We start from the raw sequence: 72,089 nt of genomic DNA, 5'->3' as shown, positions 1-72,089 counted from the left end.
AATTCTACCTGCTAGATCAGGAACAGTTTAAAATAAAAACTGGTATTTGAAGGGTGAGTTAGAATGAAGGATGAGTAGGTACACTATGAATAGATATCCTATGCTGTGTAATAAATAGGAAGGCAATGGAAGACTTTTAGTTGGAAAATAAAGTGGTCAGATTTAGAAAGATCATTCTGGTGATGACTGGATAATGGATTAGAGTTGGACAAACCTGGAAGTAGTCCCATCACCAAAATGCACCAGTAAAGTCACCTATATTCCACTCAGTTGCAAACTCAGTGTCCTCTTTCCTGGACTCATCCTTTTGTACATTTGATAGTGTTTACTCTTCTCTCTCTTTTAAAAATGCCCTCTTCTGACTTACATGATACCATTTGCTAGAAGAAAATATTTTCTGCATTTTTTGAAGAGATGGAGGCATAAATAATGATCAGTCACCCCTGGGCACCAAATTGACTTTGATCCATGATGATATGGTCTTCTTGATGGTGAATTTGGTTGAAGATCCAAAAGAGCCTGATGATGAAAATATTTCTTTAAACAGAATTGCAATGAACAGAAACTAAATATAGTTTCTTCCCAGAAGGGAGTGTTAAAACAAGTAACAGACAAAAACATGTCTGCTTTCTCAATTTTGGTAGCAGTGCATTTGAAGAAGGTAAAGGAAATAGCAAAGAGGTGTGTTTACTGCATCTCCAATAGATATCAGTATTTTAGGTTAAATAAATCTGGAAAGTGCATGGGTAGGTTTTGGAGGTGAATGTCTTGGTGGTGGCAGGTGAATGAGTGGTAGCAGGCGTGCCGTCTTGCTCCAAGCCAATCTGTAATTTTCCTGAAGTGCTGTACTATCTCTCCTAAGTCTCTTTTTATTTGTCCACAGGGTGTCATTTCCTTTGTGGCCATGCCTACCATTATAGATTCTATATTCAAGTGATGTTAGAAGACATGTTCTTTTGCATGTTCAAAAGAAGGCGTGAACTCTCAACACAACTCTTTTGTCACACTTCACCATCCCTTTCTTTCTATATAAAACACTCCAATGATCTACCTCATTTATTTTTAATAGGAACAGCCTTTTAACTTTCATTTTGGATATAATGAAGCCACACTGTGAAGAGCTGATGAAGACAGAGCCAGAATTCTAGTTTCCCATTCTGATCCTCTGCTCAATTAATCCCTAAAACCTCTCATTGATGCTAGTCAACAGCTTGCTTCTCATGTGGATGCCAAGCAGTTTACCCTTTGGGGTCCTTTTCTTAATGTTAGGGGCAATGGTTAAGAAGGTCTCAAAGGGCTTCTCTGCTGGGATCCAAGCATTTTGTTTAGCAAGGATAACCAGAGAACCAGTGAAATAAACAAAAGAGGTAATTGAGAAAAGCATTTATAATATGTTGGTAAGCTTGAAACTAACATTACCAGTTCTTTCATAAAGGGAAGTGAGAACAACCTGCTGGGTAAAACCAAGAGTTGACTTTCTCATGAGGTCCTTGGTGTTGTTAAACTACACTCACTCTGCAGGGAAGCATTTAACATCCATCATCTGTTTAAGGCTGTAAAAACTATGCACATGTAAAAAGAAGAGTCCTCAGTTTTTCTTTTTAGAATAGATGGTGATGATGATAGTTTCTCAAACAACACATGCCATTACATGCATTGCCACAGGAAGACAGGGTGCCAGAAATAATGGTAGTGTGTATTCAGAAATTAACAACATATTCCAAAATATTTTAAAGACAGCTCTACAGAAAACAAAACTCTGTGTCCCAGAGACCAAAATCTAGCCAAACTGAAAAGGTCCCACTGCTTGAAAAGATTAGGATTTGGAGCTAATTTGGGAGGTTCCTAGAGGAATATTATAGCAATTTTATTACAATAAAATAAATGTTTACAGATTATGGAAGGAGACTTTGTGAGCAGGATTTATGGAAACAATCAGAACAAAGAATTAGAAAGTACTAGGCCCTGTACTGCTGAGAATTTTTTGCTCAAACAAGACCACAATAGATTGTGGAAGACAGATAATAATATTATAAGAAACAACAATAACACATGTCAATAAAATATAAGGTGAAAATATGCTTAATAATCTAACAGCCCATATTATTTTGGAAATAGCATTAACTTTTCGAGCCAGGAATCCAAGTTTCTGCTCTATCACTTAGCAGTAATGAGGCCTTGGAAAATTTGTACACCTCAATTATTACAATTCCAAAATGAGTTATAAGAATTACATTACTAAGTTTCTATAAGGATTGCTTGAGGCTAAATGTATATCAGATCACTTTTGTAAACTGTAAAGCACAATGTCAATGCTACTTTTTAATGCTGTTTTTAAGTTTGCCATTATCAATGTCACCTTTTTTACTTACTGTATCAGGACTTATTCAGTTTCAGGGAGTCTGTGTGGCTCAGTTGGTTGAGCGGCCGACTCTAGATTTCAACTCAGGTCATGATCTCACAGTTATGGGATTGAGCCTTGTTTCACAGTGCCCCTCTCCCCAGTTCATGCTCTCTCTCTCTCTCCTTTACGTATTCTGTTTCAAATGAGAAAATCTACCTGAAATTTATTTTTATTTATTTTTTAAATTTTTTAAAGTAGGCTTCATAACAATGTAGGGCTTGAACTTGTAACCCTAAGATTGAGTCATATGCTCTAGGGGTGCCTGGATGGCTCAGTCAGTTAAGTGTCCAACTTCAGCTCAAGTTATGATCTCACAGTTCATGAGTTTGAGCCTTCCGTTGGGTTCTGTGATAACATATCAGAGCCTGGAGCCCACTTTGGATTCTGTGCCTCCCTTTCTCTCTGCTCCTCCCCTGCTCATGCTCTGTCTCTCTCTTCTTCAAAAATAAATCAACATTCAACAAATAAAAATTTCTGTTAAAGAGTCCCATGCTCTACTGAATGAACCAGCCAGACACCCAATTTACAAGTTTTCAAAAAAGATGTAATGATTAATTCTAGACATAGGCCATCCAGGTTCTCAAATAGTGGAAGGGAAAATATATTAAATATAAGACAGAGGTTATAGAGAGAATGAACAATACCAGAGGTCTTTTTTTTTTTTTTAAGACCAACAAAACTGAAAAACCTCTGGTAAGAATAAACAGAAGAAAAAGACAAGAAACAAATGGTCAACATCAGCTGTGAGAAAAGGTATTGCAATTAAGCAGATAATGACTGCTTAATTTAATAATATATCAATAAATTTTAAAATGTGTATGAAATTTTAAAATTCTTAGAAAAACATAATTTATCAAAAATTATTCTGGAAAAAAAGAGAGACCTGAGCAATTCTAAGACATTAAATATAATCAGTAATAAAAACTTCACAAAAACCTAGTCTTACTAGTGAGTCCTAAGCCTAATTGGCTCAACTAGTGAGTTCCAGGATTCAAGAGGACAGAAAAATTGGGAGTACTCTCTCTGTATATCTAAAGTAGTACAATTTTATACTAAAAACTTATAAGAACATTACAAGAAAGGTAAATTATAGGTCAATCTTGTTCATAAACTGAGATGAAATTTTCTAAACAAAATATTAGCAAACAGGATCTCAATCTGCAAACAAGGATTGTTATGGCAAAGCTAAATTTCTTCCAGGATTTCAATCTTTGTTTAAGAATCAATTAATGAAATTCCCAACATTACTGGATTTCTAGTCCCGTCAATCGATACAGAAAATGCATTGATAAAACTTTATATCCTTTTTAAAAGAACCAGTAAGCAAACCAGAGCAGATACTTGATGTTTACAATGAACTTACAATAAATAATACACTTAATGTTGAAATGTTCAACTCTTTCCTTTAAGATCAGTTCATCTTTTACCATACCCAGAAAATAGTATTCTGGAAAGGTAGCTAGGTGGGTAAAAGTGGAAAAAAAGAGTGGAAAAGAAGAGACAAAAATGACATTATTTGTAATTGATAAAATTATTTAAATAGAAAATCAGCGGCTCCATAAATTATCATAATTAATAAGTTTAGAAAATGTTTGGATTCAAAATGAACTATTAAAAAACCCAATCTCTGTACACCAACAAAAAATAGAAAATAAAATTTAGGGGCGTCTGGTTGGCTCAATCAGTTGGGTGTCCGACTTCACCTCAGGTAATGATCTCCCAGATCACTAGTTCGAGTCCCACATGGGGTTCTGTGCTGACAGCTCAGAGCCTGGAGCCTGCTTTAGATTCGGTCTGTCTCTCTCTGCACCTCCCCACCTCATGCTCTGTCTCCCTCTCTCTCAAAATATAAGTAAACATTAATTTTTTTAAAAAAAAGAAAATTTTAAAAGATATCATTCAAATAGTTGAAAACCATCCCATATCTAAGAACAAATTTATCAAGAGGTATGCAAAGCCACCGATGTAGAAACTATAAAAAAATTACCACAAGAAATCTATATAGAGATATGTCATGAATGTGATTTTAAAAACAATAATAATTTAGGGCTTGAATGTAACTCCAAGAAAATCTCAGTAGGGTTCTTTGTCTTGTTTTCAGCAGAACTTGGAAGACATATTCTAAAATGTACATGTAAGTACAATAGGTCAAGAATGGAGAAGACACATATAAAACAGTAAATGATAAAAACACTCCACCGAATGTCAATATTTGTAATAAATTGTAGTAATTAAGACAGTAGTAGATAAATAGAGCAATGGAGCACCATAGAAAGCCCAGAAATAGTGCACACATATGGAACCTTTAAAAAGTAGCTTGGTAGGTAAGTGAGGAAAGATATACTTTTTAATAAATAGTGCTGGGCACTTGTCTATGTATGTATGTATGTATGTATGTACCATCTATCCTATTATCATCCATTCTCAGCATCTACTCACCCACTCATCTATTCATACTCCATCATTTCTCAAAAGATTTGAGGTAAGTAACTAAAATTCATGAAAGAGGAAAAAAATGGAAAGGATCAGAAGTAGTGGTTTTTACATATAAATCATCATTGTTTCTGTTGGAAGAGTCCAAGGGTAACAGAAGTCTAATCAGAAAAGGGTTTCCCTGTGAGTGTGGAACTGCATAATTCAATACAAGCTCCTTCCTCTGCATGACCATCCATCATAAGGGTTTGCAGCCTCTTGGAAATAAAATTTGGACAATGCCTTTTAACCTGGTTAGAATTTAAGACTGAGAGATGATTCCATTTGATAGAAAAAAAGACAAATTGACATTAAAGCCACATCTCCTGATTCATTGAGCTTTGTGTTTTTCTGGCAGAATTAAATTGATACCATGAGGTTATTGTGAACTTTGCCATTTTTTATGGCTAGTAAACTGAATTATTTTAATTTGTGATTCATGTGCTGAAGATTTTATTTAGCCCCTTAATCATTAACTATATATGTTAGATACCTCATTATATAAGAGCATGTATATTATTCACAGCATGCTAGACACATGTTGACTATACTGGTGCATATTATGCTATTTATTATTAGCATGTTTATAATCCTCTAGTTTTGCTCTATTTGGGGCTCAAAATTTCTACAAACTATCAATGTTTCAAAATAAATCTTTTTTCCCCTCCTTTAAAGATGATTAGAAATCGGAGAGCCCTTCATTAGCAGTGAACCATAATTACCCATATCAGAGGGAACCACACACACACACACACACACTTAAATACATACTTATACAACCTGAGAAGAGAAGCTATTTCAAAGAAATACAGCCTTGGGTTAGCTGTACAGTGCTGTTTTCTAGACAAGAGGAGACCGTGGGGCTGTGAATATGTAAAGTTTGTTTGTGGAAATCTTTCAAGAATGAATGAAGCCTCAATGACAGGTTAATGTAACATTAACAAAACTTAAAATATTCAAAGACCTTAACATTGGAAACAAAATATTGGACTGTTGAGCCAGAAAAAAAGAAAAAGATTGTGTAGGTGATGACACCTTAAAACCTGTGAACTGAACAAACTATGGCCAATGATATCACAGTATCTCTCTAATTTAGAATTTATGAGAAACCTACTGTGTTGACGGTTAACAACAATTCCAAAATTCTTTCAGAAGAAAAATTATGGCAGATATTGGGAACTTGAGGGAGGATCTTGTACTTAGAAAATATGACAGTTTCAGAATGAATGCTATGCCTGGAGCCAGAATGGGAACGTACATACCGGTCAGGAAGGAACTTGAGATCTTCCCAGGAGTAGCCAGCAGACAGTACTAGTCAGGTCATCAGGACCAGTCAGGTGCAGTATTTGGGGATTCCACTGCAAACTCACCATGTGTCCCAGATCCACAAACTTAGTAGTTTTGCAGGAGCTATATGATGAATACATAAATGGGGGTTAGGTGATAATAATAAGGTGGTTCTTCAAAGAGATGATTAATATCAAGAATATCCTGCCACAGAATTTAGTTAGTGCCCAAATGAAAAGTTGGGACACAGAATAAGGGATGGTGGCAGCAGGAAAAATGTGATGCCAAGGGTGGCAACCCAGTCAGTGACAAAGGTCTCACAGCTGTGGGGATGGCCCAGAGGCTGTGTTGGGGTTAGGATCAGGATTTAAGTTCTTGGGGCATTTGGAGGAACAAAACAAGATCCTAGCCTGAGAGATCTGCTTGTGCAATGATCAAGGCAGACGTCTCATGAAACAAATAGGTTGTAGCAAAATTAGATCAATATGGAATCAGCTGAGGTCTCACATGGGGCAAAGATGGCCCTAGAGCTGGAGTTTGGTTGGAAGCTTTGGGAGAGAATCAGTGTTTCTGTTTGTGAGGAGAAATAGTTATAGCAGATGGATTAAATTCATGTTTATCATGGCAGTTTGGCTTTTTCCCCCCAATGAAATCACATGGAGAGAATAACAGAAAGAAACTTGCAATTAAGGTGTATATCCTGAATTATTAATCAAATATTGTAACTTGTAGGGGCACGTGGGTGGCTCAGTAGGTTAAGCGTCCGACTTTAGCTCAGGTCATAATCTCACCGTTCCTGGGTTTGAGTCCTCTGTCAGGTTCTATGCTGACAGCTCAGAGCCTGGAGCCTGCTTTGGATTCTGTGTCTTCCTCTCTCCCTCTGTGCCTCCTCCTCTCACACCTTGTCTCTCTCTCTCTCAAAAATTAATAAACATTAAAAAATAAAATAAAATATCCTAACTTATAAAACAAGTTTCAGAACAATCTAACATATACGGCTTGAAACAGACATGCACCAACCTGTTAAGAAGTGATTCTCATACGTCTTCTCAGTTTACCCACACATCTTACCAGTGAGACTCTGCTCCTTGTTCTGGACTATTGTTTCAAGGATGTCTGTATGGTACCTTGGAAGACAGAGATACTGTCTCTCTAGAGCAAAGAGCAGCCATGCTTACTATCTAGAACAATAAAAATGCCACTTTCTGAAGCAGCAGGCAAGCATGGTCACTACCTATCACAAAAGATCCCAGTTCTCTAAGCTTGGGGTTTCTTTCCTGTAATGCAGCCCATGGACTCATGTCATGTGGCCCTCTTCGTATCAACTTGGAGTAACTGGGGCTTGCAGAACCAGTCCAGAAATGCTGATACTGTGGCTACTGCTTTTGGTATGAGCAAACTGTCCTTTGTCTCTCACTAAGGAGTCTTGTTTATTCTACTGGCCCTCATGAGACTGTGATAGGCTAATTTGTTAGCTAACAAGAGTAAAATCTCAAGACATTTCAGAGTTTGGGGCAGAACCAGGGAAGATTTGGGGTCTGTCCATATAAAACATTGTTCTAAACAGGTCAAAAGGAAAGGATATCAGAGTATTTTAATATTCAGTATTATTCCTTATGGCCATGTCTTAAGAAATAGATGGGCCACAATGGAATAAAACAAAGGGGGAGAACACAGTCTGCATGACCGTTGGGCTGATGATGAATGAAAATTCTCACTGGCATTCAAAACACATGCTATGCAAACAATGATATTCAAAGTTTGTAATGAAATGTGTTCTTTTTTTTTTTTTCTGTTTGTTTGAGAGGGAGAAGAGGCAGAGAGAGAAGGAAAGAGAGAATGTCAAACAGGCTCCATACCGTCAGCTCAGAGCCCAACATGGGGCTCAAACCCATGTACCATGAGATCATGACCTCAGCCAAAATCAAGAGTCAGACACTTAACTGACGAAGCCCTCCAAGTGCCCCTGAAATGTGTTTATTTCTGAAATAAATTCCCAGAGATGTTTTCATGAAAGCCAGTCATTTTGCCCAATGATCAATCACTATGTTTTGCTGAGGGACAAACATGATGAATTTATCAAAGTTAACAATTTACCAAGACCTCTTTTCTTGTAAATATTTATAATGTTTATAGCAACTTATATGATGGATTGTTAGAACCTAGTTTGCTTTGGACAACTTGAACCCAGGTTTTTCATCCTTCCCTTAGTCTACATTCTCTTTGTCCTTTCGACCACCCACTCCCCACTACTCATCTCCTCTCCTCAACCCTGATATCTCTTCTCTCTGCCTGTCAAGTTCTCTCCCATGCTGGGTCTCTCCTCTCTTTGCTCCTAAAGTTTCTTTATTCTCCTTTCTTCTCTCTAATGCTATTCTCTCCTAGTCCCTCAAAATTCCCCATTTCCCATGTTGATCTTTCCTCTTTCTTCTCCCTTTCCCTACCTATTTTCTCAATCACTCTGTCTTCTTCTTCCACTGTCCCATCCTCCTATTTTCTGGCTACTAATTCCCTACTTCACTGCCTTTGTTTCTCAGCTCAGTAACCGAGACTGTTCTTAGCACTCACCATCTTTTCTTTCTCATTCAGCAAATTGCTTCCTATTTCTATCCAACTCCTCAAGCTACATGAGCAGCAAGAGCAGTAGAATATCAGGGCAAAGGTCAATTAAGCAATCCTTAAAATGTTATGATCTTCTCATAAATTAAAATCTAAAGACTGTGCATCTAATATGAATGTCATAAACATTTATATAGTGAAAAAAGCAAGTTTCTAGTATATTGGTAATATCAGCGAAAGATGTAAATTGATGATTTGATATATTGTTCCATTGGGAAATTAAATTACAAATAAATTGATTTCTGATAAACTGACCTAGAATCATTTTGAGTGGAAGGTAAGAAAACATTAAGTGTTTCTGCAAATTTCAAGAAGGTAGGCAGCTTACATTCCTCCTGCCTTTTGTCAAAACTGGTCGTTGAGTGTGGGGTCACTGACTATGGTTGGGGGCAAAAGTGAAAATACAGAAAATGGGAAGACAGTGTCTTAATTTTGTTTCACTTGAATACTTTCATCATGTTTCTTTATAGGTTCAGAAGAAGTAAAATTTATAACATGTTCCTATATTAATTTCTAATAAACTGGAAATGGAAGATATTCCAAATCTAAAGAGGCTTCTCATAGACTCCACTTTGAAATGAATAAAACAGAGCTCTCTTATTCCCAAATATGTGGCATTTACATTTCTAGCCATCCCAAGCAGCTGCTATAAATACGCTGGTATGTATTTTTTCCCAGGGAACCTAAAATAAATGATAATCAATTGGAATTTTGAGACGATGTCAAAGAATTGTTGATAAATAAGTGGGTGATGATAATGAGTAATAAAGTTTCTAAGTAACTAAAAATGATAAGAAGCACTGGTGAACTTAAATGTAGTGGTGGTGTCTAATTAGAACCCAGTTGGGAATGACTATTTCTATGTACTCTCATTTCTAGTATCTACCCAGCCCAAGTCCCTGGCATCCCGGATGAAAGTAACCCTTCTCCCCTTTCCCTCTTCTAAACACCAGTGATCTTTTACTAAAGGAAGGACAAATTCCACTTCACTGGCAAACCTCTTCTGGACTGAGTCTGCAAAGATCTTTTCTGCTTCTGAACTCTTGCATGAATTACCGTTTACACTATATACATCTGACAATCATACACTGCTGTGTGATGCCTCTTTTATTCTGCTATCTTAACATGTCACTTAATTTATTTTTTTAAAAACGCATAAATGTTCCTATCTTGTCTCTAAAGTTAGAATGTAAATTCTTTCAGGGAAAAAGAAGTTTTTTTAATTTTTGTTTTCTTCAGAGCACACATGCAATGCTTTGAAAATAGTGTCTTCCTTAAATACATGTGGATGTGAGTAAAGAGCTTAGAATGATAAGAAAAAATAATTATACTGGGAGTTTGCTTGCCATATTGTGTCAAATCTGACTTCTTATTCCCATGCTGAGCTCTCAAAGACATAGATTTAATGTGGTAATTCCAATCGATTTAAAGTAAAATGAAAGTACTGGGAATGGAAAATTGTTGGCACTTTATAATAGCATGTAATAAGTTTATAGACTTTGAAGTAGTATTTTTAACCTTGGCATTTATTTCGGAATTTGTTTTATTTCACACTACTTTTGCTAACTACTGGTGGAATATTGGATTATTGAACTGAAGAGTTCATAATATCCTCATCATTTGTCAGCACAGTGTTTGAAAACCACAATGTTAGATACCAGAAGTTGTAATTTATATTGCCACTTTTTAATCTTCTGTGTGGCAGACTTCTAGAGAGCGTGAGATATAAGCAGTAGCTGAAAATTAGGATAATGCATGACACTTTATCTAGACAAGAGATAAATGATAGGACATTAAATGCTGTGTCTTGCTATTTTTGCTGTCTGCTTGCATAACAATGTTTCTCGTTATTCTCAATAAAAATTAAGGTCATTATATTTTACAACCTGAGCTTTAAGCAGAATCATAGAAAATTGCCAATATTTGACCATGTTTGCCTTACTAAAATAGCAATTTCATATGGTTCAACCTAACTAAATTTAGCTATGTAAATTTCTGCTTTATATATACATTAGAAAAAATGTCTCGAGAATGATTTTTTTTAATCTGTGAACCCACATTTAGTTTATTTAAAATGTATATGTTCAGACTCTGGTTGACTCCAAGATGATTGTTGAGTTTTGTTTTGTTTTTTCACCTCCTTTTAGATGGAGTGAAACATGGCAAGATAATCATATCCTGAGTCTGATATACAGCACACTTTTCTTATAGCATCTAATGTCCAGCTTTGACTACCAGATTTTTATTTAGCATCTGGTGTTACCAAGAACTGCCAAGAACAGTCCAGAAAACTCCCTAGTTTGGAGCCAGTAACATTAGAAACACTTTTTTGGATGGTTTAATTAGTATAATCCAAAGAGCAACATTTATGAAGGGGAAATATGAGGGTGAAAAAGTTGTCTCATATCCATAAATAAACTGTTGTGTGAATGTAGGACATAATGGTAAACTAACTCTTGGCTGAAGAAGAAATTAAAAAATAAAGTTGAGGGCTGCTGTTAGGGTACATCATGAGAGTCAGGTTGCAGTAATTCAAGTGACAGAAAACTGGCAGAAATTATTAGCTGTAATATTATTAGTATATGAAATGTCATAAAGGAAAATGTGACAGATCTTAGTGATAGGTTGGGCAGTTTGCTAAAAAAATGAAAACTGCTCCAGAGAAGGTATAAATGAAGATTTATAACCTTGAACTTCATCATGTTCTCTGTGCACAAACTATGTGTGTACCAGCCTGTCAATATCTGCTGCAGCCTGTGTAACCTATGTATCTGTTATTATACTATTTTACCTGGAAGACTAAATTTACATGAGTGATTTTTTTGGTTACATAAAGATATCTGAGTTAGACAAAATAGATGGAAGGTGATCGAGCTAAAGCAGACAAACTGAATTCTTATCTCTAGTTTGTCTGTGTGAAAGAAAAGCTTAAAGTCCCCATTGAAGACTAGGAAACCATTTTAGGCTATACAGATAACAATCCTGAATATCACCAATGTATGATGGTTATAAATAAGAATGATGTGGGGCACCTGGGTGGCTCAGTTAGTTAAGCATCTATCTGACTTCGGCTCAGGTCATGATCTCACAGTTCGTGAGTTCAAGCCCCACATCAGACTCCGTGCTTAACAGCTCAGAACCTGCTTCAGATTCTGTCTCCCTCTCTCCCTGCCTCTTCCCCACTAGCACTCTGTCTCTCTCTGTCTCTCCATCTCTTTCTCTCTCTCTCTCTCAAAAATAAATAAACATTAAAAAAAATAAAATAAATAAATAAGTGATTTGTCATAAATTTCCCAGTTCTGTGATATTTAACCAGTTACATAATACAAGCAAACTTCTTCCAATTACTGTTATTTTTTTATTGAAGGGTAGTTTCATGTAATATATTATATTAGTTTCAGGTATACAACACAGTGATTCAACATTTATATACATTAAAAGTGAACACCATCATAAATCTAGCTACCATCTATCACCAATTATTTTTGATGAGTATAATTAATCATAACAATTTAAAATATCAATCTACAAATTATGAGGGCAAATACTTTCATCTACTTATAGCCTACCATTTGAAGTCTAAGGTGAGATATTTTTTCAGATTTCCATTAAGACATGTGTAATACACATTGATCCAAAAATTCAAACATTTCAGCCAATGTAACACACATAGTTATGAAACATTCCCTATCTTAGAAACATATCTAGGGGCACCTGGGTGGCCCAGTCAGTTAACTGTCTGTCTTGGGCTCAGGTCATTACCTCGTGGTTCATGAGTTTGAGCCCCTCATTGGACTCTGTGCTGACAGCTCAGAGACTGCAGCCTGCTTCAGATTCTGCGTCTCCCTCTCTCTATCTGTACCCCCTCCCCATGCTCTCTCTCTGTCTCTCTCTCTCTCAAAAGTAAATAAACATTTAAAAAATTTAAAACATGTCTTTTAGATCTGTAACCTTAAAACAAAATATTTATTATCAAATATCATAATAGCATAGTTATCTTATAGGTACATGAATAGCAGAGTGGGCTCTAGTACCAGGCTGCCTGGCTTTAAAACCTGGCTCCATCAATGCCCTGCTTCTGTGCCCTTGAGAAAACTATTTAGTTTCTTAAAAATCTGTTTTCTCTTTTGTAAAATGTAAATAATATTGCCTATTTCATGGGGTTGTCATAACGATTAAATGAGTTTAAAACATGGAAGCTCTTTAAATGTAGCCTGCACCTACAGCATTTGCAAATATCAATAGATGTTAGCTATTATTATTACTATCCACTATCCTCAGTAAAATGTATAGTAAAGCTGAAGAAGGAAGTATATATGCAAAAAGATGAGTCTAGTTACAGACTTTACACCTTTTATAAAAATTAACACACAAAAATGGATCACAGACCTAAATATAAAATGCAAAACTACAAAGCTCCTAGGAGAGAGTAAAAAAATAGGGGAATAATAAGATACAAAAAAAAAAAAAAATGTAGCTAGCCTTGAGCTTGGTGAAGTCTTTTCACATAGAACACCAAAGATATGATCCACGAAAGAAAGAATTAATTAAGTGGACTTTATTAAAATAAAGACAAAATTCTGCTTTGTGAAAGATGTATAATTGGTATCCAGGGACCTGGGACACATGTCTTATAACACTCACTTTATAACACATGACACGGTGATCTTCAAACTATTTTTCTTGTGGATTCTTTAATTTTGAAAAGACATAATCTACCATTTACCTATTTCCCTCCTTTGCACCATGCACTGTTGCCACACTGGGCACCTAACATGCTAGGAAGGCTCCTTCCTCCCTGAAGACCTCTCTACATTACCTTCTGGAAGATTCTTTTGCCTAGAAGATTCTTACCACAGATGTCTGCTAATGCCTCTGCTAACTAAAATTTCAACTTCTCAGTGAGGCTTTACCTGGCCATGTCAACTAAAATAACAGCCAATCTCCCTTAACTTTATCTACTTTTCCCAGCACCTATCATCATCCAATATTGTGAAGTAATAATCACCAATATTCACCGAAAGAAATGCATCAACACACTATTTGTTAAGAGTCAGAAATTTTATATTAATTATTTTGCTCCTTGATTTTGTATTTCCATTTCACTTACCCAGCAGAATTATAATTTAATGTAATTTATTTTATGCCTCAAAATTTATTATTATTAACTCTATTATATTTCTTTGCAGCAAAACAGAAATTTAAACCTATCATTTCTAAGTACAGTGACAATCCAAGTGTTTAAAAACGTCCTCTACCCTTTAGACTCTACTACAAAGCTGTCATCATCAATACAGTATGGTATTAGCACAAAAACAGGCGCATAGACCAATGGAATAGAAGAGATCTCAGAATTGCACCCACAAATATATGGCCAACTAGTCTTTGACAAAGCAGGAAAAGAGTATCCAATGGAAAAAAGACAGCCTCTTTAACACATGATGCTGGGAGAACTGGACAGCAACATGCAGAAGAATGAAACTAGATCATTTTCTCACACCATACACAAACATAGACTCAAAACAGATAAAGGACCTGAATGTGAGACAGGAAACCATCAAAACCCTAGAGGAGAAAGCAGGAAACAACCTCCTTGACCTCAACCACAGCAATTTCTTACCTGACACTTTGCCAAAGGCAGGGGAATCAAGAGCAAAAATGAACTACTGGGACCTCATCAAGATAAAAAGCTTCTGGGGGCGCCCGGGTGGCTTAGTCAGTTAAGCGTCCGACTTTCGCTCAGGTCATGATCTCGCGGTTCGTGGGTTCGAGCCCCGCGTCGGGCTCTGTGCTGACTGCCAGCTCAGAGCCTGGAGCCTGTTTCAGTCTGTTACTCCCTCTCTCTCTGACCCTCCCCTGCTCACGCTGTCTCTCTCTCTCTCTCTCTCCTAGAAATAAATAAAAAACATTAAAAAAAAATTTAAAAAAAGATAAAAAGCTTCTGACAGCAAAGGAAACAATCAACAAAACTAATAGGCAATCAATGGGATGGGAAAAGATAGTTGCAAATGACACATCAGATAAAGGGCTAGTATCCAATATCTATAAGGAATTCACCAAACTCCACACCTGAAAAACAAACAATCCAGTGAAGAAATGGGCAGAAGACATGAACAGACACTTCTCCAAACAGGACATCCAGATGGCCAACAGACACAGGAAACAATGCTCAGCATCCCTCCTCATCAGGGAAATACAAATCAAAACCACACTGAGATACCACCTCATGCCTGTCAGAGTGGCTAAAATGAACAAATCAGGAGACTATAGCTGCTGGCAAGGATGTGGAGAAACGAGCACCCTCCTACACTGTTGGTGGGAATGTAAACTGGTGCAGCCCCCCTGGAAAACAGTGTGGAGGTTCCTCAAAAAATTAACAATAGAACTACCCTGTGACCCAGCAATAGCACTGCTAGGAATTTACCCCGGGGATACAGGGGTGCTGATGCATAGGAGCACATGTACCCCAATGTTCATAGCAGCACTCTCCACAATAGCCAAAACATGGAAAAAGTGTTAAGTGTCCATCAACTGATGAATGGATCAAGAAGATGTGGTTTATCTATACAATGGAATACTACATGGCAATGAGAAAGAATGAAATCTGGCCATGTGTAGCAACGTGGATGGAACTTGAGGGTGCTTTGCTGAGTGAAATAATAACTCAGGCAGAGAAGGACAGATACCATATGTTTTCACTTATAAGTAGAACAGGAGAAACTTAACGGAGGACCATGGGAGAGGAGAAGGGGAAAAATAGTTGGGGAGAGGGAGGGAGGCAAACCATGAGAGACTCTTGAATCCTGAGAACAAACTGAGGGCTGATGGGAGTGGGGGTGAGGGGAAGGAGGGTAATGGGCATGGAGGAGGGCAATTGTTGGGATGAGCACTGGGTTTTATATGGAAACCAACTTGACAATAAACTATAAAAGAAAAAAAAATGTCCTCTAACTTGAATTGTTGTTATAATTTTAATAGTAAATGTCTAACTGAAAAGATACAATATCATTATAAATTTTCAATTTAATTATAATGACAAAGCTAATTTTTGAAAACATAGCTCTTAATTACATGAATGAGGCTGTTTATTTTTTAATTAATGTATATATTCACAGACAAATTCTACTTATTAATAAAATAACATAGGGTTTATATTCTTAGCTATAAACTCTGAGAAATCTTATTTGCATAAATATGTAGATGAGAATGAAAGAAGTTCTGTTACAACAAAGTCACTCAGAATATTAGATTAGTGATCTATCATCAAATTTTACTTTTAACACTCTGCTAACTTGCAAATCAACTAAGGCATCCTAAAATTTTATTGAAAGCAAAGAGTTAGAAATTACCTGAGGGGTGCCTGGGTGACTCAGTCAGTTAAGTGACCGACTCTTGATTTCAGGTCAGGTTATGATCTCAGAGTTTGAGATCCAGCCCTGTGTGGGGGCTCTGTCAGTGCAGATCCTGCTTGGGATTCTCTCTCTCCCTCTCTCTATGTCCCTCCTCTGCTCTCTCTCTCTTACAAAATAAATAGATAAAAGAAAGAAAGAGAGAAAAGAAGGAAGGAAGGAAGGAAGGAAGGAAGGAAGGAAGGAAGGAAGGAAGGAAGAGAAAGAGGGAAGGGAGGGGAGGAAAGGGGAGGGGAGGAAAAGGGAGGGGAGGGGAAGAGAGGAGAGGAGAGGAGAGGAGAGGAGAGGAGAGGAGAGGAGAGGAGAGGAAAGGAAAGGAAAGGAAAGGAAAGGAAAGGAAAGGAAAGGAAAGGAAAGGAAAGGAAAGGAAAGGAAAGGAAAGGAAAGGAAAAGGAAAAAGAAAAGGAAAGAAATAACCTGAATTACAAAGTGAAGTGATTTTCTCCCTGGTTATTAGCATGTTACACCTTCTTCAAATTCAAACTATTAAAAAAGGTTTTCCAAGATGAACCAAGTGCCTTGTCACATTTTCACTTAGAGACACCTTTATGTTTATGGAGCTAAAATTAGGCATAACCAGGATAAAAATAACTCCATACAGTTAGGGTTTCTCCACTGGCTTTGAACAGAGATTTACATATTCATGCCAAAATTTCAATTTTCTAGATGTGTCAAAGTGCCTTAAAATTTTGACAGATGGACCAGAAGATAGAAACTTGAGAATATATATTACTACTTATGTATAGTTAGATTGGTAATTTTCTTTGTGGCTTGAAAATAATTACATTTCTACTCACGCATTTGACATATTAGGAAAGATTATAAAGAAGCACTGGGGCAGGGATGGGACAGGGCAGGGTGCGTAGTGCTACCACCAGGCCCCAAGATGGCCAAACACCCCCCCCCACCCCAGATTCTCTCTCTTTTCTCTCTTCACTTTTCCACTGACATGCCGGAGGGCCACACCAAGGAGCTCCTGAAGGTGCTGGAGAATCTGGTAAAAGCACCATTGTGAACCAGATGAAGATCCTGCATGTCAATAGTTTTAATGGGGAGGGTTGAGAGGAGGACCTCCATGGCAAGGAGCACAGTGATGTAATATTATAACCCTCGAGGACAGCTACGGTTCCTGCCACGCTCTCCTGGCTGTGTCCCACCATGCTTTGTGAGCTGGAAATGCCCGGTGGAGGAACTCCAAGTAAGAACACTATGCTGCTGTTGGGGGACGGGGGATGGTGCTCCACTTCCTTACCTCTAAAAATAACTAAGAACCCAACAACAACACAACATAAGGAATTAAACCCTTAATTGGCAAAAAGGGAGTGTAACGACAACTTTTTAAAAACATCTATGTTTTTAAAGTGATTAATTGACAATATATTGCACCAAAAGTTGGCATTTCAGAAGTATGACAAGTCCTTATTGGAACAATCTTCTGGGTACTTAGATGCTCTGCTAGACCTTTAAACCATGCAAATACCTTGTCCACACCTCTCTGTAATTCTGCTTTACAAGTAAATATAAGTATCAACATCTGTGATAAATAAATATTCTCTGCATGTTTCAGAAAAAAAAATTATCAACACCTGAAAGAGAGTAATTAGTCTCAATTAAATGACTATGGTTTTCTACAGTACAAGGCATTGCCTCCTGATAACATATTTTTCTCCAACATTTTATTGAGAAACAGACAAAAATGTTTAAAGAATTATAACTGCCTTCTTAGTGAGTCAGCAATTTTCAACTCTGAGAAGACTTCGAATCAAAAATAGAAAGGTTTAGAATCAAAGCTACAGTATTTATATTTTTAAGAAGAAATTTGATATATTTAGGACTTTTTGCTTTATAATATTTAAGAAAAATTATTTAGAGGAGAAGCCATACATTTCAATTTAAATTTCTGAAATTGAGCAACTAATTTAGAATTACAAAACTAGAATTAAAAACCTACCAAAGTAATCTACAATATTATAACATTTACAACAACTCAAGTTTCACTAAATTAGTAAGTTTAACCTATTTGATTTACAGGAGGCATTTAAAACCTCATGAAGGTTTTGTTTCAGACAAAGAATCAGAAAAATCAAATATATTAAAATTATAAAATTTGTTTGAAGACGTCTAGTTTATGAGCAGAACCAAACTTTTTCAAATTACCTTAAACATGCTTATTTATATTTGACAGATTTACAAAAACAGTAAGATTGTAAATTGCATAAAAATATAAGATTTTTCTTGTTTTTAGTTTTTTATTTATTTTGAGAGAGAGAGAGGGAGAGAGAGAGAGAGCAGGAGACAGGTAGAGAGAAAGGGAGAGAGAGAGAAAACCGCAAGCAGGGTGTTCGCTGTCAGTGCAGAGCCCAATGTGGGGCTGGAACCCACGAACCAGGAGATCTGACCAAAGCCGAAACCTGAGTTGGACACTCAGCAAACTTAAGCCATCTAGGTGCCCCTAAGATCTTTAATTTTAACTTTAGGATTTGAACACTAATTTTAAAAATCAAAGCAAAAATCTTCAGCACCATGTCCCTCTAGAAAATGCATGCATGCGCGCGCACACGCACACACACACACACACACACACACACACACACACACGATTCATGAAAACATTTTAGAAGAGAGGAGACATGGGTTTGAATGCTATTTATTAGTCTTGAGTTCTTGCGCAACTTAATGTTCAAACTACTGTAAAATTTTATTTTCGTCATTTACAAAGTGGAGATAATGTCTACCTGTTACAATTGCATAAATACAATATGCAAGTAAAACACTTAGCACTGTACTCTGCCCATAGTAGGTATAAAATTACATGTATTAGACATAAAATGATATAGCTCAGTGACATTTTATCACTGACATATTATTATAATTTCCTTATGTTTGTCATTTTTAGTTTACAAATTTAGTTTACTAAGTTTCATTATGTCAATTAAAAACATTTGCTTTTGGGGCACCTGGGTGGATCAGTCCATTAAGCATCAGACTTTGGCTCAGGTCATGATCTCACACTTCCTGGGTTCGAGCCTGCATCAGGCTATGTGCTGACAGCTCAGAGCCTGGGACCTGCTTCACATTCTGTGTCTCCCTCTCTCTTCACCCTTCCCCAGCTCGTGTTCTCTCTCTCAAAAATAAATAAATATTAAAAATTTTTTAATTGGTCACATGGACCCATATTTGGCATAGTATTTTAAAGTTAACAGATGAATTTCTCCCTTGGGAAATTATAACTGAGCTACCTCTAACCTTTAATACTTTTCAACATCTCTTTTACAGACTGAGCATATCAGAGATATGAATGTATAAAATTATCCAAAAGAAAGCCAACTAGTGACCACCTCCTCAATTACAGTTCTTCAAAGGTAGATTAATAGAAATGATTTTAAAGATGAATTGTGCAAGATTTTTTAAAAAGTAAAAAAGGGGGCACCTGCGTGCCTTAGTCAGTTGAGCATCTGACTTCAGCCCGGGTCAGGATCTCCTGGTTCATGAGTTCAAGCCCCGCACTGAGCTCCAGTTAGATGCTGTCAGCACAGAGCCCACTTCGAATCCTCTGTCCCCCCCACTTGCCCCTCCCCTGCCTTGCACTCTCTATCTCTCAAAAATAAAATAAATATTTTAAAAAGGTAAAAAAGCAAGTAACTCTAGTTACAAAAATAACTAGTCTAAATAGAGATAAAATCTTAGAAAATATTTGCTACAAATGGTAGTTGTGGAGAGTAGGAAGGTAATTGTTACATTTCAATTAAAGAGTGAGGTGAGAGAGGAGATTATAAAAAGAATACAGTAATTATAAAAAAGTTAAAGTGGGAAGTAAGTGAAAATATACTAGTTTAACAAGAGTACTCTAACTGTAGTTAGAAAGGAATGCGGATGAGCTACAAAAAAATCACAGTACCATATTGGCTAGGAGAAGAAAAAAGAGCAGTATGTGATTAAAGAGATAAGATTTTTTTTTGAAAAATATATTTATTGAGGTATAATTTGCATACAGTGAAATGCACTGACTTTACATCATTCACTGAGTTTCTAAAAATAGCTTCAGGGCACCTGGGTGGCTCAGTCAGTAAAGCATCCGACTGCAGCTCACAGTCTGTGGGTTTGAGCTTTGCGTCTGGCTCTGTGAGAACAGCTCAAAGCCTGGAGTCTGCTTTGGATTCTGTGTCTCCCTCTCTCTCTGCCCCTTCCCTGCTAGCACTCTGTCTCTCTCTCTCAAAAATAAATAAAAATATTTTTAAAATGAAAAATAAATAAATAAAAATAAAAATAGCTTCAAGGTGGGGTGCCTGGGTGGCTCAGTCTGTTAAGCGTCCAACTTCAGCCCAGGTCATGATCTCATAGCTCATGGGTTGGAGCCCAACATCAGGCTCTGTGCTGACAGTTCAGAGCCTAGAGATTGCTTCAGATTCTGAGTCTCCCTCTCTCTCTCCCTGCCGTTCCCCCACTCACGCCCTGTCTTTCTATCTCTCTGTCAAAAACAAACAGTGGGGTGCCTGGGTGGCTCAGTCGGTTGGGCTTGGGCAGTTGGGCAGCTGACTTTGGCTCAGGTCATGATCTCACAGCTCATGAGATGGAGCCCCGTGGTGGGCTCTGTGCTGAGAGCTTGCAGCCTGGAGCCTGATTCGGATTCTGTGTCTCCCTTGCTCACACTCGATGTGTCAATCTCTCTCTCTCTCTCTCAAAACTAAATAAACATTAAGAAAAGTTTTATAAAGTAAATAAACATTAACTTATACTTAGAAAAAATAAAATAAAATAAAAAATAAAAATAGCTTCAAGGTATAATTAACATACAATAAGCTACACATCTTCAAAGTGTTCACGATCATAAGTTTTGGCTTGAATTATCACAATTAAGATCATAAACATATCAATTACTCTCAAAGTTTCCTAATGCTCCTTGTCATCCCTCCATCCCAACCCCCACCATTTCTTGTTACCAAATCCAAGTTCTATCTGCTCCACCATTCGATACGTTTAGAAGCAAGTTGTTGAAGCAAGGAATACAACTTTATTCAAACAATCCAGTTCAATGAGAAGAAGGAAGGGTAAATTCCTAAATAACCGTCTTACCACCTTGGTGCTAAGGTAAGCACCAGGTGGGTGATTTTAAAGGGGAAATAAGGCTCAAAGGTTAAGCACATAAAAATCGAAGTTAATTATAACCCTTCAGAGGAACTTGTAATCTCCAGTGGAGTTATCTGTCTTGAGCAAGTTCCCCAGTTTCAGTCAGTTGTTTGTCACATGTTTTGGGGTTGGCATTATTTGCATTCCTTAAGTTCCCTGTAGAGCCTTAAATGATATTGATTATTATCTTGGTTACAGTGAAAGTTTTAGATTGTGTTTGAAAGTTATGTGCAGGAATGTTAACACAGTTTGCTTTGTGTTGTAAGTCAGTTTCATACATATAGATTATCTTATTTTTAAACAACTCAAGGCAAAAGAGAACGAGGCCTTCAAAATGGCGTTAATACTCCTATATTTTCTCTCCCATACTCAGGCAACCACTGATTTATTTTCTGTCAGCATAGATTATTTTGCGCTTTTCTAGAGTGTTACAGAAATGGAATCATACAGTTGAGGGGGAGAAAATGTGTGCTACTTTGGCATGTGGGTTGTTTTGAGCTAAAGGCAATTAAGACCCAGCCGACTCAGGAAAAGCTATTTACTTCTTCCTTAACTGCCGAAAAGAATTTAGATAGGGGGCCTATACCAGGAAGAGAGCTATTACCAGAGATAACTTTTTATATCAGAAGGACTTATCTGTATGTCAGGGCAAACATCTGTTTACCAAACATTTGCTTTTCTCATCATCCTGTGAATTGTCTTCTTTCCCTTGGAAGTCTCAGATCCCTCCCTGCTTCTCTTTAGCTCAAATTGGTATATAAGCCTCAATTGCCTGAGCATCTTAGAGTCTCATATTTTTAAATGGGGTTTATGCATTGAATTAATTTTTTCTCTGGTACATCTTACATCAATTTATTAGCTGAACCAAAGAACTTAGAATGGAGGAAAGGAAAAATTTTCCTCCCCTTCATAGTATATACTCTTTTTGGCTGCCTGGCTTCTTTTACTAGAATAGCTATTATGAATCTTGGAATGAAGATGTTTTGAATGGGATACTATCTGGCTTAATTAATAAAACTTTGCTTGTACCTTGATTGATCAAATGCCCTAATGCAGACATAAACATTGATAAAAACTAGATAAATTATAAAACATTCCAGTTACATTAGATATTAATAGCATGAATCAATGATTTTTAAAAGCATAATCTTTCTAAACATTCATGAAAACAAATCATTGCACCTTTGCTTAGACATGGAATTATAGAATTATTGAGTTAGAAGGCCATTGAAATGAAATTTTCTTTCAGTTTGCATTGATGCACAAGCAGATTACATTTTTGTGATCTCAGACATGAGATTTTATCTCACATTGAGACTGAACCTCTCTCTGTAACCTGTTTGCATATTTAGAAATGTGTCTCTTGTCAAGAATTTCTTATTTATATCCCACCCTCCCCTGCTCACGCTCGCTCTCTCTCCTAGAAATAAATAAAACACATTAAAAAATTAAAAAAAAAAAAAAAGAATTTCTTATTTATATCCCAGCTAAATCTCTCTTGCAGCAACTTGGGCTCATTGCTTCTTATTCTTCCCTCAGTGGAGAGGAAGAACACTGGCAAAAATCCATACTTTATCCCACTATATACCCTTCTTTTACTCCCACCCAGGCCCAAGATAGTGTGAGATTTTTAACTTTTTTTCCATAGGTAATGTTTTCTCTACTTAAAAGCAAGCAAACAAACAAACAAAAACAGCCAGGGACATTGTGCCCTTTTATTTTCATATCATTTAAGTTCCTTAGTTTTCACTCTCCATATGACACACATAATAGCTTTGGAATATCAGGTAAATCTAGGTAAGGTTCAGGTAATTCAAAGGCTTTTATAAGAACTTTATCCTCTACAGAGCTAAGATATGCTACCAAACTAATATGGAGCACTGAGGAAAACATTTTTTAAAAGCAGTTTGAGAAATTCTTATCTCAAATCAATACATTCCCTTTCTGTGGTAGCAGTATTTAATTATACATGTCTAAGAGACCACTGTTCACAGGTGTATAGGCACCCAGAATAGGCCCAGGGACAATGGTGTGCAGGCACCCAGAATAAGAACAAACAATCCATTCTGAAGAGTATGAGTTTTGCAATTTAAACCACTGCACTCAAAGTAAACTTACAAAACTCTTACCTGATAATGTGTCATCCCAAATCAGATCCACATAAATTAGAAGATTTATTATTTAACCCTGGGTCACATTTAAGACGCAGTGAAAAAGATTCTTGGACTACCAAGAGAGGCTTAGTAAAATATATAGTGACCTATGGACCAGTAGTTTCCTTCCTATTGCTAGAAATTGGTCAACTTTTCGGGCTTTGATTTACTTTTACTTTGACATTATCATCATCTTGCTCACTTTTTTTTCTCAATTTTTTTTGTTTCCCTGGTTCCTTTACTCCCTCCTGGACTCACTGAAGTTTCTGTGGCTCTCACCTGTTCAAGGTCGTTCCTCGTGAGTGCTTAAGAAGACCATGCATGGGCTGAGGGCTCTGGGTTTCTAGTACAGAAATTAACTTGCTACTATGATTTTAATCATTTTCATATTTTTAAAGGTATCATGATTTGGAATTTATAATTAGATGTTTGAAGGAAAGATACTGTGTAATAAGGAATTTGGCTGGCTGTTGTTTCTGGTTCCTGGAATGAAAACTCTAGACTCTTGGAATCTTTCTAGTGATGAGTGTCTTTGGTATTCATAGTGCCCCCTCCCCACCAGACTCTACCTGTTGTTTATGCTAATGAGGCGCGGCATGATTGTCTCCTAGATTAAGCAGTCAAGGTGACTCAGGACCCAGAACAACAAGACGAGGAAGACCATCTATAAGATTAGAGCTTTGGTGTTTTGAGCCACATAATTTCAGCCTGACATCCAGGGAGGGAAAACTAGATATTGAGTCTCCTTACAGACAATGATTGAATCAATCATGCCTACACAATGGAACCCCAGGAAAAACTCTGGACTCCTCTCTTGTTTGCAATAATGCTTGAGTACTGTAATACACTGATACCAGGAGACTTACTGTGTCTCTGAAGACAACAGAAGCTTTGCATTTGGAATTCTACCTGACCTCGCCCTCTGTGTTTCTCCCTTTCTTTCTTCTGATTTGTACCCTTTTGCTATAAAACTATAATCATAAGTATTGTGCTTCCCTGACTTCTATAGGTAATTCCAGTGAATTGCTGAACCTGAGGTTAGTCATGGGAACATCCAAATTTGTAGCTAGCTTATCAGAAATAAGAATGCCCCAGGGGATACTCAAACCTATGGCTGGTATCTGTAGTGAGGGCAATCTGTGGAAGACGGTGCCCTTAACTTTGAGTTTGACAAACCCCCCAGAAGACCCTAAAGGACACCCAACTCTAGTCAGCACCTTAGTTTCCGGGTTGTCAAGAGTAATCTCTCAAACCTTGAGGAACAAACATTGTCTAGTTCTGAGCTGAAAAATGCTTAGGTGTAGTTTTCTGCAACAATATTTGGATGAGAACTATTTTTTATGTTAAAAATGTGTTTCTCTGGTACTGTGTTTAATGTTTCTTTTGGTATGATTATGAATAAAGTGCCAAAACCATGCAAAAAGGCTGTTGATCAATTTTTTTTATCTCAAAGCCCATTAGAAATATTGTGTTTTACAGAATTTTGTATCAAGTTTATGTAACAAGATCTAAACATTAAGTGAAAACTATAGTTCAAATTATATGTGTTAGTAGAGTTAAGATTTGTTTCTGGGGCACCTGGGTGGCTGGGTCAGCTGAACATTAGACTTTGGCTCAGGTCATCATCTCGTGGTTCATGAGTTTGAGCCCTGTGCATCCGGTTCTGTGCTGACAGCTCAGAGTCTAGAGCCTGATTCCGATTCTTTGTCTCCCTTTCTCTCTGCTCCTTCCCTGCGCTCATTCTCTCTCTCTCTCTCTCTCTCTCTCTCTCTGTCTAAAATAAACATTAAAAAACAAGATTTTTTTCAAGTACATTGTATTTCATTTTTCATAAGCGATCATGGGACTATCTAATTGTTGAAAACAGAAAAATTACATGTATTAACATTTATTTTCCAATTCTCTGTAAGAATTAGTTTCTTGAGATTTCATATGCTTCTTTTGTTGAAGTAAGCAAGTAGCCACTGTAGTGGGAATATGATGTAAAGAACCCCAATGAGTGAAAAAATTTACGTTGGCCAAAGATCCATCTCTAAAGTGAAAATCAAAATCAGTTTATCTTATGAAAAAAAAATTCTTCAATCACCTTTCAAAATGCCTTTTCCTCAATAATGTTTCTCTAATATAACTTATGGAAAAGTCATTTTAAAAATATAGTCAGGGCAGCATTCACATGTAATGATTTTAACTTATGCAAATAACACCTTAATGTTACTTTCGTAAAGGTGAAGGTTAAGTGCAGTAAATACCAGTAATAGCAATATAGTTTGCAAGTGAAATTAGCAAGAACATTTTAATAAGTCCCTAAAGTATGAACTAGTGATAAGAAGAAAAATATTCCAAATAAAATATTTTTAAAAGGTCAAGGTCTTAAAGTCATAGTATTCATAATCATTTCTGAATTCAAGAGGAGTATATTGGGGAAACTCCTTATATGTGTAAGCAAAAGATATTAAAAGCATAGAGCATAGGATTTGGTGAAGTAATCCTACTACTCTCATTTCTTACAAATGTACCATTGAGGTAATTTGGGAAGGACGAAAAGGATCTCACAGGTATCTTAAAGGAAAGGCTTTTTGATTTAACTTTTGTAATTTGCAAAACACTACATCTGCAATAAATATAATAAAACAAAATAAAACCCAGATTGTCTAAGAATATGAATGGAAATTTTGTCATTAACTCAGAAGAAGGAGAGAAAGGCATAGGATGGTATATTAGTTGTATTTGCTAACTTTTTTCTTTATTTAACAGTATTCATTTAAAAAGTAATGAGCTATTTATATCAGTTAATCTTGCATTGCCTTATTTTCTAGACAGGTCTGTGTATTTGCATACTTTAAAAATTTTTTAATTTAGGTGTCCCTGGGTGGCTCAGTCAGATCTCAGGGATTGTGAGAGCCTCTGTGTTGCATCGGGCTCTGTGCTGACAGCTCAGAGCCTAGAGCCTGCTTCAGATTCTGTGTCTCCCTCTCTCTCTCTGTTCCTCCCCTGCTTGCAGTCTGTCTGTCTGTCTGTCTCTCTCTCTCTCTCAAAAATAGATGAACATTTAAAATTTTTAATTAAAAATTTAAATATTTTAGTACTTTTTCAAACTATAATGTGTAAAATACAAGCAGTAGGGGCATTATATTTTAATCATTACTAAAATTCATGAGCACTAACTATGTAATAGCAATTTCCCTAAATATTCCTCTTGTATTATCTATTACATCCTCTCAAAAACTACATGCGTAGCCATGATTATAGTCTATCTTTTACTCATGTGGACTGTGAGAGTTAGAGTAGGGACTATTTTCTTCTTGTTAATTGCTCTAACTCTGGTACTCAGAAAAGCACCTATCTTTTAGTAAACTAATAAATATTTAAATTAAACTACAAATATTTTGCAAAACAAATATAGAAAAGCATACTTCTAGAGACACAGTAATGAATAAAACAAAATCTGCTTTCTTAGAGCTTCTCTTCTAGCGAGAGAGATGCACATTAAAAATGAAACACATTAAGAAGAAGACAGGATGAATACATAAATTAATAAGTGAATGGAAATAATTTGTATAACATAGTGTTATGGAAAATCAGTACTCTGGTACTCTTTGGATCTTCTGCACTCTTACAAATCTTGCTGGATGTGCCAGAGTCCAAGTCCCTGACCACTAGACTATTTTTTAGGTTTGTTTCTCAGGTTAAGAAACGAGGTATTGTCTCTTCTCTCCCTTGGACAATTAGCAGGTTTGCTTACTGATTGCAATAAAAACAATGGATTCCCCAAACTCAGTTATCCTCAGCTCTGATGCAAACCTGTTGTTACGTAGTATCTTTCTGGGTTGATCATGTTGCCTCCATGGACTTGAGGGCAAGCAGATCCAATTCAAAGCCTGCTGACCTTCTTGCCCCTTTTTGTGTTGTAAGTAATAAAGGCCATTGTGTCTGAACCACAAATCTATGTTATAATTCATAAAATAGCTATAGGCTAATTTAGCTTGTCAGTAGAGGAAAATCAAAGCCCAGTCCTGACAATCAAAGCCAGTAAGGTGGTAGTGTGGGAATCAAATCCAAGTCTTTCTGATTCCAGAGTCTACCTCTTTATCACTCTGGAATTATATTGGCTTCGTATAAAATTATGTTTTAGGGGCACCTGGGTGGCTCAGTCAGTTGGGCGGCCAACTTCGGCTCAGGTCATGGTCTCACGGTTTGTGGGTTTGAGCCCTGCATCAGGCTCTGTGCTGACAGCTACTTCAGAGCCTGGAGCCTGTTTCAGATTCTGTGTCTCCCTCTCTCTCTGACCCTCCCCTGCTCACACTGCCTCTCTCTCTCTCTCAGAAATAAATAAAATGTTAAAAAATGTTTAAATATGTGTTAATGTCTGTTTGCTTAAAAGGCTATTAACATTCATCTACTTATATTTTCAATGCTGATATTTAATTTCTTCGAACTAAAATGTTTTCTGTCATTATGGTCTCATTGCTTATCAGTGAAATTCTCAGGGATGTTATTTCATACTTCCTAAACATAGTGAAACTTTGTTAAATATTTTTTCATTATTAATATATAATTCAAATCATATTTAAGTGAAAATAAAAGTATAAACAAGCTATATTTCTCATTTCATTTATTTGATCATTTACTATGTTCTAGATACTACATGATGCTGAAAGACCACAAATATTAGACACAGACACAATCTTTATTCTGAAAAAGTGCAGTGTGGTTTCTCCTCCTCTGCTCCTGGATATACTGGCCTTTGCTTATGAAAAATAAATGTGGGATAGTTATATGTGGCCAAACTGTCACTTCATTAACAGTCATTGCCAGGCTTTGTTAGGGAGCTTTATTACCCAATGACATACAACAGAAGTAAGGACACTTCTATATTAAGATATTATGATCTAGGGGCACCGACACATGTACTCCAGTGTTCACAGCCGCACTCTCAACGATAGCTAAAACATGGAAAGAGCCTAAGTGTCCATCAACGGACAAATGGATCAAGAAGATGTGGTTTATCTATACTATGGAATACTTCATGGCAATGAGAAATAATGAATTCTGGCCATGTGTAGCTATATGGATGGACCTTGAGGGTGTTATGCTGAGCGAAATAAGTCAGGCAGAGAAGTACAAATATCATATGTTTGCACGTATAGGAGGATTAGGAGGAACTAAACGGAGGACCATGGGGGAGAAAAAGGGGGGAAATGGTGGGGGGAAAGGGAGAGAGGCAAACCATGAGAGACAAGGAAGGTGAAATGACCACTATATTTCTTTATAAATGTATTAATTATAAAATTGTATTAGTTTCCTTCTATTCACTTAAAAGCTACTCAAATCAATAGTCTTTAGAATTGTTCAAGATCTGTAGTAAAAATCTTGAAACAGACTCTGTATTTGTTTTTGGTTTTAAGACTACATGTTACAATACTATGGTTTAGTGCTTATACTGTTATCTTTGATCCAAGGTGCAAGTTTAAAGAATGGTGTTCACTGTTAATTAGAACAAGCAAGTTTTTTTTTTTCTGAAGTGATATGACCATTTGCTTTTCAATATATTCCCCACCTGTCTTTCTACCTTTGTATTTTTATGTTGTCTGTGTTCGAGTTGAGCAGATTCATCTTAATTATTATCTTCTAAGTCCATGCATATGGAATCAGGAGAAAAGGGCAACAAATGCTTTAATTACTCTCCTTATGTATTTCATATCAACAAACAAAATTAGTTTATCTGAAATATGTACACAATGTCAATCCCATTTGATTTTAATGGAGTAAGAGCTGGCATTAATAAAAAGCATTTGTGTCTATTGAGAATTACAGATTTATTTTGTTGAACTATGCCTGACATTTAGCTTAGCTGGGAAAGGTAAATAAAATAGTGTCTTATTACAGAGGAAATCATGTTTTGGGTAGGTTATAATTGTAAATGTTCCCTAAAAAAGCTGTGGTAATAATATATTCAAACTAGAGAAACTATAGTTAGCATTTTAAGGAGAACAGACATAAGTCAGTTAAAATCTAACTTTTATATATGAAAAAGCCACAGTAGAGGTTATTTTGTAAACACAGTAGAATTGAATCAAAGAGGGTTTACGTTGCATTTTCAGTCCTTCTTGTAAATGTAAATTGCATTCTGGCTTCTCTCCAGGTTCCTATCCTGACTACAATCTTTCTTCAAAACAGTATCATTATGACTTTGAATGCTTTTACATAGTCTTCCCCCCCCCCCCCCCCCCCCCCCCCNCACTCTCACTCAAACAAATGAATCCAATCATCAACTTCCTCCGCTGCTACCCTTGGACTTCACGCAACTTCACACAAATCAATGCACATTTTTATGACCATAACCTTAAAGTTTTTCAATCTCTACTGAGCCCTCAGAATGTTTGGGATCATACTTTTTTTTTTCCTTTCAACTTCCTTGTGAATTCCCATAATGTCTACAACAAAACTTTATTCTGTTCAATACATTCACACGCAACAGACTCTGATTTAACAGAAAACCCCAAGATTATCAGGCGAAATATCCCATGACTTTGCATTTCTTCTAATAAACATTCCTATTGTCCATTCTTCCCCTCTGGCCAGGCTGATGTGCCCTCTCTCATTTTCAAAAGTGATTCACCTACACCCTAGAAACAATTCCCTCCTAGCTCTTCGAAACCCAGTTAGTCTTTTCTCCAGGGATCACTTCTGCTGGTCTATAAGGAAGCTCAAATAACCTCATCCTTTACCTACCTTTCTTTCAAGCCCTAATTCTCTCCTTTAATTCCTCACCAAAATTTATGACAACGTAGCACAGATTTACTTTATCAACTTATTTAATTCTCATCTATCTATTAACTACTCTTAACAAGCAGGGAATTTTAGTGCCTGATGAAGCTGTTCTTCCTGTGGTCACTTCTTAATTGCCAATAGAGCTGCTCTTTCAAACATCTTACTCATCTTTCATGTATCCCTTGACATTACTGACCACTCTGCCCTTGAAGAATTTGCACCATTATTTTCCAGGGTATTTTTTTCTTAAAAACTTTATCCACATCTGAAAGTTGCTTTTAAGTGATTTATTACAATCTCCGTTGCTGTTTGTCCTTTAAATATTTTAATCCCCAGAATCGCATTCTTTGATTCTCTTCTTTTCTTACTTGAACTCTTCTTTCTCTAACTTTATCCCTGGGTATCCCCAGGCTCCTATGCCTTTAATTGCCATCAAAATGATGAGATGGGCAACTGGAAGTTTATTATACTTAGCTTTTTCTTGTATTTTCAATTCCCATGTTAACCTGTATGAACTGAAACTACTTCAAAATTAATATGTTAAAACCAAATTTATTATTCTCCTCTTACAGCATGTTCCTATTCCAGTATTTTCCATTTGAATGAAAGTATCACAATCCATCCCATCTCTTAATCTGGAAAACTGGGGGAAATGTGAGGCTTTTCTGCTTTCCCTGTTCCTCCCTTCTCCTAACCTACTTTAACCAGCTAACTCTGAAAAAGCATTCAATTCTAACTTTGAAAACATATTGAATTTAGTTCTTCTTTCCATCCTTTCTACATACTGCCTTGGAAGCCTTCATCATTTCAATTTTGGATAAACCACCTTATCTGGTTTCTCTCCATGTAATCTCACCCTCATTTAAACCACTCTCCACTCTATCTCCTGAGTTATTGTCATTTCTCTATCAAAAATTATCATTGGTGTCTTTAATGCCCACAGGGTTAGATTCACATTTTTTAACTTGCCTGAGAAAACTTTTTACAATTTAGTCCCAACCCAATTTTCAGTCTCATCATCCCCTGGCCTCTGGATGCAACTTTATTCCAGCTGAGTTCACTTCATCTTTGCTCCTGTGGTTCACTCAGCCATTACAACAACTTTGTTTCTTTTCTGTATTACAAATTCTTTTTCCCTCTTCAAAGCCCAGCTCAAATATTGGTTTCTCCATGTTGCATTTTGCAACTCCTCAGTGATGACTCAGCATCAGAGATTGATTCAGGAAATTCAATAAGTCTTTTTGGAGACAATGAGCATGGCTAGATTTAACTTTATCTTTCACAAGAATTTTTTTAATGTTTATATATTTTCTTTGAGAGAGCATGAGCAGGGGAGGGGCATATAGAGAGAGACAGAGAAAGAGAATACCAAACAGGCTCCAGGCTGTCAGGGGTCTCAATTTCACAAACCATGAGATCATGACCTGAGCCAAAATCAAGAGTCAGACACTTAACTGACTGAGCCACTCACATGCCCCTATCGTTCACAAGGATCTTTAAAAGTCATGCTTCCTCCTTGAGCTGACTCTTTGGTGTGTTTTAACCAAATGTGAGTAGTTGTTTTATTTTGCATTCTGTCTAGACACAAAATTCAATACGTAATTATTTATCATGAGTCCATGAGTTGGCTGAGCTGGGCTCAGATTATTTTAACTGGGCTTACTCATCTGTGGTCACCGAGGGTTGGAAATGAACACAATGATGTAGGTGATTCTATTGAATGATTTGGTTCTGCCTCAAGTTGTATTTTATCCTCCAGAAAGCTAGCCTTGACCTCATGGTAGAAGCAGGGGTCCCAAGAAAGAGTGGATGTATAAAAGAGCTCTTACAGCCTGAAGTTGGAACTGGCACACTGTCAGTCAGTTTCACTGCATTTCATTGATAAAGCAAGTTACAAGGCCAGCCCAGATTCAGGAGATAGTGAGGAAGATTCTGAGCCCTGACGAGAGGAGCTGCAAAGCAACGTCACAGAGACAGAGTGGAACATTGGGGCCATTTTTTTACAGTGAACCTACCATTAACTTGTGGGGATATTTTAAAATGTGATACACCAGTCACATAATATTCTATAATTATTGAACCTTTTAGAAATGAATGAGTAGGGGAGCCTGTGTGGCTCAGTCGGTTAAGTGTCCAACTTTGGCTCAGGTCATGATCTCATGGTTCATGGGTTTGAGCTCTATGTCAGGTTCTGTGCTGACTGCTTGCTCAGAGCCTGGAGCCTGCTTCAGATTCTGTATCTCCTTCTCTCTCTGACCCTCCCCCACTCACACTCTGTCTCACTCTGTCTCTCAAAAATAAATAAATGTTAAAAATATTTTTAAAAAAGAAGTGAACGAGTAAGGGGCGCCTGGGTAGCTCAGTTGGTTGAGCATCTGACTATTGATTTCAGCTGAGGTCATGATCCCAAGGTCATAGGATACAGCACCATATCAGGCTCTGTGCTGACATGGAGCCTGCTTGAGATTCTCTCTCTCTCCCCCCACCTTTCTCCCCTGTTCGCTCGCTCGCTCTCGCACTCTCTCTCTCTCGAATAAAAAAAGTGAGTGATAAAAAGGGAAAAATAAAAAAAAAGAACAGAAAAATATGTTGTTATGTTATACTGCGTTATGCTATCTATGTTGTAATTCTGAATTATCCCTCAGATTTAAGACATTATAAAATTAAAAGTTATAAAATTAGAAATTACAAAGAATGAATGGGCCAATCAGGCAATTAGAGAAGAAATTTAAAAATATATGGAAACAAATGAAAATGCAAACACAACGATTCAAAATCTATGGGATGCGGCCAAGGCAGTCCTAAGAGGAAAGTACATTGCTCTCCAGTCCTATTTCAAGAGATTAGGAAAAACCCAAGTCCAAAATCTAACAGCTCACCTAAAGGAACAAGAGGCAGAGCAACAAGAATGCCCTAAACCCAGTAGAAGAAGAGAAATAGTAAAGATTAGAGCAGAAATAAACAACATAGAGACCAAAGAAACAATTGAACAGATCAATGAAACCAAGAGTTGGTTTTTTGAAAAAGTAAACAAAATTGACAAACCTCTAGCCAGGCTTATCAAAAAGAAAAGAGAGAGCACCCAAATAGACAAAATTATGAATGAAAATGGACTTATTACAACCAACCCCTCAGAAATACAAGCAATTATCAGGGAATACTATGAAAAATTATATGCCAACAAATTGGACAACTTAGAAGAAATGGACAAATTCCTAAACACACACTCACTACCAAAATTCACACGGGAAGAAATAGAAAACCTGAACAGACCCATAACGAGTGAAGAAATCGAATCAGTGATCAAAAATCTCCCAACAAATAAGAGCCCTGGACCTGATGGTTTCCCTGGGGAATTCTACCAGACATTTAAAACAGAATTAATCCCAATTCTTCTCAAGCTATTCCAAAAAATAGAAGTCGAAGGAAAACTCCCGGACTCATTTTATGAAGCCAGCATCACTCTGATTCCCAAGCCAGACAGAGATCCAACAAAAAAAGAGAACTATAGGCCAATATCCTTGATGAATACGGATGCAAAAATTCTCAACAAGATCCTTGCAAATCGAATCCAGCAGCATATCAAAAGAATCATCCACCAAGATCAAGTGGGATTCATTCCTGGGTTACAGGGCTGGTTCAACATTCGCAAATCAATCAATGTGATCCATCATATCAATAAAAGAAAAGATAAAAACCATATGATCCTGTCAATAGATGCAGAAAAAGCATTTGACAAAATACAGCATCCCTTCTTAATAAAGACTCTCGAGAAAGTTGGGATAGAAGGAACCTACTTAAACATCATCAAAGCCATCTATGAGAAGCCTTCAGCTAACATCATCCTCAACGGGGAAAAACTGAGAGCTTTCCCCCTGAGATCAGGAACACGACAGGGATGTCCACTCTCACCACTGTTGTTTAACATAGTGCTGGAAGTCCTAGCATCAGCCATCAGACAACAAAAGGAAATCAAAGGCATCAGAATTGGCAAAGAGGAAGTCAAACTTTCACTCTTCGCAGATGACATGATACTCTACATAGAAAACCCGACAGACTCCACCAGAAGCCTACTAGAACTGATCCAAGAATTCAGCCAAGTTGCAGGGTACAAAATCAACGTACAGAAATCGGTTGCATTTTTATACACCAATAATGAAGCAACAGAAAGAGAAATCAAGAAACTGATCCCATTCACAATTGCACAAAAAACCATAAAATACCTCGGAATAAACCTAACCAAGGATACAAGAGATCTGTATGATGAAAACTATAGAAAACTTATGAAGGAAATTGAAGAAGACACAAAGAAATGGAAAAACATTCCATGCTCATGGATAGGAAGAATAAATATAGTTAAGATGTCATTACTACCTAAAGCACTCTACACATTCAATGCAATTCCAATCAAAATTGCACCAGCATACTTCTCAAAACTAGAACAAACTATCCAAAAATTTGTATGGAACCACAAAAGACCCCGAATAGCCAAAGTAATACTGAAAAATAAAACCAAAACGGGAGGTATCACCATCCCAGACTTCAGCCTCTACTACAAAGCTGTCATCCTCAAGACAGTATGGTATTGGCACAAAAACAGACACATAGACCAATGGAACAGAATTGAGAACTCAGAAGTGGACCCAAAAGTATACAGCCAACTGATCTTTGACAAAGCAGGAAAGAATATCCAATGGAAAAAAGACAGCCTTTTTAACAGATGGTGTTGGGAGAACTGGACAGCAACATGCAGAAGAATGAAACTAGATCATTTTCTCACACCATGCACAAAAATCAACTCAAAATGGATAAAGGACCTGAACGTGAGACAGGAAACTATCAACACCCTAGAGGAGAAAGCAGGAAACAACCTCCTTGACCTCCACCGCAGCAACTTCTTACTTGACACATCCCCAAAAGCAAGGGAATCAAGAGCAAAAATAAACTGTTGGGACCTCATCAAGATTAAAAGCTTCTGCACAGCCAAGGAAACAACCCAGAAAATTAATAGGCAACCAACGGAATGGGAAAAGATAGTTGCAAATGACATATCAGATAAAGGGTTAATATCCAGAATCTATAAGGAACTCACCAAACTACACGCCCGAAAAACAAACAACCCAGTGAAGAAATGGGCAGAAGACATGAACAGACACTTCTCCAAAGAGGACATCCAGATGGCCAACAGACACATGAAACGATGCTCAGCATCCCTCCTCATCAGGGAAATACAAATCAAAACCACACTGAGATACCACCTCACGCCAGTCAGAGTGGCTAAAATGAGCAAATCAGAGAACTCTAGATGCTGGCGAGGATGTGGAGAAACGGGCACCCTCCTACACTGTTGGTGGGAATGTAAACTGGTACAGCCCCTCTGGAAAACAGTGTGGAGGTTCCTCAGGAAACTAACAATAGAACTCCCTTATGACCCAGCAATAGCACTGCTAGGAATTTACCCAAGGGATACAGAAATGCTGAGGCATAGGAGCACATGTACCCCAATGTTCATAGCAGCACTCTCCACAATAGCTAAAACATGGAAAGAGCCTAAGTGTCCATCAACAGATGAATGGATCAAGAAGATGTGGTTTATCTATACCATGGAATACTACATGGCAATGAGAAACAATGAAATCTGGCCATGTGTAGCAACATGGATGGACCTTGAGGGTGTTATGCTGAGCGAAATAAGTCAGGCAGAGAAGGACAAATATCATATGTTTGCACGTATAGGATTAGGAGGAACTTAACTGAGGAACAAGGGGGAGAAGAAGGGGGGAAATGGTGGGGGAAAGGGAGAGAGGCAAACCATGAGAGACTCTTGAATGCTGACAAAAACTGAGGACTGATGGATGTGGGGGGGGGAGGGTGGGATGGGCATGGAGGAGGGCACTTGTGGGGATGAGCACCGGGTGTTATATGGAAACTAACTTGACAATAAACTATTTGTAAAAAAATAATAAAAATAAAATAAAATTAGAAATTACAGGGATTAAAGTTTGATCTTAATAGTAAATTAAAAGAATTTGAAAAGACTAAAATCAAATATTAAATTAAAACTATTTTCTTGGAAGTAAAATAAAAGTCACTCTTCAATATGATGAAAGGAAGTTGACAGTAAAATATCATAGTTTAAGAAAGTCAAGGAAAGGAATCCCAGATTACTTTAAAAAAGATTATACATAGTGCTGCTGAATAATTTTGAGAACCCTTCTCCAGCAAGTATGTGGAAATTACCTGCAAGACAACTGGCTACAATTGATATTGTCAATTTGTTCATAGCATGGATTCCAAGTACTGAACACCTGAAGCTTGCATTCAGCTGACAGAGAGGCACACTTCACTGAAGTGGCATTGGAATACAAATAAATTGGATACCACTTAGAGACCCGAAGTGCCACTGTGAGATGAAAGGCAAACCCCACTGAAAGTGACAGCAATATTTTCTTTTCTAGCTAGGGAAAATATATACGAAGAAGATGAGAGACCTTTTTAATGGAATAAAGAAAAATGATACTGCTTCTATAACCCAAGCACCACAGTTCTTAATACAATTCAGTAAATGCCTCAAAATAGAAGTACATTAAACTTCAAGGCAATCAGAGCACTAGATTGTCACAATGTGGTAAAACTAGTGATATCCAAAGCTGGCAAAGACACCTATTGGAACTATGAAGCATCAAACATCTTAGAGTCATTTGACAGTCTCTCTGACATTGCATATTGAATTGAACGTGTTGTCAGCCTCCCTGAATTCTTTTTGTGTTTCAAAATATGCTGAATGATAGATTTCTACTCTTCTTAATAAATTTTAAGTTAATTGATCTCAAGACACTGACTTCACCTCAAACTTAAGAAGCCTGACATTTTACACCCATAAGCCATAGCCTGCTAAATAGTCTCACAGAAATGCGCACTTCACTTTTAAACTAATCAAGGATGTCTTGCTCATTTCTCAAGACATAGTGGCATATTAAATCTCTAAAGGTTTAGCCATTAAGCTTTTCAGATATAGGAGTCTCAAGTAGTTGGCAGGAATGGCATATTAGCTACAATAAAATAAATCTCATTTGAGTTTTGTTAAATGGGAATGTGTGATTATAGCTTTAATCATCGAAATTTCATATAGCTATTTTTTATACATCCATTGTCTTATTTGACATAAAGCACATATATATTTATATACTTTTATTTATATAAAGACTTATATAATATATCCCTTATAAATATTCTACGTGTACATTTTTAAAGTGCTATTCCTATAGATATATACTTGTGTGTGTGTGTGTATATATGTGTGTGTGTGCATGTGTGTGCCATATATATATTTATATATATCAAGATAATCTTAACAGTTTGCCTGACTAGCTTTCCAATATGGAAACAAATCTTCTGAAGATATTGAGCATTTTTTTTATTATGTTTAAACAACATGGGCATGCACTAACATATTGTATTGTAGCAATAATTACTCAATTCTTACAACTACCAGTGATACTATTTGTTTTTCTACTCCTAAGTTTTATGTGTCTGAGCTCTATGTGTACATAAGAATGTGTTGACTGAGTCTCACTCAGACTGGGAAATTTAACTTTCATGAACTTTAAGACCATCTAAAGTTTACAAATACATCTCTACCTGCTAATACCCAAATGAAGACAGAATACTCATAAAAATTAGGCTTAGTTATAGAAATATAAAGATAAATAATTGACTATAATTGAATACTTCTTTGACAAGATGGATTTCTGGTAGTGTTTCAAGCCACTGGCTGAGGCTTCAGGGGCTGGTTGAGAGTGGTTGAGAGTGGGGGTGAGGAGGTGGCTTTCTAGACTTCTCAGATCACAAGTCCCAGGCAAGCAGCCACTTACTCCATCTACAGAAGAATAGAATACACATCCTGTTCTTTGGCTGTTTATCATGCCTCAGGACTGCTAAAATTAGGATCCCCTCATATAAATGCTTCATAGTAATTTTCTCACATTGCTTTTTTACTCCAGTTCATTTTTCATTATTGCATATTACGAAGAAAGAGATTTGTTACACACCAAAATCTCAGTCATAAGATCATCACTAAATAGTAACTTGACCTTGATAACTTTGTGTTTCTAATTTTTATTTTTTGCTAAATAAGATCCAACTAGCCATAGAAAAATTTTGCCTAGTGTAAAGATTCTTTGATTATAGCAGGGTTTTAAGTGAAGAATAAAACATTTAGAAATCCAATATAAAGTCTATGGAATAGAGACAAGTTATATGGACACCTATTCCTATTTATCTATCTATCTATCTACCTATCTATCTATCTATCATCATCATTATCATCATCATCAAGATCATCATCATTAGCATCATCATCATAATCATCCCTTTAGAGATATATCTATATATCCACACAGATATGGAAAATGCATGGAAAAAAGTGTTACCTCTATCCATATGTAATCCCATTTCCTTCTGTGTATGAGTTTGTACAGGAATTGGGAATTACATATGGATGAAGGTAACTCTTATGGGAAGCTGGATTTTTAATACATCTCATGTTGACTACTAAGTATGACTTAGCATAACATAAAAGATAATAAATTAGTTTTTGGTTCAATGCAATTCTATTTTGTTTAACCCATCCTGTCACATCTTATACCTATTAAAAGAACACATATAAGGAAAGTAAATTGCTTTTGACATTTTAACACATATGAAGCACAGGGAAGCCTAGAATATAGCATAGTACCTCCATTTTCTCCCCACCTTCTCCTAGGTCTTTTCTTTACCACTTAATTGTCTTTTTTTCATTACAGGATTTTTCTTCTAGCTCCTTGCTTCTCCTCACTTTACTCATTCAATTGCCTTCTATTGAGATTTTGAGGCAAGGTGAAAAGAAAACTCAGCGACAAGGAAATAGAAGGAAAGTCAACTTCAGAACAAGAGTAGAAATAGCCTTTGACTACTACCTTTTCTGAGAAAGGATAATACAAAAGAGAAAGTGAATGCTCCTAATTCAATGGACTGGGACATAAGCACTTGAATCTTTGGGAGTACACTGCAATAATGCTTGCTAGAAAAACCACCTGTTTTGGAAGCAGTGCTACTAAGTTCCTTCACAGTGGAAGACAAATATTGCCTGGTGAAGATTTGCATATATTACCAAGACCTGTTAGTCATGCAGATCATATTATTTCCTCCCTCTGTGCTTTTGACATAAAGATACATCAGCTAACCAGTTGATATGGTGTCATACGGGGCCCCTATTGGATCTCTTAGGGTGCTTAAAAATAATTAGGGCCCATTTCAGATGAAGAAAATCAGAATCTCCATAGTGACTTCACTATTAAAATAAACCTCTACAAATAATTCTATTCTGTGGCTATGAGCATAAGAAGGAAAAATAGTCTTGTGTTAAACTAAGTCTTCCAAATTCCTGTGGTGAAGTAAGTAATATAATTACTTAATAATTTTACTACTCCACAGCATACTCTTAAAATGAAAGGATGGGTATTTATTTAATAAACTGCTACCCAGAACCCCCTTTCCTCCAGCAGCTAATCTATCTACATAGGTTATAGTTCTAAGCACAATAGCCCGAGAACATTGTTTTCCAACCACACAGCAAAATACCTGACCCATTGTGTTTTCTGAATAGCAGAAAGAGACAGAAAAGGCAGAGTGACCTGATCACCAAATGAAATTTTTTATAGGAGACTGATTAATGGGGTATATTGGGTGATGTTTCTTACCAATTTTCTCAGTCAGGTTAGTTCACTTTTCCCAAGCAATAAAGAAAATGGTTTGAAGGAGAGAGAGGAAGCTGGTGTACTACTTGAATAGCATTTCACATGAAAGTCCTTTCTAGAAGTGTGAGGACAAGGAAGGGGGGTGATGAGCATGGAGGAGGGCACTTGTAGGGATGGGCACTGGGTATTCTATGGAAACCAACTTGACAATAAACTATTAAAAAAAAAAAAAGAAGCATGAAGACAAGGGAATAAAGGGTCTAAATTTCATTACTGTGTTGGATCTCAACCCAAAATTACTATACGAAGTGTCAGCAGGTAGAAATGGGCATCTGTATCGCACTCAAGTTCATACAGTTTAAAAAAACTAATTTTAATTAGAATAACATTTTCCCACTTTTGTTCTAAAGTAGTGATACTGTTAAATGTAAAGACTTAATAATATAAAAATGATTTAAAAGTTTCTCAAATGTATCCTAAGGAAATTATCAGATATTGATTCATATTATTTAGTGCATGTAATTTATAATTATGAAACAAAGAAAATAATCTTTCTCCAACATGAGAGAACAGTGAAAAATAAGTCATATCAATATAATGGAATATTATGCTACTATTCTAACTGTGTTTCAGAATATTTAATAACATGAAAAACTTTCATGATACTTTTAAAAGAAAATACAGGGGCGCCTGGATGACTCAGTCAGTTAAGCATCCAACTTCAGCTCAGGTCATTATCTCAGTTTGTGGGTTCGAGCCCTGCATGGGGCTCTGTGCTGACAGCTAGCTCAGAGCCTGAAGCCTGCTTCAGATTCTGTGTCTCCCTCTCTCTCTGACCCTCCCCTGCTCACACTGTCTCTCTCTCTCAGAAATAAATAAAAAAACATTTAAAAAATTTATTAAAAAAATACAAATTAAGTAGCACGTAGAAGATGTTCCTACATTAGCACATACTCTCTGTATATACACATATATGCATACACATATACATGCACACATGTATTATACATACCTACACACACATATACATATTATATTAGATTTCTATTTCTGCTATAACAAATTACCACAATCTTAGTGGCTTAAAATAACACAAGTTTATGTTATTGTTCCATTCACTGAAAGTTCAACACAATCTCATTAGATTAAAATTGAAGTGCCAGTTGGCTTGTGTTCCTTTCTGGAAGCCCTAGGGAGGAATCTGTTTTATTGCTTTTTCTAGCTTTTGAGTGGTCTGCTCTGCTTGGCTTGTGATCCCCTTTCCTCTGCCTTCAAAGCTAATAATTACACTTTGTGTCCTTCACATATCACATCATCCATCTCTTTCTGCCTTCATATCCTTTTCTTAAAAATTTTTTAATATTTATTTTTGAGAGAGAGCACATAAGAGGGAGAGGGTAGACACAGAATCTGAAGCAGGCTCACAACCAGGTTGTGAGCTGTCAACACAGACCCCAATGTGGGATTGGAACCCACAAACTGTGAAATCACGACCTGAGCCAAAGTTGGACACTTAACCCACTGAGCGTCTCAAGGCGTCTCTCTACCTCCATATTCTTTTATATCTATATATATATATTTTTTAATGTTTTATTTATTTTTTTCAGAGAGACAGACAGTGTGAGCAGAGAAGGGTCAGAGAGAGAGGGAGACACAGAATCTGAAGCAGGCTCCAGGCTCTGAGCTAGCTGTCAGCACAGGGCCCAACACGGGGCTTGGACCCACAAAGTATGAGATAATGACCTGAGCTGAAGTCAGAGGCTTAACTGACTGAGCCACCCAGGTGCCCCTCTGCCTCCATATTCTTAAGGACTCTTGCCATTATATCACGCCCACCTGGATACTCCCTATTTTAAGGTCACCTGACTAGCAAACTTAATGCTATGTGCAGTTGAATTCTCGCCTCGCAACCAACCTATCACATTCCAGGTTCCTGGCATTAAACTGTGGGAATTTTTGGACTGCCATTATTCTGCTTATCATACACATGCTTATACATGTACATGAATATATACACATGTATGTAAAGAGAAATATTCTAAATACGTATGTCATAACATTAATATTAGGTGGCTAAATTATAGTGTTTTACTTTTTTCATTATATGTCTGTTAACTAGATATTGTATAATAAAATATAATTGGAAAAAAAGTCAAATAAATACTATTTTTTCATACAAGCCTCTGAATTATATTTTGCTACTCATTTACTAGATATTTTCAAGACAAATATCATACACTGAAGTTTATAACTTGAGTATTTAAAAAGTAATTTATTTTAAAAGTTGATGGTGCACTGAGTGAACATCACATGCTCAGAGGCTTAGGAAAGTGGCCAACCAGGAGAGAAGATCTGGCCTTCTCAGCCATTGATTTCTGCACAATCAATTGACTCGGATCATGCAGTTAATCCAATTCAGTAGTTAAGAAAATTGAAAAGACCAGCTGTGTGATTTTTAGGTCCAGTATTTTTTTTCCTAAGAGACACAGAAAGCAATGTCATTTTGCTAGCCTTTCCAGAGATTCACAAAGGTGAAAAACTAACCAAAAAAACCACGACATTTTGCCCTCTGCTGTGAAATAATATTTTCTAGAGATGATAATAAATATATATCACCTAATTCTCATGACAACCCCATACAAGCAGAAAAGGCTAAATTAATATTATAATCAGTGGACCATACTAAAGTTCTATGAATGTTTAGCTGAAGAAAAATAAATTTAAGTCAAAGTAAAAGCAATCTAGAACAATCTTAGCTTGTTGAAGCATTTAAAAATACCTTTTCCCATCTGAAATCAAATAATCTCATTTGCTCTTAAAAAAGAATAAATAAAACAAGTCAAACTTTGAATGCCAGTAAGTATTAGGGTGATAAATTAGGTCTATATGTCACTCTTAATTATGATTTAATGAATAACTATATTCAAACATAATGCAAAAATAAATAAATAATCACATTCTTTTATTCTCTTAATACACAGAAAATGTCTCAATTAGGTACTGCGCTCAAGAACAAATACTAACTACTATTGGAATCCTAACTAGTTTGCTCTTTGTAAAATTAATCCCTTTTAAACCATAAAATAAGACCTTTACTGCTCTCTACATTCTTACTAATTGCACAGTACTTCATAGGCTCTTGTTGAACTGAAGAAGAAAAATTAGTCAAGAAAAGGTCACTTTCTCTTCTTACTGGTTATATGCTAATTAGGCATACAAGGAGCAACTTGTAAGGTGATAGAATATTTGAACTGTGGTAGATAAGAAATGATTAAAAAAAAAAAACCACAGATGGAATGCGGAACATGGGAAGAACATGAGGGTTTATCACAGCTGAGAAGGTTTAGTTTCCATTTGAAGCCTTGGTTCCTTCCCTAGGATGCATGGTAATTTGTGGTTCCCAATCACTTCTTCTTCACTTTTAGAACATACCTCCTGTTTTACTGCTTTTATTAAGATCATTTGACATAAGCTTTCTATACTATCCATTCACCTACCTGAAAATTTTCCATTTGTGGTCACCTAATTCCTACTGTAGCAAACAGGGAAGGTCACTTTGATTTTCTAAAACAAATCTACTAAAGGCACCTCAGTGCCTCAGTCAGTTAAGCATCCAACTCTTGATTTAGACCCAGGTCATAATTTCACGGTTCATGGGGCTCTGTGCTGACAGTGTAGAGTCTCTTGGGATTCTCTCTCTCTCTCCCCTGTCTCCCCCTGTCCCCTCCTGCTTATGCTCTCTCTCTCTCTCTCCCAAAATAAATAAGTAAACATTTTTTTAAATAAAATAAAAGATGAAACAAATCTTCTACCTGGATTAAACACACTTTGATGACCTTAAAGCCTTCAGTCCACCAAATACACCATATCATTAGGGTCACCATATAATCACTCAACCAGTAGAGCTGCACTATTCAATATAGTAGCCACTGGCCATTTAATTGATTTAAATTTAAATTCAGTAAAATCAATTCAGTTATACCAGTCACCTTCAAGTACTTGATAACTAAATTGATTGGAATCTATCATATTAGATAGTCTGCATATAGAACAGTTCCATTGTCAAAGAAAGTTCAAATGGGCAGTGCCATGGTGGGGAATAAAATTGGGAACTACAAATAATAGTTCTAGGTTAACAAGTATTAACTGTCACTAGCAAACCAGGACATATGAGCATCCTACTTATATTCAACTTTTCTCTTTATTGCCTCCTTTTCTTCTGTCTGCAGGTGCCAAAATTTTCCTTTATTAAAACAAAATGAACATTACAACACCAGCCGACACACCCCAACACTGATCCTAACACTAAATATGTAACCAATTAAGTAAGAAATGAAAATTAACCAAGTGGTTGCAAAGGGCAGACCAGACTGCACTCACCTGCTTGGCAGGCTGGCTCCAAGACAAAGCCAGATGGAATTCAGCTAGGTTTCTTCAAAATTCACCAACTGGAGAAGTCATTTCTCCCCTTTGGTATGAGTGGGTAATGCAAAGAGGAATCAGAAGTGATGCTCTACTCCAGCTGAAGTCCCTCTAGAAGAAAGCATGTTTTTCATGAAACAGGGCCCAGTATTGTGCATAACAGAGAAGGTGTCCAGTGATTATTCACTATGATTTTTACTATCAGTGTTCCAGGAAAGGCTAAGGACCCTGAGGTCAAGGCCATGTCTAATCACCTCTTAAGCTCACACTACCTTGGCACCTGGCACTAACAGATGCCCTGGAAGGGTTGGTTCATATGTGAAGGAAAGGAAAAACACTATTATTCCCATGCCTTTATTCTGATGGTTTGAAATAATAGACTGGTAAGAACATTGAAACATGTACTGAGAAACCTGAATTCTAATCTACCTCTGTCTTCTTCGTTGGTTATTTGGCCTTAGCAAAGCCACTTAATTTTTTCCCTAAGATATGGTGCTAAATCTAGCAGCCCTGCTACATCTTTCACAAGAATAAGATGAATTGATGGATGTGAAAGTATCTTGAGAAATACGTAAAATGTATGATGCAATGCTAGAAAATCCACAGGTCTGCTTTTCAAATTCAAAAAAAAAGGAGGCTGCAGCATGTAGTTTCTTTACATTGGTGTGTCTTAGCTTATTCTCAGACTCTAATGTGAGTCATATCTCTGCTCAACCATCAATTCTATGAACAAAAAAACTTGTATGATTCAAGGTAGTACAAAAATAAGTAAAACTTTATTTCCTTCTATTTTTCCAAATTGTCAAAAGTGATTATTTGCTTCTCTTTTAAAAGTGGAAGTACCGGGGCACCTGGGTGGCTCAGTCAGTTGAGCATCTGACTTTGGCTCAGGTCATGATTTCAAGGCTCCTTAAGTTCAAAGTCCCACATCGCTGCTGCAGTCCACAGCCTGCTTCAAATCTTCTGTCCCCTGCTCTCTCTCTCTGCCCCTTGCCCACTTATATTCTCTCCCTCAAAAATAAACAATCTTTAAAGAAATTTTAAATAAATAAAATAAATAAAAATTAAAGTACTACAAAATTTGTATATTTAAAAACAACAGTCTCCAACAGACCACTACTACCTAGAGATAAAAGTTCAACTCCACATTGTATTCAGTCAGTTCTTCTACTATCTGGGCCCAATTTCTCTTTCTCAATTTTATCTCCTCTTACACTTTTATATGTAATTTACTTTCTAAAAAACTCCATACCCTATGTTTTTCAAACACAACTAACCAATTTTTACCTCTACATTTTTGCTTATACTATCTTCTTCCTTAAATGCCATTTTACTGTGTCTGGCATTTAGCCTCCTTTTCTTCAAGATAGGTTGAATTCTGTTATTTTCATCCTTCTCTGATATTTCTATCAAAAGCTCTTCTCCCTGTCCATTTGGAACTTACATGTTGCTTTGTTTCATGTTTCTACTCCTACGTGCACCGCATTCTCACTTGCATTTGTACTCGTCACAGTGCCTAGTAGTGTGCCTTGCTCCTCCCATTCATTTTCTAAATGTTTACTTGAGTTGAAGAAACTACAGTAAAATAAATGACCCAATGACACTTGTCCCTCAGTGGTTTTGCTGGAAAGCACAAAACTACTCCCTCAGGATAGCATAATTTAGAAGAATGAAAGCACCAAACATTAGCCTGATAGTTTTTAAACTATAAAAGCCAAGAAAATCTAATAATGAATGCATCAAAAATTTGTTTTCCTGTTTCATTATTTCTCTGTTCTAGGTATTACTGATTAACTTGTAATCACCATGCTAATGAGGTCCCTTGTGGGCTACTTCACATCTTTAAACTATACCCATAAGGTGAACTGCAAGTGTGCCCCTCAATCACAATTAGAATCTAATGAAATACTTTAAATGCAGCAACCTGTTATGGCCCCCATTCCTAGAAAAAAAAATAGTTTAAAACAAATCAAAAGGGGTAAACAGGATTATATTTGCAAGGAAAAGACACTGCTTTGCTTAGTCTACGTCTGTGTGTAACATATATAAGAAGATCCATCTAAGTAACACTACTGCCTCACAAATATGATGTGAGATATTGTTAATGAGAAAAGTGATATGCTTTGATATTGTAAAATAATCATCATAATAACATAAAATTAGAAATATCCTAACAATAGCCATTAGCTACATATCACACAAAATGAAAGAGAAGAAAATATGATGCTCTGTATATAGAATATAATGAAAGAAGCAGGTTATTGTTTAAGCATAAATAAGAATAGCATCAACAAATTTTTGCACATAGATAAGCTGTCATGATAACATTTCTATCTGTGTTTTCCACAGGTTATGCCAAAGTAAGCCTCACGGTATTTGTGGCTTAAAAACACTTAGTGCCTTTGTCATCTGAACTAACATTGCATTTTCCTTAAAACATTTTACAAATGAAATATAAAAGAATGCAATAATTAAAATCCATTTAGAATAATTGGAGGCTAAAAGGTTTTTTTTTTTTAATTAAGATTTACACTGCACAACTAAGTGAATTTCACCAAAACCGTCTCAAGGGCCAAACGTGAAATCTGTTAGTTATTCCAAACTAGTCTCCAAATCCTAGTCTAGCTTACAAAGTCTTTGCCTTTCAGAAAATTTATTCACTGTGCCTTATCTTGATAATGGAAATATTCAAATAATAAAACAGTTCTCAACATAATAAAACAACTATGAGAATTCTGTACAAAATACCATGCAGCTCCTTCCCTGTGACATGTCTTTGTAAATGAGCAGTGTGCATCACCTGTTTACTTATTATTCTTACATCCATAAAATGAATATCTTATCCTAGTTGAAATGTTTTTTTAATTTCTCATTATTGAATTAGATGGGATAAAAAATTCTTAGACAGCCCCATACAAACTGTCTTAAATTATTTTTATTATAATGTTCACTTAAAATATGCACATTTAACATTAATATCAATTTTTAGATGTTTGTTTACAAACTACAAAATTAATTTTTGCAAAGTAAATGCTAACAAATCTCAAAACCAGTGGAATCCAAATAAACTACCTTAATCTGATCAGATGATGATACTATTTTGTAGGAAACTCAGCAGTGTAAGCAAAGTGAATCAAGTGTTGAGGGCTCAGACCTACATTTTCCTCTGGAGGTTTTAGCGATAACCAAATCCTCTTTTTCCCTTTGAATAACTATTAAAACTTTCCTTTTAGGAATGTATCTTTGTGTCTTGACATCACCTGGTCTTAAACTGATGTAAAATTCATTTTTCACATAATCTGATCTGTTCCATCACTCATAATTCTTGACAATGTCATTTTTATTATCTGATACCAAGAAAATCTTAGTCAAAAAATGCAAACCCAGGCACCGAAATCCTATACTCTGAAGATAATGATCGAGATGCTTCAGGACACACTTATATTTTTAATACTTTTTAAGATTAAAATGAAATAACAATATAAAATGTAAAAGTTCTCAAATAAAATGCTCAGACCTGAGAAAATGATTTCAAGCACAACGTGGGTTTTCTCTGGTTTTCACAAGGAATGTTCTGCATTTTCTAACATTGAACATTACTCCAGTGGACTTCAGGATACTGTATGAAATGAGCATGTGATAAAACACGCCTCGCTGTGTCATGAGAATGGGACAAATCAAGATGGCACTTACCTGTCAGGCTTGGACAACTGAGAGAATGATGGCAGGACGTTACTAAAAAGAGAAAAACTGTTGGGGTGAAAAATGTGAAAGAGAAGGGCACGGAGTTCATGGGAAAAAATCAAAAGTCTTCAAAAAAAACTTGTATTTGAGAACTGGTGAAGCCTCCAGGTGTGGCTGCTGGTGGGTGGTCTGACATGCCAAACAGCAGTTCAGAGGACAGGCTAGCGCTCAGAGTCAAAATCCGTTTGATCCTGTCTCCAGACACATGTTAGACACATTTGCGAGAAGGAGGAAGGCTGCATATTAAACGGTAGCACTTGTAGGTGACACTTTCTGCAACGGAAGTGATTTGCTGGCTTCTGTCTCTGTCTGATCTGCATAACTTGAGCAGTAAAGGCAGAGCCCACTCGAATTGGCAAAGACCTGAAACCTTACTATCTCTCCTTCTCTCTCTCTCTCTCTCCCCACCCCCCAATTACCTTCCTTCCGACCTCCATCCATATGACTTCCTTCTATATATTGTTCAGTAGTAAAATCTAAAAAGTCAGAGGAAGTTACTCCCCAAAATGTTAGGTAAAACAGTGTACAACATCAATAGTAAAATGTTAAATTTTATACTGTCTTTACCACTTTTGATCTTCCGAACAATTTTATTGAGCAAAATAAGATAAAAGATTACATGTTTATGGAATGTAAAGGTCTAATGATTCAAACAGTAAGCAGGCTTTACTCACCTACAGCTGTTTTTATATGAAGCTATGAAAAACCAACCTGTTGAAGAAAAAGCGTGGGCACAGATCAGGTTACTAGAGTTCTCTCTGTACTGTGAGGACCCAAGCCCAGCCAACAACACTGTGGTACTTTCCTCCTGTGTGCCATTCTTCCTTGTGAATGTACCTGCCCCCGGGGAATGGTAACTGTGGTCTAGGGTGACTTTTTGATACCCGGATACCCCAATGTCATCATTATTTCTGATGACCTCTTCATTTGGTCTTACATTGAGTCTGTACCTGTCAGATGACTACCTACTTTGCTAACTGACTTGAAGAATTTAATAAATAAAACACTCACTATATATCATTTACTGTCCTTTCAGATTGTACTCTTAGTGACTATGAATACTCCACTGATTCCATTTCACTTGTAACAGATCCGGGCACCTGCTTCTGGGCTGCAGCACATCTCAGCTGTGGAGTTTTTTAAAAGCTTTAGCAACTGAAGTGCATCTTCACTATTCAATGGCATCCTTCATCTGTAAAGCCATTTACAAACTTTACTGATCAAGCTGTACATTTCTGAGTTGGAATTTAATCTACAGAGCCTTCTGCAAAATGAGCTGAATCCTTTACTAATTATGGGCAATGGTTGAATTTATTTGGTTTGCAGTAATTTGCATTATTTGCTTATTATACCCCTTGGTTCCTGCTGCAGACTGCTGTGCGGTGTTGCCGGAGCCGGCAAATCACTCTTCACATCATCCTACTCCCGAGGTACGAGCGTTTTGGTTGCAGATGAAATGTCTTCTTAATGTGAGAACCTCCCCATTCACGCAGGCACACATCCTCTATGTCCACAAGATGCCATACGGTGAGCCCCGCCTGGACATCTCTTCATAAACCTCTATGAAGTTATGATGTTACAAAACTTTAAACCAAAAGCAATGTTATTCTATTTGGCCACAGTTGCTGTATGACTCCCCTCAGCCTAACACAGCAAACATTGCACTCTCTGTAAACAACTCCTAATGCTATTAAAATTGTTCCTGTGCTGCATAGCACCACTCGTACTCAGGAAACAGTGCAGCTGACTAAACAGTATGATAATGTAGAATTCTTTTAATCAACCCTAGATACTATTCTATGATCCTTTCTCCAAAATAATGATTTTATTCCAACTAAAATATAGCAAATTGATGACTCAAAATTCCACAAAGATATTCAAGCACAAACTTTTATTTCCAGGTAGCAAACCCACATAGACTATACATTACAATGCAATCAGACTACTGTTTTAAGACATACACTGCACCCCCATAACACTCTGGCAAATGTATTGTTTCAAAAGGAGGAAGAATAAACACTTCTAGAAAAGGACTGCATTCACATCCATTAGTATCTGAACCAACATCAAGGCTTGTCAGGCAAGATCAATATACCTGCTTCATGTTTGCATCACAGAATAACAAGAAGGCTTTTGACTGGATAAGATAATACCTAGGGTTTAATCCTGGTGTATCAGAAGATAAAGCACTCAATTGTCCAAAAGATTATAAAATTTATGTTTTAGTACCTTGTAGACATTAACCACATAGGCATTAGACCAGATAAGAGAATATGTACAATCTTGAAACAAATATATAAAATTGAGTCACTCATTTATGCTTGCCAAAGACTTCTCTCAAGAAAGAACATAAAAATGACTAAGGTTGCCTACAGTATGAAGACAAGGAAATATATAGCCCAGTAATAAAGTCAGGAAATATGTTCCATATTAACAAATTCACTCCTCAATCCATAAATTTTATGCAAGGCAGATTTAATAATTCCAACATGACAAAATTTGTTAAAAATAACACATATATAAATCTTCACCTTTTTAAAAACTAATCTCCACATTTGCTCAGGAAAGATCAGAATCACCAAAATTTGTTCTATTGATGGCTCTTTCGTACACATGTTCTCAATTTGTCTAATGAGAAATAATATGTTCTAAAAATCAGGGGCGCCTAGGTGGCTTAGTCGGTTAAGCGTCCGACTTTCGCTTAGGTCATGATCTCGCGGTTCCTGGGTTCGAGCCCCGCATCAGGCTCTGTGCTGACTGCCAGCTCAGAGCCTGGAGCCTATTTCAGTCTGTGACTCCCTCTCTCTCTGACCCTCCCCTGCTCACGCTGTCTCTCTCTCTCTCTCCTAGAAATAAATAAAACATTAAAAAAAATTTTTTTAATGTTCTAAAAAATCAAATTAAATTATAAAAACTATAGAATATCACTTGGTTCCTTTAGTATTTTAATGTCTGTAGAATATAACAGAGTATAGGAAAATCTATTTGAAAAAAAAATAGCTTCTGAAGTTTTACTAAATATATCTTTCCTTTTGCCCTAACTTTATTTCCATTTTGGGCAGATTTCTCTGTTTTCTGGACACCCCATTGATTTTGAAAGCATCTCAGGGAGCCTTCCTAGAAGTATTCCAAGAATCTACTAAATGTCAAGAAGAAAGGTTTAATTTCAAGAATGTGATTCAAACTATTTATATTTAATCCCTTTTATAAAATAATCATTCATATATAGTGGAGAGTGAGCTATTTCAGAAAAATTCAAGATAATGTTAGAAAAGATAGAATGCAGTGCCTTTAATTATTTAGCTATTTTCTAGTTAGTTTGTATAGTATAGACCCCAATGGAAACATGCTCACAAAATCTCCTATCATACTATGAAATTTCTGCCAAATACAATGGGAAAGAACGTACAAATGAAACTGGGCAGGTAGAAAAGTAAAATTGAAGCAAAACTATTCCAAGTTTAAAGATGTGTGAACTTAATATTGAGATCCTGCTGGGGAATAACTTGTTTGCTTGCCTTGACAGAACAGGTCTACCTGCAATATGAATAATGTGCTTGTCTCTGATCAGTGTGAGGGTCCCATGTGCCACAATCAGTAAACAATACTCTGAATACTACTCTAGATTCCACCTAGAAGGATCCCTAGATATCTCAATGTAAGCACTCCTCCATAATTCCTTGGGGACTACCCAAGATGGTATCTAGTTCTAAACTCAGGGTTTCTATCCTATCCACAAAGAAGAAAGAAGAAAATGAGGGTAGCCTGTGATCATACATGAATTTTCAGGCAAACTTGTGCTGCTAAAGTTGTAACGAGTAATTGTTTGTCATCTCAGATGGGAGGAGGGTAATAAAACAGAGCCCTGTGTGTGGAAAAAATACAGTGCTCGCATAGGTTGCTTTTCTGTAAGAGGATTACCATATCACAAAAAAAAGGTGGGGAGGAAGCCTTTCTGTGAAGACAACATCCCTGGGAGATCTGGCAAAAGCCAATGGGATCAGCAAAGGAACTTGTATATCCATGTTAGAAAATAACTTGGCAGATGACAAACAACTAAAACTCTTTGTGTGATAAGGTACTAATGCTCATGTCAGCATTAGGTGAAGTCCTAATCTTAATGTCAGCTGAACGTCCACAGCATGGCTCAGAGAGTGTTGAGAAGGCAATAGCCCTTCTGTTTGAGGAAAGTAAGGTCAGACATCACTTAAGTCATGTCTTCACAGGGTGGAGAAAAAGATAAACATATTCAAAACATGCGTGTAAAAGTCAAGTCAAAGTTAAATTCTAAACTCTAATCCCTAACCTCTACACACTCCATGCGAGATTGGAGGAGGTTTTGTAGAAAAGGAAGACAGAGAGTCTCCCCCCAAAACAAAATATCACCTATATAATCTGAGTTTGATATGCATATATCGAATAGGGCTTCCAAATGGCAACTTGCCTACAAGTTCCAACTAATACAAAGTCAACTCTCTATTGTCTCTTGAATCCTATTCATTGATTTAAAGCCAATAATCTCAGTAAATGCTGTCCTGTGATTCAATGGACAGTGATGGGTCTCCCTAGGCCTTTTCTCTGAGCTTGCTTCTTAACAAAGAAAGTCATTCCACAGTCTTCTAATGAGGAGGTTCAGGGACTCTGAAAATGGATTACTCATAAGTAAATTCCATTTATCCAGATTGGATGATTTATCTTAAATTTTGACACTCTCCCCCTACTGAAAGACATCAGGACACCAATATACCCATAGTGTGTTCTAGAAAGTACCACTTCAACTATCCTAAAAGGAAGATGCTTGGTCCATGAGATTATCTTTCACTGGATCACTGATGAAAGAAAACTAGTAAGGAAGAATTGATGTCATATCCTTTTTCATCCACTGCACTTCTACCTTCTCTTTAATGTATCTAGAATTGAGAGTGCCTGATTTGATCAACTCATCTAGCACAATTAAGGGGTATATTTAAAGGCTGTGTATAATCTTTTAGCTATTTTATAACTCATGTATATAGCATGAATATGAAGTAAGAGCAGGTTTTGAAGAATGAAGTGGAGAGTTCACCAGACCCAATTTACACACCTCCCCAGATTTCCTCAGCCCTGATTCCTGTCTGATGTCATTGTGACCCTCCAGGAGAACCATCTGGCCCAATCATGTTAGCAAAGCCCAGAAGGGAGTTGTAATTTTCGATAGATAAAAAGCTCATTGGTCTCCATCTTGGCCTTTATGACCATGACCATTGTGTGTTCTACCTGTTTGGTCACTTAGATTCACTATAGCAAATGCTTCTTGGTCTCCCAAATTGCCTTTGGTACAACCTAAAAACACTCACCTCATGCTTCACAACGCATGTCACCTGCTACCTGTTTTGGCAATTCTTTTCTATGACGGGGACTCAAGTGGCACCCCATCTGGTGCCCATACATGTGCACAGACTCACCCACCGAAGCCCATGAGGCTACAAGCTGCAGGAAGGCAGGAGTGCCCCAGGGTTGCCCTGAATGCTGTGGCCTGTGCCATAAATGCTGCTGCTGCAGTTGTGAAATGTGCCTTCTCCAGGGGCTGCCTGGAGGGGGTAAACAGCACAACCTAGAAGGATTGGTGAGTTACGAGTCTATTGTGTAAACTGATCACAGACAGATAGGATATGAAAAGATCGAGAGGATGAAAAGATCTATTTTTCTTTCCTCTTCCTTCCTCTAGACTATCGCAAGATGCAATCGTTTCATACTGACTCCTGGAAAATGTCTTGTGAAACTGAGCAACAACGCAAACTTGTTTTGAACCCAAGAGCAGCTTGGTAACACATCCATGTGTATATGCTCTCCTTTATCTCTGACTTGCTTTCCTATTCTCCTCACTCTGGCTCCCCTGGGCTTCCACCCTGAAATATAGCGTTAGCATGTAACTTTCGCCTCAGGCTCTCTTTTCTAGGAAACATGAGTTAATACTGGAGAGCAAAATAATGAGATTAGTACAGGTTGAGTTTGAGCTTCCTGTAGGACATCCATGTGAAAATGTCCAGCAAAGCATGTAAATAGAGACAGGAACCGAAAGGGATACCCGGATTGATGACACAGTGCATTCTGCAGTGGGAAGTACTGGAGTATGCATGCTTTGATTCCTTTGACCCATTATTTTAAATTATAAACTAAGAGATTATCTTTACAAGTGTCTACAATTTGTTAGCCATGGATCCTGCAAGTAATGTTATAGTATGGAACCATTAGGAAAAAATCAGACTGCATAGCATTTCTTCATCTGGGGTCCAGGAACTTAGATGAAAAAATGTAAACTGCCATCCTAATTTTCACTAACCCCTAACTGATGTTTCAATTAGGAATGGAGAAAACAAACCACGGTAGTATTAGCAGTATTTGTTTTGTTATACTGTTAACAATAGAAATCACAGATATTTTCATTTCGTGTCACATAATACTTGTCACAGATAATTCAGACAACTGTCACTACTTTTAAATTATGGCAGTTATTAAATCTACTGGTAGGTCACAGTTAATGTGTTAATTGTTATAATATCACAAAATGTTTCTAATATCTTTATTTATCTTTTTTAATGTTTATTTTTGAGAGAGAGAGAGCACACACGAATGGGGAAGGGGCAAAGAGAGAGGAAGACAGAGTATCTGAAGCTGGCTCTGTGCTGACAGCAGACAGTCTGATGCTGGGCTCAAACCTGCAAACCATGAGGTCATAACCTAAGCTAAAGGTGGACACTTAACCCACTGAGCCACCCAGATGCCCGTCTAAGATTTTTCAATATAATTAGGTATTTTAATCCTAGGTATTTTTTACACATTTAAAAACATTATTCTGAAAAGGAGGTCTGTAAGTGGATGAGATTGCTAAGGCTGCCAGAAAACACACTGCAAATGGGACAATTTGAACAACCGAAATGTACTGCCTCATTCTTCTGGATCCAAAAGCAAGGTGTCAGCCAGACTGGTTTCATCTGAGGGGTGAAGAAAACTGTAATCTATGCCTCTTTTTTGGTTTGCTGGCAATCATTGGCATTCCTTGGCTTGTAAAAGCATCACCCCAAGGTCTGCTTTTCACCTTCACATGGCATTCTCCCTGTATGTGTTTGTAACTAAATTTCCTCTTTTTTATGTTCATTTATTTATTTTGAGAGAAAGAAGGACTGAGTGAGCAGGAACAGGCAGAGAGAGGAGAGAGAGAGAATCCCAAGCAAGGTCCGCACTTTCAGCACAGAGCCCTATGCCAGGCTTAATCTCACGAACTGTGAGATTGTGACATGAGCTGAAGTCAACTCAGACACTTAATCCACTGTGCTACCCAGGCCCCTCAAATTTTCTCTTTTAATAAGGACTCAGTCATATTGGATTATAGCCCACTGTAATGATATCATTTTAACCTATCTCCGAAAAAAAATCTAAACAAGGTCACATTCTGAGGTACTGGGGTTAGCACTTTTTTTTGTGTGGGACACAAATCAATCCACAATAACAGCCTCAACAAAGTGCCAGAGCTGCCTCAGTTATAGGAGAGGTTAAAATGCTATTACAGAAGAATATTCAACGTAAGGAAATATTATAATATATTCAAATGAGAAAACATAACATTAAAAACTGCAGTTATTTTAGAATACTGCTTTTATTATACATATATTTTTCATATGTATATGTGTATAGATCATAAGAAAAATGCTGGAAAACTATACATGAAAATATATATCAGTGGTTTTCTTTCAGTGTTGAAATTGAGGGGATTATGTACCCCAATGTTCATAGCAGCATACTCAACAATAGCCAAAACATGGAAAGAGCCTAAGTGTCTATCAACTGACAAATGGATCAAGAAGATGTGGTTTATCTATACCATGGAATACTACATGGCAATGAGAAAGAATGAAATCTGACCATGTGTAGCAACATGGATGAAACTTGAAGGTGTTATGCTGAGCAAAATACGTCAGGCAGAGGAGGACAGCTACCATATGTTTGCACATATAAGAGGATTAGGAGGAACTTAACGAAGGACCATGGGGGAGAAGAAGGAGGACAATAGTTGGGGAGAGGGAGGGAGGCAAGCCATGGGAGACTCTTGAATGCTGAGAACAAACTGAGGGCTGATGGGGGTGGGGGACATGGAGAAGGGCACTTGTGGGGATGAGCACTGGGTGTTATACGGAAACCAACTTGATAATAAACTATTTTAAAAAATAAAATAAAATAAAACAAAATAAAATGTACATTTCTATACTAAAGAAAAGAAATTGAGGGTATAAAAGTAAGGTTTGCTTTCTCCTCTGTACTCTTCTAAAATTTGTTAATGTTTTTTATGTTAGCATTTCAAATGGTCTGAATCTCTAAAAAAAAAAGTGTTGTGTAACAACAATATCTTTAAAGATTACAAAGATAAAAGAGAAATCTTTTAAAGTGAAATACCTTAAAATTCTACCTTTGAAAGTCCCAACTCTAAATACACTCTCCCCCAAGTATTTGATAAATCAGTAACTTTCCTCCTCATAATTTTCCAAAATGTAGGTTTCATTACATACACAGAAAAATTACTACCTATGTGGCTATAATTACCAATGAGTCCTCTTATAAGTAAAATAGAGCTTGTATATGGTTTTCAATAGGACTAAATATATAAGTATTGATTTTCCATACATTCATTCAGAAATAAATTTCAAATAAGGCCCGTAGAAGAATTATGTGCAGTGAAACAAGTATGAAAGAGAGGAGGAAACAGTAATGCTAGATGAGGCAAGTGCCTTCTAGACATTTGGAAAGCAGCAGAAGGAAAGCAATTGGCTGGGTTGTACAAAGAGTTATGCAAGTCGCTCATTCTTTTTTATCTTCCTCAGAGACCTAACTACTGAATCTATAGTAAATACCAGAAACCAACTGAACTAAAACAGAAAATAAGTAGAACATAAAACTTCAACAATTGTTTTAATAATAGATCTAATCCTCCTTGAAATTTTCCCCTTCACAAACCTCCGAGCTTTACCACAACTCTCTACTTCTCTTTGGCAGTGGGTCTACATTATCAACACACAAGGAAGGACATTCAGTAGAAGGTAAAATGTTGTCATGCCAGAAAATGTCTCATTTCGGTTTCTGTTTGTTTGGTTTTTTGATACCCAAACTGTCCCCTTGCCCAAGCAACCAGGGTAACAAATACAATCAGAAAGTAATTGCTTTAGATGGAAGAATATCAGAAATTAAAATACAAAAGAATGAAAACGTGAAGATGACACAGAGCAGTATGACAGGGTCCACAAGAACAACTCCAACCCGGATTGTTTCTCTGATACAGTCATTTGGCAAACTCCCGGTCTTGGCACCTGGGCTGGAATAAACCATTAAGATGTTTGAAATGATGAGATGTTTTGCTCCGCCCCCAGTCCCTTAGACATGGAAGCAGTCCAGTGCAAAGCTGATCACTCCAGCTTTGTAGTCAGACTTTCTAGGATCAAAACCACCTAAAACTCTGACCTAAAGTACTTGCTTGACATTGGTTATGTATCCTCTCTGTGCCTCCGTTTCCTCCTCTGTAAACTGGCACTGTAGTGCCACTTGGAATTATTATGTAGATAAAATTAGAAAACATTTTTTAATCTCTGGAGAATAATAAATCCCTAAACGATATTACCTACTATGAACATTATTGCTATTAATTCTTTAACCTCCCAGAAATTCTCACAGAGATTATTTTCACAATGGTTTCCACAGTGGTGTAAATTGTTCAGACCCATCAAAAAACAACTCAGAAACCAAAATGATAATGTTATATGTCAACCACTACTCATGGATATAAAACTGATTTCTTTTGCCCCCTCCAGTTTAATTGTCAGTGTGCAGGTGCTCATTAACACCTCTAGAGCACATCGCAACTGCGTGGTGATCCCTTTCTCTCTTTTGTGGACTCAGACTCCTCTCTTGTTTTTCTTGCCCCATGTTCTTCCTTTCTCTCCAAGACATTAAGAAAAAAAGAAAGAAAGAAATATGGTTTCTGGTCCAGGCTTCAGCTTCTGAAGTCTTGATTTGTGGTAGGAATAGAAGCAGCCTGTTTTTAACCTCCAATGACACTTCATTTCAGAAAGCTGCTTGAAAGGATCTCAAGAGATCAATATCAGAAGTGGTCGCAGCTATTGTTATGTTATTGGTCAGGCAACAGGAATTACCTATTTGTAGCAAGAAAAAGAAACAATAACCAGCTGGTTAAAATCATACATCACAAGAGTAGATTCTGTGAAATGGAATTTACACAGGAATATTCTGTAGTTTATCAAATCTATATTTTGGCTTATGGATTTTTTAAGACACTATAATACAGAAAGGAAATGTGACAATACCATCTGCACAGCCACTATTTTGGGAAATTCAGTAACGCAATGTAGAAAAAAAATTGACATATTGGCACATATGCAAAAGTAAATCAATCTAGACTTAAATAAACAAAATAATGAGCCAAATTCAAGATTCAAGCCCTTTAAAATATTTTTTTCCAAAATAGGGAAAACCAAACACAAAATATACACTTCCAGTGGCATCAGAATCAGATGATTTAGAAAATATATGATACCACAAGCTGTGGTCCTGTCATTCTACTATTTTTCCCTGTCTACTCAGTCCCAGGCACAACAACACATTTAAAACACTGGCATGAGATCACAGCTCTCATTGACTTTAATGAGACTTCTAAGGTGACAGTAAAAATTCAGTAAGATCATACTGTAAATGAAACCACTTTATGAGGGTGAAATTAATAAAATCACAAAATCGACATATGTTCAAGATGCAGGTGGAGTTTGCTAATTGCGTTGCATTTGCATTCTAACTTGGATGGGCTCATTCTAAATTTCTTGGGGGAAAGTATATATATATAATAAATATAGTAGACAGTAAAGGTACATATGAGCTGTTGACAATAAGTGCTCTTATGACTGAGTTAAAACATAATCTGGCCTTGCCTGTTACAGATATTAGTTGGTCTCTTGCTGTTCCTTTTGTCTCACAAGCTAAGGGGTAAAATTCTCCATTTTGGAACATTTATGAGCTACTTTTTTTTAGGAGCTTGTAAAAGTTCAAATTGAACAGTAACTATCTAATTTTGTATCTTCATGTGTACTGATTATTACTGGAACTGGCAATGAAATTTTGCTGAGAGCAATGTTATGCATCATGTTCTAAGCTGGCTTGCTGGCACAGTATCACATGTAATATTGTAAAACAGTTAGTTCTAGTCAACCTCAACTGCAGCTACTGTGACAACATTTTGCAGATGATGAGACTTAATTGCACAGAAATGTCATTTTTCCAAAGATCCTAGAAACAAAGGACAAAACCAGGACTTAAAAAGAAATCTCATATTAACAAGGTCACTAGGAATCAGTCTTGGATCGAGACTGGATGAACTCTGAGAAATCCTGTATTTGCTTTGAAGAAATTATAGATATAACTTTAAATTCTTAAATGAAAAACAAACGACAAGGCAGACAATTCTCTTAGACTGATAATCTTCTAAATAAGCTATTTTATTTTAAAAACACAGGTCAAGTGTTCACTAAAATAATAAAAATCTAACAATAGATATGCAGAAATTACATAAGGTTTTAACAAAGTACATGGGAATTTTTACAGCATGTTGATTCAAAAAAGGAAATGACTATATAAGCCTGTAAGAGTGAAATTTATTTTTAGTGGCCCAGCTTCTAATACATAAGATGTAACCTATTATACAGTGGCATGCTAGTTATGCTTCATCAAACTGATTATATACCATTTCATGAGGATGTAATCCACTGAGACTTAAGTAGTCCAGTGTAATCAGTTATAATAAGATGGATCAGTATAGGTTGTAAAAATATCAAATCCTCCAAGAAATAGATCAAAGCATAAATGTCTATATGTTACAGATCTCTGGGTCCTGGCAGAATAGTCTACAATGACAGAGCTTTTATGCTTTGGTTGCAACCAATTTTTCTACAAAGAAGTCAGCACAATAAATACTTTCTTTAAGCACTATCCATGAAACAGTCATTATTTTTAATAAAAAAGCTATCAAATGTTTTCCTTTCTCAGAACTTGCTAAATCACAAGCCAATGATTTCTCTATTTTTTGGCCCAGTGTAAGTCTCTCAACTTTTCTGAAAACCAAATATCATCTACTTTCCCCACCAAAACAAAAATAAAATCCTTTCCACTTCAGCCATATGCAAACCACAAGAAAATTCCACCTCGAGAAACACCAGTGGATAAAGCAGACCATTTTAAAACAGTCTGTTTTAAACTAAAATTTGAAAACGGAAGGTAATGAAAACCCATAACCTCTTCCCTCATCTCATATTTGCCTGAAGCCAGCATCCCTCTCCTTTGCACCCAAATGTACTTGCAAACCCGCTTGCTCAGCCGGCCAGCTCTCGCTGGTCTTGCGTGCTCTCAAGCTCCAGCACAAGCACTCTCTCTCTCTCCTCCCTCCCTTCCTCCACCTCCTTTTCCTCCTCCTCTTCAGGTTCCTCTCCACTCCTTTTGCCTGTCCTTTCTCCCCCTCTTTCACTCCCCTCTACTCCTCTCATCCTTTCTCTTCTTGTTTCTTAACACAGCCTTTACTCTGAGGCCTCCACTCTCTCACTTGCATAATCTATACCAATTAAATGATGAAACTATATAATGTGAAGGGAATTCATGCTTCTATAGACTAGGAAAAGCTCACATTTATTGAATGTGTAATATGATTAAGGCTTAGCAAGGCATCTTGCATTCTTTGTATGAGTTACTTTAATCTTCAAAATAATCTACAAAGATGAATTCTATTATCTTCCTCATTTTTTAGATTAGGAAACCAAAGATAAGTAGTAAGCAACTTGCTAAAAGTCATAATCTACTTAAATAAAAATCAAATTTCAATCTTTGTGTCCACTATGAAAAAAGAGTTCAGAGAAATTTCACCAAAGTTTGAGAAAACGCTTTACATAGTTAGATTTTAAATGTAGACACTGGATTATACATAAAAATCTCTTTGGAGGATCTCAAGGAGGCCCTTCACAACGGCAGGCTAACATCTTTCAGAGAAACTCTACCTAGACTTAAAAGGTTGGCATAATTGCCATTCAGAAGAGACAGGCAAATAGTGATTGAAAATACGACCTGCAAATCTGAAGTCTCTCACACACATACATACAAACACACACACACATGACATAGAGATGTATAAGCATTAATTTATGATAAAGCTGATTCTTATAGGGGCAACTCCATAAAGTGTGCTCTTAGTAAGAAATTATGTATTTAATGGTGGTTAGTAACTCCCCAAAGGGCAGCCTATGATATACAATAGAAAAAGAACCCATTCAATTAGTCTTCCAATGATACAGGCTCAAGAATTTTGACTACAGGCTGTTCCACAAACTCAAAACTTACCCTCTGGGCATCCTTTGCCATTGCCAGAGGTTTGACAGCCCACTGAGCCATGCTTACATTGTTCACTAGCAACGACCTGTCATAATCAAGCATGGGAGAATAGAATGTGTTGTGAGTGGCTAAGAGTTTACTATACAGTTGGAAAGGAAATCCAAAAAGTCATAGAGGTTATCAGATGTAGACAACAGTCTCCGGAGTCTATTCAATAGAAACCACGGAGGAAAGATGGTTGCCCAGTTATTACGTAGTATATTGGAAAGAATGTAGACTTTGCAATTAAATACGTGTCAGTTGAGACATCAGCTCTGCCAGTAACCAGGAGCCTCTTAGCTACCCCCAATTCCTGCCAATCTTAGTTTTTAACTTATTTTAATTTTTTTAATAATAGTATTTTGTATGCTTTTTGTGAGGATTTGCTATCATATATGTAAATGGCCTAGTTGAGATATATAAAGTTTGGATAAGTAACAACTGCATTATTATTATATTTTTAAATTGACTAGCACCTGGTTATGTGCTGAATGAAATGTTTTCATACCAACACCGTATCATTGGAGCACCTGGGAGGCTCAGTCAGTTAAGTGTCTGACTTCAGCTCAGGTCATGATCTCACGATTCATGAGTTCAAGCCCAGCATCAGGCTCTCTGCTGTCCACTCGGAGCCTGCTTCAAATCCTCTGTCCCTCGCTCCCTCTGCTCCTCCCCTCCATGCTCATGTGTGCTCTCACTCTCTCTCTCTCTAAAATAAACATTTAAAAAATACAATATCATCTATTTATACTCAAATTACTGTTCCCCAATCTCACTCCAAGCCACCCCCAAAGTATCTATCCAGTTCGATCCTATGTCCGGTTCATTTACTGTGCATGTTATTGGTATGTGATTATACCACTTTGTCGAAACAACTTCTTGAAATGGAACTAGAAGCAAAATGCAAAATCTACAGGTTCATTATTCTTTGGAGTCAAATGATCTTATTTTACCTTTGTTTTTATATCCCACTTCTACATTCCATCCAACAATTCTTCGTAGATTATATCCATGAGGGACGATTCACTGGAGTAATTTATGAGTACAAGAAGTCATTTCACAATTAGACTTGCGCTTGGTAAATGTTGAAAGATATGACGGGTGTCTGAATGCATTAAAAAGAAATAAAATTCTATTCACATTATACGCGAAAACATTGCCATTTTTATTTTTCCTGTAGTATAAATTGGTGTTGGATTAATTCATTCACGTAATTATATTTGTGGCTCCTTTACCTTTATTCATGGCTATAACTTCCTTTATGGGAAAGAGCACTTTGCAAGACAGTATAAAACATCTTTTGAGCACTGCGGTAGAAGGTCAGAGATGATATGTCAGCCTGTGGACACTGGAAACCACCTGAATTTGGCCAGAATAAAAAGGCAGATGCCTGGGAAATTTTACATTATAAACACCAGGAAGATTTTTAGACAATAGATCCTTGATTGCCAAGCTGCTGAAGATGGTTATTTCATCTCTGGAACATAATTGGTCTGCTGGCATTACACCCATGTTACTTGAAGGGATGAAAATAAAATTATAAACTGCTGTGTAAAGTCTGAAATGGCCACCTTTAAGTTTAATCTTCCCCTTAATGTTGTAGAGTTCATAAAATATGCATTAATTCCAGTTTTTAATAGCTTTTATCAATCCATCTTTCTTCTTCAAATGGGAGACAATGCCTAATAAAAGAGATTTTTCACATTGCATTTCCAAATCATGATAGATCTTATAATTTTGCTGGCTTTTTTTTAGTTTCTTAAGCAACATTTATTAGATAAAGTGCACAAAGCAATACACAGCTTCTTCAGTGTGGAAACTATATGAAAAACTAGGATCATTTTGATAAGCCAGTTCATTCATTATAAGCAGATTAGACTTTCACTGACAAAATATTACTATGGTAATCTTTTTTGAAGGTTTAAACTTATGAAAATTTTCATTTTCAAAACTCATGCTCCTGATTTTCATTTGCTTTCACATCATATTTCTTTAATTCAAAGCAAACCAACTTAATTTTTAACTCTATTTTTAGAAATACAAACACCCAGAAATTTTTATGAAGATAATTCCTGCATTAACCAAACTTCCCATTTGCCACCATGTATCAAGATCCTGACTTTTCTAGCAGCAATTAAAGAATAACAAAAAATAAAAGTATAAACACAACACAACAGACCCAACTATAATCTCATAAAAAGTAGAAACAACCTAAATGTCCCCAGAATAGATGATCCATTAAATAAACTACGGTATACTTAGAAAAGAAACATAATTCAGTAATTAAAATCATAGCCAATAGAATAATTAATGACATGGGCTAATGTTTTCAGTATACTGCTAAGTGAAAAAATTAGGGTATGGTATGGTAACAGTATAATTTTAATTTTATTAAAAGCATAAATAAATTAATGATAAATTGGAAAGAAATAGAACAAAATAATTACATTTTTCTGTGAAGGAATTCCTGGTGACCTATATTTTCTTCTATATAACTTTCAGTATTTTTAAAAATTCTCCATTGAACTTAATGTACATGTATGAATCTGAAAAAAAAACATTAAAAATGTTTTAATGAAGAAAATGTCTTCAGTTATTTATGAACTGAAAACAGCATCACAGTGCAATCTCTAGTAATTGCTAATGATAATTAAGTCAATTCTAAACTAATAATTAATAGTTAGTTATAAGCTAAATATTAGAGTGAAAATTTTATTCTCTGTAACCAAAAGAAATAGTCTGGTAAGTATATATTGAGCCACTACTAAATACATATAGCTTTTGTATAACAGCGATGAAAGATGTAGAATTAGAAAAGTCAGTATGTAGGCCACATACAATACAGAAGCTGGATTTCAGCACAGTCAGGGAAAACTGATAGATAGATGGACTAAGGAAGGAAAAGTAATGGAGGAATTACCATGGTGGATTTGGGAGTACAAACTTGATGTTAGACTTCAATGAAGAACTGGTTTATCTATTAGGTACAGTTGGCACCATGCTGAAGTGCACAATATTTTCATTTATTTTATTTTTTAATGTTTATTTATTTATTTATTTATTTTTTTGAGGAAGAGACAGAGTGCGAGTGGGGGAGGGGCAGCAAGAGAGGGAGACACAGAATCCAAAACAGGCTCCAGGCTATGATCTGTCAACACAGATTCCCACACAGGGCTCAAACTCGGGAATGGTGAGATCACGACCTGAGCCGAAGTAAGACACCTAACCAATGAGCCACCCACGCACTCCTATTTTCATCTATTTTAAAATGCAGAGAAGAAACGAACTTCTACGTCAAAAAATCAACTTTATGCCAACACAATTATAAAATACCATTTTAAATATTTTTGTGTGTATGGAGGAAGGAGCCCACAAAAACAAAAATGCCTAAGTTCCATGAATATCATATTGTGGCCCTGGTTCAATGACTTGCTAAAGAATAGTATTTAAGAAAATAATTCAGCATCTCTGGGGCGCCTGAGTGGCTTAGTCAGTTAAGCGTCCGACTTTCGCTTAGGTCATGATCTCGTGGTTCATGGGTTCGAGCCCCACGTCGGGCTCTGTGCTGACTGCCAGCTCAGAGCCTGGAGCCTGTTTCAGTCTGTGACTCCCTCTCTCTCTGACCCTCCCCTGTTCACGCTGTCTCCCTCTCTCCTAGAAATAAATAAAACATTAAAAAAAAAAATAATTCAGCATTTCTAGAGAACAGAAATGAGAAATTGCCTAAGCCTAGGAAGACTCTACATGAATATGTGATAGCTAACTATGAATAAAATGAGGGGCAAGAGATGGAGAAAAGCTGTAAATGATGAAGTAGAATACCTTGACACAGACAAGAGATTTGACAAGTCTTAGAAACATTAGATACGGATCTGATGACAATACAGCTATGTGGATCCACAGCTGATCAACCTACACTGAACTTTTGGTAGTTGTGCTACAGGTGCTGTCCTTCAAGCTTCCCTGTTCCACCTGGAGGAAGATATGCTTTTCAGATTTTCATATGGGATGAAACTGGGACAAATTACTATGATGACTGGCAAAATTAAGCTTATTTTTCTTTCAAAAAGTAAAAGAAGAAAACTGAAATTAAACAATTATGAATGTAGCACTCAATAAATTAATTGTGAAAGTACACATTAGGGAAATGTCAACTCAAGAGTATCTGAAGGAAGGAAGGATGAGTGGCACAAAACATGGGTGCCACTACTACTAAAACTAGTCCAATCTCAAACTTAGACTTTGGTTGAAATATAATCTCCAGATAAGGGAAAATTACTGTGTTCAAATCACCTGTATTAAGATTGATATTGAGTGGGGGCGCCTGGGTGGCTTAGTCGGTTAAGCGTCCGACTTTCGCTTAGGTCATGATCTCGCGGTTCGTGGGTTCGAGCCCCGCGTCGGGCTCTGTGCTGACTGCCAGCTCAGAGCCTGGAGCCTGTTTCAGAGTCTGTGTCTCCCTCTCTCTCTGACCCTCCCCTGCTCACGCTCTCTCTCTCTCTAGAAATAAATTTAAAAAAAAAAAGATTGATATTGATTGATTGATTGATTGATTGATTTAGAGCACACACGAATAGGGGAGAGGCAGAGAAAGGGAGAGAGAGAATTCCAAGCAGGCTCCACACTGTCAGTGCAGAGCCCGATGTGGGACTTGAGCCCATAAACCATGAGATCATGACCTGAACTGAAACCAAGAGTCAGATGCTTAATGGACTGAGCCACCCAGGACTCCCCACTTGTATTATTTTTAGGGAGAGTCTGATACATTTTGATAAAGGTATAACAGGTTGACAAATGGTCTGAAAGCAGTATGTCACATGAAGAATTTGGGGATGGTATGGCATGAAGAAAGAAAATGTGTTTATCTATTTGGAGAGGAAGGGTAACATTACTATATAAAACTATTTATTTTCAATAATTTATGTAAACAATTTAGAGCAAAGTTTAAATTGCCAAGAAAATTATTTTACAATGATGATATGAGTGAAATGACTTGAGTGAACTCTAACAGTTAGAGTTGTCCAATAATAAAATAAAATTCCTGTAAAAGTAGTGAGTTTTTGGTACCAGAAGTATTCAAGCACACATTAGAAAACCATCTATCAATAATTCTGTAGCAGTGATTCTTATAATGGATCCATGCTTGAGCAGGATGATCTCTAACAGTATTTCAGAGTAAAACATTTTACTAAGGGAGACAAATGCCTAAGACCCAGTGAAGAAGAAAATGGCAAGACTGTGTGACTGACTGGATGTGGGAAGGCGAAGGAGAGACGTGAGAATCACAGCATGTATGCTGTATGTCACACGCCATAGGCTAAAATAAAAGAATTCCAGCTTGTGATCTTCCCACCACACATCGTGTCTGTCCTTATTCTTTGTAATCTCCCCCGCTCAGCCCTGTGCAAGGCTAAGTCCGTTCCAGTCACACCAGGGTATCAAGATGAGCTCTGTACTGAGTCCACTCTTCTGTCTTCACCTCTTCCCACCCCTTTCTTTCAGGGACTGTCAGAAGTGCCAAGAGCAAACCCCAAGCACCAACAACAGATATAGCTATTGAGTCTTCAGAGTCAGATTCTCTCAGTTCAAGGCAAGGAAGAGCAGAATATACCAAAAGAGAAACTGTGAGAAGTATTACCGTGAATTATGCTAAATATTATTAAGCAATTCCCTTTATGATTGTAAGAATAAATGTATATTGTCCAGAAAAAAATATGTTCTAATATAGAAACAAATGGAGAAAACTAGGGTTTTTATTGATATCTCATTTAGACAAATGTGTATTAAGTATAAATGATTATGGAAAGAAGTCAAAAAACAATAAAAAAAAATTGAAAAGCAGCTTGAGATTTTTCAACCATGAAGTGTAAGCCTGAATGATCAAGTTTTATTCATTCTTTTGCAGTTCATATTAGCATTTTATTATGCAAAGCTGTAAATTTGATTTTACAGTGAAAATAAAATTGGTTTCTTTAAACTTGTTTCCTTTTCTATAAAACAAGGGGTTTGAGCAACACAACCTCTATAGCCCATTTCAGTTCTAATATTCCACAATTAATAGATGATATTTACTATATTGCCTCTGAAGTGACTATATTTTTGAGAGATCTTATTCACATTACTCTCAAACCACTTTCAGACACTCATTAGCAAGCGAGAGTTGAAATAACGGAAGCTATTTTCCAACTACCATCAGTATGCAAGCCTTAAAGAAAAATGATAGAAGCAGTCTCAATTATTAGAAGCATGGTTTTCATATCAATAAGTTGTGGGTACAGAATAGAATGCTGATGAACCTAGAAATGCTCTCTCATCCACTCACATCACGCAATGGTCGTCATGGAATTCATTTCTTGTAGGAATCAAAAAGGAGCTTTTTAAGTCTGATTTGTGTGATTTCCTGGCTGCCCTTCTGGGGAACCAGGAGCATCATCATGGACCCTCATAGTAATTAAGAAGTTCAAGTGATAATTATTCTTGTTAAGTTGCACAGTGCAATAGAATATCCTCCTAGAAGTATATTAAAACGTAAGACAAAATTGGGTTTTGTTATTCACAATTATGTATCCCCTTTGACTATTTTAGCATACTTAGCATACAAAGCATACCAATACAGCTACAACACTTCTACACTAGCTAAAGAAATATTATGATGAAAATTCTAAAGGTCAAATACTTGATTGAACTTTTTGGTTCAAGGCCATGTTTTATTGGTGAGAGCTCACAGAATGAAAGATAAGAATACAGCCTGTGAAAGTACCAAAAAACACACCATATGATACAAAATTTTCAAAATAGAGACACGGTTAAAGATGGAACGAAGATTCTCAACTGTCTTCAAACTGCATCTTAACAATAATAAACATTCCTAAGAGAACCTGATTAACAATGACCAAAGCACCCCCATCACTACCTTTACCAGGTTTGCATGATGAGATATTCATATCATTATAGATCAAAGAGGACAACTTTGATTAATAAGGATATAACAAATATAAAGATCTGTTGTAGAAACTTGTCTATGGTTTCTGTTATAGCATGCTTGCCCCAAATTAAAATTGTCTGTTATTCCTGAATAACTCATTTTTGCTACTTTAAAAAAAAATCTATTGCAGAGTAGATGATTGGCAAATGTCAGTTTCTCTGAAAAAGTACCAAACCTAAGCACTATCTTAGGATATGTATATAGGGGACAAATAATATTTGTGAAAACAGTAGATTTCTGGATAAACCAAGAATTCAAGCAGAAAACTCCTCTGTAGTTTAAGTTCTAAACTTGTCTGGTTCTGGGATATTTGATATATCCTAAATGTCTAAATCCCAATCCCTGCTTCCAAAGAACCCTAGACACAAATTGAAAATAAAAACTGTCTCACTGTTAAGATGAACACACACACACCATAGAGAACAGAAATTATGTTTAATGTTTAAATAGTCGCAAGACTTGTCCCTCACCAAATAGTAATTCTCAAACTTTAGTAGGCATAAGGATCACTCAGCTTGTTTAAAATAGTGACTGCCCACCTGGATAACTCAGTCATTTAAATGCCTGACTCTTGATTTCAGCTCAGATCATGATCTCACAATTCGTAAGGCTGGGCCCCCCATCAGGCTCTGCTCTGACAGCATGGAGCCTACTTGGGATTCTTTCCCCTCCCCTCTGCCTCTCCCCTGCTCTCTCTGTCTCTCTCCTTAAAAAATAAAATAAAGAAAATGAAGGGAAGGGAAGGGAAGGGAAGGGAAGGGAAGGGAAGGGAAGGGAAGGGAAGAGAAGAGAAGAGAAGAGAAGAGAAGAGAAGAGAAGAGAAGAGAAGAGAAGAGAAGAGAAGAGAAGAGAAGAGAAGAGAAGAGAAGAGAAAAAAGAAAATAGTGATTGCCCACACTACCCCCCGTCCCTTCAGCAGGGCCTGGAAATGTGAATTTTGGCCATCCCCTGGGTATTTGGAAGCACATTCATCTTCAGGCTATACAGTTGTCCCTCCTTATGCATGGTTTCACTTTCTGTAGTTTCAGTTACCCGTGGTCAACTATGGTCCCAAAGCAGATGTTCCTCCTTTCAATGTACAGAAAGAAGATCAATAGTAGCCTAATTCTATGTCATCATTCAGCTCATTTTATCACATTACTAGGCATTTTTTATTATAGTTTATTGTCAAGTTGGTTTCCACATAACACCCAGGGCTCATCCCAATAAGTGCCCTCCTCCATGCCCATCACCCATTTCCCCTCCACCCACCCCCCATCAACTTTTAGTTTGTTCTCAGTATTTAAGAGTCTATTATGGTTTGCCTCCCTCCCTCTCCTTAGCTATTTTTTCCCCTTCCCCTCCCCTATGGTCCTCTGTTAAGTTTCTCCTGTTCCACATATGTGTGAAAACATACAGGCGTGCTAATGCATAGGGGCACATGTACCCCAATGTTCAGAGCAGCACTTTCAACAATATCCAAATCATGGAAAGAGCCTAAATGTCCATGAACTGACAAATGGATCAAGAAGATGTGGCTTATCTATACAATGGAATACTACAAGGCAATGAGAAAGAATGAAATCTGGTCATTTGTAGCAATGCGGATGGAACTCGAGGATATTATGCTAAGTGAAATAAGTCAGGCAGAGAAAGACAGACATCACAACTTGGCATTTTATCATCTCACATCATCACAAGAAAGATGGGTAGAGTACAATAAGGTATTCTGAGAGAGAGAGAAAGATCACATTCACATAATTCTTACTATAGTATATTGTTATGATTGTATTTTATTATTAGCTATTGCTATAAATCTCTTACTGTGACTAATTTATAAATTAAACTTTATTATATGTATATAGGTATTTAAAAAAAACAGAATATATAGTATTCAATACTATCTGGGGTTTTAGGCATCCACTGAAGGTCTTAGAACATATCTTCCACAGATTGGGGGGCGGGGTATTTGGAAAAACAATGTCCTAAAAATATGTAGGTGTTTCTCAATGATCTTCATCTATTAAAATGGGAGACATGGTATCTTAGTGTCAATGAACTTCTCTAAGTGGATTGAGAATGCAATGACATGCTAGCTCTTCATTGGGGAGATTTTCATAATTGAGTGGCTTGGGTGGGGACCTGATATTAACTATTCTGAATGTGATTGATGCCACAGCTGATAAAGCTGAACTGTACTCACTAATGTGCTATGCTCTGGGAGGTTCTTTATGCTGGAGGCTGGGACTATTGCCCAGACACTGTGAATGTAATGAAGATAGGCATGGATCTTTAATGTTTTCCACCCCCTACCCCAAATACTGAAAAATGGTTAGTATTGAGTATTTTTTATACATAGCAAGATTAACACAGACTGAATCAGATATTTCTATTCCCATGTATCCCAGTGACAATATTCTAATACAATTTTTAATGTTCTATGAAAATGATTGATGTCAAATTAAACCTTTGGAATAGTGGCTGATCATGTGAAAGAGTGACAGTTGGCCAGCATGCCATTATTAACAGTTTGCCTTCTGACTGACTTAACTAACAACAACCCCATTCCATTCGGTATTATGTGTGTACATTTACCCCAATTTGCATACCTAAAAAATGCTCTTTAATGAGTAAACTGCCTCATGACAGCTGTTGTTTGATTACTTTTTTCCTAAATCTTATTTGTAAATAAGGTTCTACTATCCAGTAACCAGAAGACCATCATACATTACTTTGTTGAATTTTTACTGAACCAAATTATTTCTTCTTAAAAGAAGAATATTCTTTTGAAAAACATTCATTATATGTATATACTATCTATATACTGGTCAGGCTTTTAAAACCATGTCCCCCGGAATAGAGACAAAAGAAAATCAAAGAGGTAAATCTACTGTGCCAAATTCTGCAGAGTAAAAACATCATTATATGCAAACCTGATGCATTTCATAACCTGAGTGGCATTCCTTAGACCTAACAGTACACTGGCAAGCTCCGGAAACTAACTGATCCAAGCTATTAGAATACCAAAACACCTGAATGCTGTGTCTAAAATTAGACTATTGAAATTCTCCCTGGATGTCACTTTCCTTTATTATGAACACATTTTTCTCATCATCAAAGCAACATTAAGTGAGTAAAGAGTGCCACCAAGCGGCAGCATGTCATATTCTTAAACCAATTCTGTTTTCTGAAGGAAGGAAGGAAGGAAGGAAGGAAGGAAGGAAGGAAGGAAGGAAGGAAGGAAGGAAAGAAAGAAAGAAAGAAAGAAAGAAAGAAAGAAAGAAAGAAAGAAAGAAAGAAAGAAAGAAAGAAAGAGAGAGAGAGAGACAAAGATACACTTTACTTTTGTTAACTGTGCTCACATCCTTAAGAGAAGCAGGTTTATCTGCACATTTTAAAACACGTGTTTCATGGTCACTTGTTGGCTTAGTCAGCTAAACGTCCAACTTTGGCTCAGGTCATGATCTCCTGGTTCACAAGTTTGAGCGCCACCTTGGGCTCTGTATTGATAGTTCGGAGCATGGAGCCTGCTTC

The 72,089-nt window shown here is 36.7% G+C and overlaps 1 long non-coding RNA gene across 1 annotated transcript; it reads right to left on the bottom strand.

Annotated features, from left to right (window-relative positions):
* Window positions 1–37,982: 37,982 nt before the first annotated feature.
* Window positions 37,983–62,674, bottom strand: LOC120242972. Its single transcript, XR_005531190.1, has 3 exons — window positions 62,545–62,674; window positions 44,360–44,512; window positions 37,983–38,121 (listed from the first exon to the last, which is right to left on the bottom strand). It is a non-coding gene; the product is annotated as an uncharacterized LOC120242972 (long non-coding RNA).
* Window positions 62,675–72,089: the final 9,415 nt, after the last annotated feature.

The sequence above is a fragment of the Hyaena hyaena genome, unplaced genomic scaffold (assembly GCF_003009895.1).
Source record: "Hyaena hyaena isolate Hyena2069 unplaced genomic scaffold, ASM300989v1 scaffold_325, whole genome shotgun sequence".
Lineage (NCBI taxonomy): Eukaryota > Metazoa > Chordata > Mammalia > Carnivora > Hyaenidae > Hyaena > Hyaena hyaena.
Note: the sequence above shows the minus strand (reverse complement) of the source record. Positions and strands in the feature narration are given on the sequence as shown.